Source organism: Haemaphysalis longicornis, unplaced genomic scaffold (assembly GCF_048455015.1).
Source record: "Haemaphysalis longicornis isolate Haplotype H1 unplaced genomic scaffold, Haemaphysalis longicornis Haplotype H1 scaffold_1, whole genome shotgun sequence".
NCBI lineage: Eukaryota > Metazoa > Arthropoda > Arachnida > Ixodida > Ixodidae > Haemaphysalis > Haemaphysalis longicornis.
In genome coordinates this window covers 394,360,001-394,419,786 of record NW_027526203.1, presented here as the reverse complement: position 1 = coordinate 394,419,786, position 59,786 = coordinate 394,360,001, and the positions used below count along the sequence as shown (strand labels likewise).

At 49.6% G+C, this 59,786-nt stretch overlaps 2 protein-coding genes across 2 annotated transcripts; one reads left to right on the top strand and one right to left on the bottom strand.

Annotated features, from left to right (window-relative positions):
- Positions 1 to 40,782: 40,782 nt before the first annotated feature.
- Positions 40,783 to 42,837, bottom strand: LOC144160971 (endothelin-converting enzyme 1-like). The gene has a single exon (XM_077692042.1). It carries the CDS (start codon positions 42,835 to 42,837, stop codon positions 40,783 to 40,785), a length of 2,055 nt encoding a protein of 684 aa, XP_077548168.1.
- A 6,901-nt stretch (positions 42,838 to 49,738) lies between these two features.
- Positions 49,739 to 58,442, top strand: LOC144160962 (uncharacterized). The gene is made up of 4 exons (XM_077692037.1): positions 49,739 to 49,799; positions 54,485 to 55,315; positions 55,613 to 55,961; positions 58,370 to 58,442. Exons 1-4 carry the CDS (start codon positions 49,739 to 49,741, stop codon positions 58,440 to 58,442), a joined length of 1,314 nt encoding a protein of 437 aa, XP_077548163.1.
- The last annotated feature ends 1,344 nt before the right edge of the window (positions 58,443 to 59,786 follow it).

The window sequence follows — 59,786 nt, the reverse complement described above, 5'->3', positions numbered from 1 at the left end:
AACCTGTGCGACCAGCATCTACCGGCAGCAAAACGAAAGAAAGGGTTGCGCCTCGAAAAGGAAAATTCTGCGGAACCAACTCAAGACGTGGAAAGTGAAGAAGCTTGGGTCGCCGAAAGGCAAAGGGTATCCTTCGGCAACCTAAAAATGTCCCAGTCCTGGTCCAAAATCACCCTTCCCAGCTGCCTAAATGTGTTCCAGTACGCCGAATGTGAGTCCGATGCTTCTGGAGAGGAGAGCAGAGTAGCTTTCAAGAAGATGGTAAGAGTTTAAGTGGCAGGTTCAAGACAAGATGAAAGGGCAGTTGCTACCGTATACCTGAACGGTAAAAAGTCGCAACAAAAAGAGGTCGCAACACCAGGAGAGGCTGAAGCCATCATCAACGATGTGAACAGAATGGCCTTATGCCTTGGCGCAGGGCTACACCCGGTCGCGAGCAAATGCTCATCCTTCAACGGGAAGTTTTTTTTTCCAAGTAGTGTTCTCGCACAGTCAAAGATGGTCAGGCGAGTTGCATTCACTGCAAGTATCAGCGAAAGCTAATTCTTAACCAGCTTGCGCGAATAAGATACCGAGTAAAAGCTAGGAACAACACAGTTGCTGTTCGGCGGAACGTGAAAAAAATGAGGGCGAAGCTAAAGAAAGCAAAAATTAGCATAAGCCAGATGAAGGCGATGAATGAGCAACTGCCGGAAAAGCAGTTCTCAGAGAAAATCAAAGGCCTCCCCGCTAAACAACAGGCCGCCGTTCGAGCATGCTTTGAAGCAGCCAGGAGAAAGTCTACAAAGGGTATGAAGTACCGAAATGACTGGCTGCTCGAGTGCATACTAATGCGTATGCGAAGCCCGCAGCTGTACGAGCACTTGCGGTGCCACGAGATTTTGGTTCTACCTGGCCGCAGCTGCATAAGGAAAGCAATGCAGCATTTCAAAAGCGGCTTAGGATTCAATCCAAGTACCTTTGATGCCTTGCGTGAGAAAACAAAGACAATGGACGACTTCAGCCGACATGGGCTAATAGTATTCGACGAGATGAAACTTTCCGAGAACATCGAAGTGAAATCATCAGGCAAGTTCTCTTCATATATTTTACCATACCAATTAACAGAAATAAAGCATTGGTCTTTCTGAGGTACACACAAATAATTGCAATCAGTGTTGTTCCTTACCGTGTTAAACGATTAAAACGCAGGCTCCATCGAGGGATTCGTCGACCTCGGAGGGCTGGGAGAAGAGAGTTCTGGAGGCGAGCTTGCTGACCACGGCCTGGCGGTCGTGTTCCAGCCTTTCACAGGTATGGTGTATACACTGACGATGCACCATGCGGGATCGATACTGTGCGATATATCCGTTTGCCTAATTAAACTAAGTTACAATATCAATTTCTGCGGTTAAGTTAAATTGTAATATTCTGCCTTACTGTGTTCATTTTCCAGGACAGTGGATGCAAATATTGGGAGTATTTGCGTCAAGGGGCAACGTCAAGGCGGCTGCACTGTCGAAAGTTGTGCTGGAGGCGACGTTACTCTGTGAGCAGGCGGGCCTTTTTGTCGATGGTGTGGCGTGCGATGCTGCCAGCTGGAATCGCAGCATGTGGAAGCTTTTCGGCATAAGGGGTACGTTTAAGCACAATGCACCTCGCGCTGGTAACGTTGGTAATGGGATGTCATGTGTCGAGTTCATAATTATTTACTCGGTGTATTCTAACAGGCTGTATAAAACTTTGTTGTTGTTGTTTTTTTCTGCATTCAGGTTCCTCAGCAAGCATCAAGTGCAAATGCCTCCACCCAGCTGATGAACGCCGCTTTTTACATTTTTTTTTTCAGACTTCCCGCATTTGATGAAAAACGTACGCAATGGCTTTCTAGAGACCGGCTACGATACACCGAAGGGTAACGTGCATGCTGGCTTCATAAAAGAAGCATGGGAGAATGACCGCAGCGTCACACTCAAGGTCATGCCTCACATAAGCAGGCTGCACCTCTACCCGAACGGCTTCGAGAAGATGAGGGTAGGCCCAGCTCTTCGCCTCTTCAGTGAAGAAGTATTAAAAGGCCTATATTTTTACCGCAGCCAAGTAGAAAAGGTCTATGGACCTGCGCGTGAGACGGAAGCATTTATTTTGCGGATGTCGAAGTTGATCGCCATCATGACATCACCCTGTGCAAAGACAAGTTTGAGACCGGACTCTGCCAACGCCGCATACTTGAAGGAGTTTCTGATTTTTCTGAACGAATGGGAGCTCGTTCATATCCGCGATTGAAAAAAGGTGTTCCTAAGTGCGAACACGGCGGAGGGCCTCCGCGTGGCTGTGCAGTCAACGTTAGATCTTGTTGCTTACCTCTGCGCCGACTGCAACTTTAAATACGTACTCACATCGAAGCTCAGCCAGGACAAGCTGGAGAATCTATTTTGGAATCGTCAGGCAGTTCAACGGCACTAACGATCACCCAACCCCAGCACAGTTTCTGGCGACATTGAATGTCCTAGCGTTCTACAACTTGGCACGGCCACCAAAGGGAGGAAACTGTGACCCCCAGACTATAACAGCGTTGCTCGGTGAGGCAAACGCCACGTGCCGTAAAAGCTGCCCTGATGTCGTCAGTAAGTTGGACAAGCTGGTGGACGTGGGAAATCTTGAGGATGCAGAGCACGCCATGAACTCGTTTGCACCGCAGGACCGTGAATACATCACCCAGAATAGTCCGGCTCGCCTTGTCTACTATGTAGCAGGATACGTAGCCCGAAAAATGATCCAGAAGACAGACTGCCGACCTTGCTCTGAAAGAATCACTATTCCTGGGGAATCTGCTCGGTCAGATGCACGGAACGAGTTTATTGAGGAGTTTGACCATGGTGGCCTTCTTTATCCGTCTGGCGAGCTTGCCAGGCTTGTAACAACTCTGGAGGACTCGTTTACCGTCTTTTTTAGCCACAACAAGATCACCGCATCAAGCATGACAGACCTTGCCACCTTCTTGCAGGGCGTGCAGTTGCCGAAAGTTGGCTGTTGCGACCATGAGCGGGAACTAACACTTGCAATAGTGACGTTTTACATACTTTTACGATTCCGCTTCTATGCCAAGTCTTTGAACCGGGAGAGAGCGTCTAAAAGAGAACAGCTGAAGCACCTGAAGCTGAGGAGGTGTAACTAGGTCGCATGCTTGGAAGGGCTGGTCTTTCCCGCTATTATTTGTGTAAGCATTTTATGCATGTAAATGCGTACCGTTAAGGAAGAGCGCAGTAGAGAGACTCCCATGACTTGATTTGAACTAGGTCCCGTGTGACGATGTCAATTATTTCAGGTGATTTGAGCCTATTGTTACAGTTCTCGAATGAGCCTCACACTAGTTTGTAAATACGATTTACTTTTATTATCTCATAAATTTGTCTCTTTGTCTCCACTGATAAGAACCCTTGTATGTATACAAAATATACCAAGTTCACAAATGAAAACATGTTGTCTGCTGTTTATTTCACTTTTAGGCATGCACGCATGTTGTATCGTTTAGCACATCTCTTTGGTTTCTCTCGTGAAACGTGAAAAATTCATGACACGCGCGGAAGCGTACCGCACTGATGCTGAGAAGTAAAGTTCTTTAGGTAAATGAGCGAATTCTCTCGATGTGAAGGTAATCAGTAATCCCTCGTTAACACTATGTTGTAAAATCCGCTGAAAATTTTGATATAAGCGGAGTTTCGATTTAACTGAAACGCTAAAAATTTGTAGTTGCGGTAACAGAAGCTCTACTGCATAGGGGAGCTTTCGTATACAGACAAAATAATTCTCAGGAAAAACCATTTTTGCTATTAAGGAAGAAAGAACCGCGTGGTGCTCGGTCTACTTCTCGTTCGCAACTATTCCCAGAAAAGCGTTCTCGAGCTGCTGAATGCATCGCATGTTGGTCGCCGTCGCTACATTCAACTTCGTAGCAAAGCTTGCGCAGCATGTTGGTTCTTTTTGCCGTTGCAGTAACATCCGAGGGCTCCTCGTCGTCCGCATGATCAGCTCATTTGTGCACAGCTATCTCAACGATGTCGGCGTGGGACACCATATTACAGCGTGTACCCCGCGTAAATTCACCATTCAGCGTAAATTTGAACGTTCCGCGCATACTGGGAGCTAAGGGTTCAAACGGAGACATTATCAGCTGTCTGTAACGGACTTTTCCTTGTGTACTCTACATTTCAAAATATTCGTGGCCTCCCGAAAAAACGTTTAGAGACAAAGGGGAACAAATCCATATCGCCTATAGCAGCCATATATAATTTAGCGGTGAGAAAAAGTTTTCGACTTTAGCGATTTTTCGAGCCTTGCCATGGCTGGCGCCTTGCAGGTGTCGTGAAATTACCCCTCCTCCCCCGCCCCCCTACCCAAGACTAGCGACCATCCATGCAATGCGCCACAGCTACTGCACATGTGAATATCCGACTGCCGCCGTCGTGATATCCCTGCCATACTTAGCGTCACTATTTAGTGACGCTAGCCATACTCTTGAAACGCGGCAACAAAAATAAGGCGCGCGGAAATTGCCGTACTCGCTCTCCGGCGCGCGCCCCGTCTCGCAGCCCGAACTCTCACACACCCCTCGCGGTTCTAAGTTTCATCCCGTCACCGCTTCCTGCCTTTGCATATTATTTTCTCTCCCCGTTCCACTTTCACTTCTACTCCTGCGTCCTCATCTATTGCCTACTTTTCCTCCGGCACAACCCGCGCTAATCAAACACTCCTCCCGGTCGACGCGTACGCTGTCGGCGCGCGTTGGCGATCGAGTACGGCAATTTCACGACGTCTCACTTTATTGCCGGGCTCGCGTAATCACAACGCCCGTAGTCGGGCCGCGAGGCGGTTATCCCTACATTGAAACTTAGTCAAAGCAATCTTCCACGCAAATCGCTCAAGATAAGTGCATAGTTCGTGAAATGCAAAGAAAATGGTTCAGAAAGCACGACACTGCATTTTAACTGCACCCACCAGAACGCTCGATCAGAGCTCGCACAGCGAGCAGCGAGCAACACACGGGAAGCAGCGACCGCGGCGGCCGCCGCTGCCGCCAGGGGCGCTGCTTACAACAGGAGTTCCTCAGCAGGAATTTTCATCGCAAAAGGGACCCCCCTCCCCGGCCCCTAAAACGACACACCTTGCCCTTCTAGTACACTGTAGCATGGGGGAGAAGAAGGGTGCCTGATCTGGGGGCCGGGCGCACAACGTCGCCTTGGCAACAGACGCTTGGCCACAGATATGGCGGCGCACTCGCACGGTTGCCTGCATGCATACCACGCTATTGAATACTGGCTATACGCTGGCGCCGCCATTTTGGGTTGCTCGCTCGCCGCCGAAGCAAGTCATTGTATCAAAACCGCGCTACAATTATCGCCGCAACGCGGTTAACTGGCGAAGTTTGAATAACCTTATCTGTTTCGCGTTGCTGGGTCGCGTGGGAAACGAAAAGAACGACTCATTGAGCACGGTCCCTTTGCAAAAAGGCGGACGACACTGAGAATTGAGCGGTGCTAACACTGGTGGTGAACGCGACGACGCCATTAGAAAGGAAGCAGGTCGTAGCAACGCCGTTGCGGTTGCACGTTTTCGCCCACGGCTTCACGAGTCTGTTGCCCCACGACGCGTATGCAATTACGTGGACGGTGGACGGTAGTTACTCCATATAAACTCTGTGCTCGCAGACTTTTCGCTTCCTTTCTAATGGCGGCGCAGCGGGTGCCCAGTGTTGCCAGGGTGGCTTGCTGCTTTTCCGCCAACGATTTGGCCATTTTGCAAAGCGGCACGGGACCGTTCAAAGGGTGTCTCCACCCTGTACGGCAGCGTTGCCATCGAGGTGCTCACGCGTTTGTTTACGTTAAACCTAGATGGCGTCACCATACCGTGGCATGCCGTTTTGTGTCTTTGGTTTGTTTTTGACCTTCTTTAACCTGACTTGTTCTTGTTCTGGGAGAAAATCGTTGCCTGAAACATAGTGCTCGCTCGACAAATACGGTCACGTAAGACAACGTAGCGTCAATCAATCGGCCAGTATCGTCTGAGACGACACCAAAGCTGCGCAGTTCTCTGCAGCTAAACAAGCATAGTGCCCGCAGTACCAACAGCAGTACGCATCGCTACTTCTATGTTCACATGTGCTTTCGTAACTTACACGAAATTTCAAAGCTGAGATAACTATGTAAACCGCTTCCTTTTTATCAGGAGATATCTCCCAGCAAGTTTCAACAGCAACCGTTCAGCGAAACATATTTAAAATCCATTTTAATCTTCGCCCGCACGAGAAAGGCCAGAGCGGGTCGACGTGACATCATCTGCTACGTGCCCCAAACTGTCGACGTCGGGGCTCCCGTGACGAAGCCGACGCGCTGGCTGTGGTTGGCGCGCGCTGCTCGGGCGTGTGTACACGCCATGGTTTTGGGACTGACGTCATGCTGCCAGGGCCTGTGGGGACGGCGAAGACCTCGGCCGGTCTGGGCGCGCGCGCTTCCAGAGAGGCAGCGATACGGCAAGAATGGTGACGCCATGTGATACATGCTGTCATGGCGGCCGCTCGGCGTTTTTTTGTCGAAACCGAAACTGGCACGAATAAACGACGCCGTAAATGAATGTTTACGCTGCGCTCGACCGCCTAATCTGTCATTCTATGATTAGTGGGCTGGTAGGCACGCATAGCAGCGAAAAAAACGTAACATCAAAATTTCGTGTCAGTACTCCTTTAAGAAGAATGTGCCCTAAATTTAAGCGCAAATGCTCGTTCAGCAAGCTTATAAACTCTGCCTAATTTGCGTTTACTTTTGCCGCCCTCCGCCAATCGCAGAGCTGTCTCATGTGACATCATAGGTTCTGTTGCGGGAAATGAGCTAGTGGGTCGCATGGCCATTCCCTTTTTAGATGCGAAGGCATCTCATTCACCCGCCTCGTCCCTGCATCCGGCGCCGTCGTCGTTGTCGGCGTCCACCCCTGCCCCATTCTCCTCGCCGCGCCAGCTTCGCTCTCCGCCGCTCACCCCCTCTCCTCTCCGATAGCGAACACTCTCTCGCGAGGGGCATTGGATTGGATTCGATTGGATTGGATTTGGATTTGGATTGGATTAAAGTGGATTGTGTTGGATTGTGTTGCGTCTTAGCCGCGGCAGACGCACTGGCACCGGCGCGTCCCCTCAACGTTATGCGCGCTATAAAACGCGGTGCCTGCGTCGCTCCGCTCCATCGTTCCAGCGCCGTTCCTCCGCTGTCCTACGCTGCCTTCAATGGAAACGTGCTGTGAACCCCCTATGCGTCGCATCTACACAGGGGTTCCCGCGAGGGGAGGTGGGAGTTTTTTCCTAATTATGTAGCTTATTTGAGCGAAGTTTACGATAAAAGTGGTGTCGGTATGATTCTAACGAGGCAATCTTTTTAGTGAACCAAACTCGTGTTTTCTCTAGCAGGGTGGCGTTAAATTAAATTAAATAGCGTTTGTCCGGCCGTCCAGCGGCGTGCTGAATATGAGCCGGGAAAGAAGAAAAGTGCGTGTGTAGTAAATCATGTATCACCCTTTGTACCGTGCGTGCTCTGTGGCAGTTGTTTACAAGATTCCTTTATCTTGCGGAAAAGTGTATGTTGGTCAAATAGGTCGCTGCTTAAAGGAGCCATGAAGAGAAAATACAACTTCGTTTAGTTTGAAAGAACTAGGATTGAGTATTTCACTTAGCTCCATTACAGCCACAAAAGATGGTTTTTAACAAAAAAAAAGCAAGAAGGTTTTAAAAACTTTCAAATTATGCGCCACAGTGACGTGTTATGAGCAAGAATGACGTCATACGGGCCAACAATAAAACAATTTTCAGTGCGTTAACTGCACGTTAGCATTCTAGTGATGCGGTCGAATGGAACTAGATTCCCCATTACAGACGTCCAGTCATGTGTCGTCGCGACAGGTCAGTTAGGCGGCCGCCAATCGCACAAACAAGGTTCCGTGACGTCACAGAAAAGTTGCGGGAAATTTGCTAGGGGGTCGCGACTGCTTCACACGTTTTCTTTCACATCTCCGTTATTTGTTCGAAGATTGCGATGATATTGGTATCATTGTTATTGGGACTAAGCAGTCTTTCTAATAAACCCAATTTGTATTTTGTCTTCATGGCTCCTTTAAACGTTCATTTATTGGAGCATCGCAACAAGCTTAAAAAAGATGCATGTTACGCACGTCTGGCCGAACATTGCCACACGTGTAAGCACCGATGCTATCCGCTTTTCCGCGAGACTGATATCCTGTTTAAGCATAAAGACAGGCGTACTAGAGAGTTGATGGAATCATACTACATCAGAAAGTGGGGGAGAGATTGTATCAGTGAAACATCAGTTGTCCTGCACGAAAAAGAATTTGGTTATTTGGAGCGGTCGTCGCGATAAGGTGTTCCTTGTTAAGAAAGGTGCGTTGTCAACAGTGGAGTGTTTTGGTCTTGATAGTATGTCATTGGCTGGTGTGGGCACGTGGCGTGGTGGGGGAGGAGTATTCTGTGTATGTATAAGTAGTTACGTCTTTTCCAATAAATCGAGTTGAAAGTCAGCGCTAGTCCTGTCCACTTCTTTCTTTTTGTGTCCCTGTTAGTTCGCGCTGTTCCCCAAGATGCAAGATGTGTTTTCTCGTCATGGCTCCTTTATTAAGCACTTAAGTTTGATTCAGCGTGCACCAGAAAAAGGGGACACGCGGGTCGAAAAATCGCCATTTTTTCGAAATATGTTGTTTTTTTGTTTTCACTTGCCTTATCATCTTTGACTACCTCTCTTCCATGGTAAAAAAATGAAAACGAAATACGAACGAGAACTTAGTGAAAATCGTGTCTGAATGACTCGCGGTGAGCCTAGAAATCACGCAATCAAGTCGAATTTCGGTCGTCTTGGAGAATTTTTGCTGCACGGCAGCGCTGCTGGCCGCCATTTCAGTCACTTGAGAGAGGTAGATCATAGGTAGACAAAGCCTTCTTCTCTCAATCGAACCGCTCGCCAGCTTCGTATCTCCGCGTAAAAAAAAAAATAACATTTCTTCCCGCTTGTTTTGGGAGCTTCCACTGGGTATTTAAATCACGTGACGCGAAATCGGGACCGCCATTGGCTCTCGCCGCTTGTGAGCCGCCATCGCCCGTGGCGTTCCGTTCGCTACTTCGCGCTATCTTTTCTATCGTGTGTTGTTAATCATGAACGGTGAGAAGAAGCATGACTTTCATCGCCGCAAGTCCTGGACTTCACGCCCGTACAAGGGAAAGCGGAAGCGGCGCGGCCTTGCGACGATTACGGCCAACGCCGGCACGACCGGCACGGCGAGGCCTAACGGCGACCCGCCTTCAAGCGCTGCGAGCGCGGCTCAACCAGGTGAGGCTGGTTTTATCAGTGACACTATCAGCTTTGTAAGCGCATCGGAGAAGTTTCAGCCTTCCACGGCGGGGAGACAGTCGGCAACGGGAGTGGTGCTAGCGCAGTTATCTCCGAAGTCGACGGTCTGAGTGACCTTGTGAGCGGCGCCGTGTGCGCGATGTGTGGGAAGTACGAACTCGTCGTAGTTGAGGTCGCAAACAAGCGGAAGGGCCTCGCATTGGTACTGGAACTCAATTGCAAAAACGTGGAGTGCCCTGCAGGAGTGGTTTCTTCTATCTACTCGTCGCAGCGCGCTGCCGCCATCGGCCGCGGAGGCCGCAACCCGGAACTCTGCAGGGGAAGTCCCCGTGTTAGTTTCGCCATCAATGTGAAAGCGGTACTCGCTGCACGCGCGCTTGGCATCGGACACGATCAGCTGTGCAGGTTTCGTGCTATTCTTGGTCTACCAAAACCACTGCACCAAAACACGTTCCACAACATTGCCAAGAAAGTAAAGTTCATGGCTTCAAGAAAATTAAAAAGAGCGCAAAGGACGAGGACAAAGAAACACAGTAGACGGGACGCGCGCTCACTACCAACTAGTTTATTTCGAAAACCCTTCCCACATATAAATGTCAATACATCAGGGGCGCGCCTGCGCACAGAAGACCTAAAAAAGGCAAGCCACATGCGCGCTACCGATTACGGCACAAAAGGCGGAACTCACTCTCCCGCAAATACACCGATGTCTGGCTGACACAATCTGTGCCCCTTTTTTTAATATGGTATGCCTCCAAAAGTTCACGTGCCACCGTATCCCTGCTGCGGCCCAGTATCTTCAACTGATTAAACAGAGGCACGCATTTACATTCTGCGCAGTGCGCCGGAAGATTCGCACCGGAATCCTTTGTGAGGGACAGCTCATGTTCGCGGGCCCGCTTCAACGAGATGGGACAAGGTTTGTCTTTTACACACGAACTGCCTGCCGAGGGGAACTTACAATTTTTAGATCTTAAGCTTTCTGTTAACGTTGGGGCGTACAACCCACGCTCCCGCAAACCACTGCTGCCGTTCAATTCGGCCCACTCAAAGACTGTTAAACGAGCAATTGCTAAGCTCGGTCTGGAATCCGCCCTCCAAAAGTCTTGCGAGCATGCCGCCCACACCAGTTTTCAACAACAGATTCAGAGGTTGCGGTCGTCAGGGTATCCAAATACCATCCTGGTGGCGACTGTGGAATCCCTGCTGCAGAAACTAAAAGGCACGGCGAGGGAAAAAGAAAGGCAAAAGAGCACCGAGAGGCCCGAAGTGATTCCATATATCCACAAGGTGACACATAACCTTAAGAAAGTGGCGAACAGGCACAATGTACCCGTTGTTTTTTCAGCGCCGCGAAAGCTGGCAAAGTTGTGCGCGCGCATCCCTGGGGATGCCAGAAAAGGGGCTGCCTGTGGTAAAAAGCACGCACTGCGTTATGTGGATTGCGCAGTGGCTGCAGTATATGAGTTGCCACTGGACTGCGGCAAGTCCTATATAGGACAAACCGGCCGATGTGTCAATGAGCGGGCCCGCTAACATGAGCTGTCCCTCACAAAGGATTCCGGTGCGAATCTTCCGGCGCACTGCGCAGAATGTAAATGCGTGTCTCTGTTTAATCAGTTGAAGATACTGGGCCGCAGCAGGGATACGGTGGCACGTGAACTTTTGGAGGCATACCATATTAAAAAAAGGGGCACAGATTGTGTCAGCCAGACATCGGTGTATTTGCGGGAGAGTGAGTTCCGCCTTTTGTGCCGTAATCGGTAGCGCGCATGTGGCTTGCCTTTTTTAGGTCTTCTGTGCGCAGGCGCGCCCCTGATGTATTGGCATTTATATGTGGGAAGGGTTTTCGAAATAAACTAGTTGGTAGTGAGCGCGCGTCCCGCGTGTGTTTCTTTGTCCTCGTCCTTTGCGCTCTTTTTAATTTTCTTGAAGCCATGAACCAACTCGCCCAACAATCCATTTTATTAAGTAAAGTTCATGCCGCGGCCACAGAAGTCGTCTCTGACAACCATGCTGAAGCAAGGCAAGTAACTGTGTTGCAAACTGGTCAGACTGACGTCAGTGTGATGTTTGATTGTACTTGGCAGAAACGAGGACACAAAAGCCAGACCCGCCGCGGTGGCTCAGTGGCTAAGGCGTTGCGCTGCTGAGCACGAGGTCGCGGGTTCGATTCCCGGCCGCGGCAGCCGCTTTTCAGATGGAGGCGAAAAGCAAAAACGCCCGTGTGTACGAGATTTCGGCGCACGTTAAAGATCCCCAGGTGGTCCAAATTAATCCGGAGCCCTCCACTACGGCGCGCCTCATCGCCTGCGTTGCGTCGGCGCGTTAAACCCCCACAATCAATCGACACAAAAGCCAGAACTGTGTTGGCACTGCCATTTCTCTCGACACTGGTCTCTGCCTGGATTTTGAGGTGCTGTCAAACTACTGTCAAGATTGCAGCCACCCCCAAAAGCTTGATTAGCAAGAGGAGGAAGTGTGGCAAGCCTTTCATGCCCCTGTGCGTGAAAAAAATGTCGACTACTCACCCATGGAGACAGAAGCAGCACTGCGCATCTGGCACAGGACGGTATCGTACAACCTGCAGTTCACTGTAGTGGAGACGGCCACTGCTCTCACGGTGTTGTGGTTCAACAGGGGCCACACTAGCTTTGAGCAAGTTCTCCAAGAACTGGGAATCTTCCCTTCAGAAGAACTGGTTAGACTAAGCAGTGCAAGTGACCAGCGGAGGATCAGGCAGATGTTTGCCAGGCTGACTGCTGCGGCTAGGTCCCATCGCCACAGCCTGGTGAAACGGGCCTGTACCGAGGACTCCACCCGCAAGAACCGTGAGGGTGCAACTTATGCAGCAGGAGCGTTCTAGTTTTAGTACCTCAATGTGGACATTTCAGACTATATCCCCACCAAGTTTCATGTTGTTTGAGCAAGAATTTCTGAATCTGCCAAAGAAATAAACTTTCAATTGCGTTTTTCTCAGTTTGATGTTTTTGTCCGTTTTCTGAGTTTGTGCACACTTATTTTCCCACTTAAAGTTGTTGTATCACGATGACATTTTGCACAGATGTTCATTATAACACGTAGAGTGCACAAATCTTGTTCATTATGCAATTTGTGTCCTTAGATATTTCTGACGGTCATAAAACAAAAAGATACAGAACAAGAAAAGGCACACTACCAGTCATTTTTTTTCGTGGTGAGGAAAATGAATATGAGGCTTTTTCAGGTAGTTTTGTGCACTCTGCAGATCCTAAGGAACCACCTAGGCTATTTTAAAAGTTTCAGGAAAAATTTTTACTATAAAAGAAAGTGTGCACAAAAAAGCCATTTTTCTGCAAGTCATGCTGCATAACATTTTATCCGGAGCAGCTATTCTAAATCTGATTGCATATATGACCAGAGGAGCTCAATCTCTACAAGATGTGAGAATTTCAGCCTCCTAACTTCATTATTAAAAAAAAGTTGTTTCGAGGAGCATGTCCCCTTTCATAACGCCGTGTTCGCTTTTCTTAGTTGGTGGCGACGTAACTGCCTCCTTTCCATTAGTATTCTGATTGTGCGCCTTTAGGCTAAATAAAGCGAAGCTAAGCCGTATCTTTGCAAGGTATGACCTTCGCGTTGCGCACATGCCGTCATACAAGCTGAGGAATCAGCTTGTGAACGTGACAGATTGCTTGGACAGCAAGAGATACCCCGGTGTTGTCTACAAGATACCATGTGCAGACTGCAGCTGCAGTTACATCGACGAAACTGGCAACTTCATCAGGAGATAAAGGAACATCAAAGGGACGCAGGCAAGAACAGGAAAGTGCCGAACACGCTGGCCGAGCACGCCAATAATCATGGTCATTCCATCGATTGGGATAACGCCACCAGTGGCGTAGCGAGGGAGGGGCTGACCGGGCTTCAGCCCCCCCCCCCCCCCCCCCCCGAAATTTTTCCGGCCGTCGCCGTGCTGCCAGTATGCCTGGTACGTCGCCTGTGAACAAAGCTGCATATGCTTCGAAAGTGCCACCAATGGCACTTTCCACGAAAGTTCACATCCGATATATCGAACTCCGCGCGCCTAGAATGGCCGCCGAAATGCATGGTCTCGGAGCGGCGATTGAGATGTGGATTGGCCGCGACCACGGAGCAAGAGCCGCGACTGGGACATTGCGCCTTGCACGGAGCGCCGTGACGGCCGACACTTTCCGTAACTCTTTCCGACGCGTGGGACTTACGATGGAACCCGCCCTGTCAGCGAATCCGGACCAAGACAGCAGCATCGGTGAACTGTGGGAAGAGCTCGCCGACGTTGACGATGGTGTCGCGAGTGAAGGACGTCCGATGCTTATAGTGAAGCGCTTTCGGCAGTTGATGTGCTCCGCCAATGCTTCTTCGATTTTGGAGAACGCAGACTCGTACTGCTGCAAATATGTTTCGTGTAGAGAATGCTATGCTAATTGTAGCCGCCCGAACGAAAGTGAAAACAAAAATCACCGCTTTTTTTTTTCAAAATAGGCAGTTAAGGCGGAAAGAAGCTGTATTAATTGCAATAAATGGATTATTTTGGGTATGGTTAATAGCTACCTTACTGTGTTTGTTTCTGCATGCGGGAATGGTGGAGTTCAGGAGGGGAGAGGGGAGGGGGCTACCGCGCAATGCGAACTCGTAACAATAAGCTAGTATAAGCGGGTTCGGCTATATCGAGCTATTGGATATATCGAACAAATCATGGTGCATATCGCAGTTCGCTATAAACGGGTTTGACTGTAACTCTTTCCTCAGATCTCACGACAAAATTCAAAACGCAGCAATATTTTGCTCAGCTTGCACAGAACATGCCTAACCGCAACAGTATGGTCAGACATCGCCGTATATGCGTTATTATTTTTTCTTGCTAAATATAAAGTTCGATACAGCATTGAATTGCGAACTTTGCAGTGACTTGCTCTATGTCATCTGGGAGTGGTAACTAAAGGGGGTGGCTGCTCCAGAAAAGGTATAACTTGACAGTACACGCATTCAGGCAGATAATAGGGCATTTATGCACGAAGCATTGGAAACTTGACCGGTAGTAATGCAACTATTTGAGAACACCAAGCTGATTACAGCAGACTCTACATTTGAGCTGTGCGGAAATGTCAACCATTCATTATGTTACAAAGCACAAGCTTCTCATGTGCGTCCTGAGTCCTGGTAGAAGCTATAGTATACGAAATGGACCACGTTGAGACTCAAAACAGAAGCGCAAATTTAAACTGGCATGACTTAACAAATGCCGATGGCTGAATTATTCCGCTTTGCGTGTGGACTAATACTGCCAGGTTCGTGTAATTTTCGCCCTTAACAGCGCTGTACTTGCGCGTAGTGTCTGTCTGTTTAGGGTTGATATTTGTTGAAATATTGCTGGTGATGTAACGCTTCTTGCATGCATAATTCATAGCCACTCGTTTTTTTGGAGATAAGACCTGCGCTACACATAACTCAAGTGCTAAGATTCGATGTATACTGCACAGAATGAGCTCCATTGGCTTTACACTGGCAGCTAATGTACGGACGTTGAATGCAAAAACATTTTACTTTGCATTGTGGGCAAGAATAACTAAATAAAAAATCTAATTCTTACGGCCTACGTCATTTTATTACTGATGTCACACTCATCATACTACACACGTTGAAATAAAACAAGTAATTGCATGAAACTATGACCGTTTAATGCAATGCCTGCGCAAGGTTCCCGTGCGTGCAATGTACGTCCCGTATCACGGGCATAGATTTGTACCACCCGGTCTGCGTATTTTGCCCAGTTTACAACTTAACCTGGCACAAATACAATCATAATCAACACCAATATTATGAGAGAACCTTAAAGGGCCTTTTAAAGACAAAATACAACCTTGTTCAATTGAATAGCAACTAGCCTTTGGTATAACTCGCACAGCTCCATTCCAATCACAGGCGTTTTTTCAACCGAAGCAATGCAACAAATGTCAGAAATCTTCAAATTTAGCGCTGCAGTGAAGTGATATCGGCAGGAGTGGTATATATATAGGCTGGCACTAAAACGTAGTTATGAGTGTGTTAACTGCACGTTAGAATTCAAATGATAAGATCAATGGAGGATACAATCGCGCAATCATGTTACTTGGCGGTGACTTAAGTCGTTGGGCGTCAATCGTACAAACAAGATCCTGAACTGTCATAGTGAAATCGCCGCCGGAAAGGGGGCGGGGATTCGCCATTGCTTCAAACGTTTAACTTATATATCGAATATTCCTTTGAAGTTTGCGATAAAACTGGTATCATTGTTGTCGGGACAAGGCAGACTTTTTAATGAACCAAACATGAATTTTATCTTCATAGCCTTTAAGGGAGCTTGCAAACTACCGCGCTTTTTTTTTCTTTAGGGGGGGGGGTGGGAGGAGGAGGCGGAAAACAACCTTAGCCCCCCCCCCCTCCCCCCCAAACAAAAATCCTGGCTACGCGCCTGCCTTTCAGTGACAGCAACCCAAACAACAAGTGAAACGCTGTTTTCGACAGCGGGTGCATGCCATTGTAACCTGCAGAAGGGAGCACCTCCTTCCCCAGCATGTGGAAGAACTAGTTTTTCTCCATGAGAATTTCTGAATGTTGTTTTATTAACTGTACCTTTTACTTGCATGTTGATCTGTGATATATTTTTATTGAAACGTCATCAAACAAGTTCCTGTTTTTTTTTTCTGTGTGTGGTGTAAACTTTTAACTAGTAGATATGAGTGCCTTCTTCACTGCATGTGGAGCTGATTGATGGTAGGGCTTAACTCGCCGACGCAACGCAGGCGATGAGGTGCTCCATAGTGGAGGGCTCTGGATTAATTTTGACCACCTAGGGGTCTTTGGCGTACACCGAAATCTCGGGCACGGGCGTTTTTAGCTGTTCGCCTCCATCAGAAAAGCGGCTGTCGCGGCCGGGAATGAAACCCGCGAGCTTAGCAGCACAACGCCTTAGCCACTGTGCAACCGCGTCGGGTGCATGTGGAGCTGCTAGTCTATATGCCAATGTTTTTTTTTTTGCTTAAAATATGTAGCCAAATTTTCACATTTTTTTTGTTCTGTGTTGTAACCTTGAAACTAGTCACAGGGAACGTCTTCTTCACTGCGTGTGGAGCTGCTAGTCTTTAAAGGAGCCATGAACAGAAAATACAACTTCGTTTAATTTGAAAGAACTAGGATTCAGTATCTCACTCAGCTCCATTACAGCCACAAAAGATGTTTTTTTTAACGAAAAAAGCAAGTAGTATTTAAATACTTTCAAATTTTGCGCCACGGTGACGTGTTATGAGCAAGAATGACGTCATACGGGCCAACTATAAAACATAATTTTCAGTGCGTTAACTGCACGTTAGCATTCAAGTGATGCGGTCAAATGGAACTAGAGGCCCCATTACAAACGTCCAGTCATGTGTCGTCGCGACAGGTCAGTTAAGCGGCCGCCAATCGCACAAACAAGGTTCCGTGACGTCATAGAAAAGTTGCGGGAAATTGGATAGGGGGTCGCGACTGCTTCACACTTTTTTAATATCTCCGTTATTTGTTCGAAGATTGCGATGATATTGGTATCGTTGTTATTGGGACTAAGCAGTATTTCTAATAAACCCAACTTGTATTTTGTCTTCATGACTCCTTTAAGCCATTATTATTTTACTTGAAATACGTTATCAAATGATTTTCTGTGATGTTTTATGCATGTATGTGTTGTAGGTTGTTTACCTGTGTAGAAGGAAGCATGCTCCTTCTACGACTTGTCTGTATATAGAAATCTTTTTTATCATGTTATCACAGGATTCTCTGTGATGCCTTTGTATGTTCTAACCTCACAAATAAAAACTTTTGCATAGAACAACTTCAACTGTTGTTTTGTTCTTCGGACACCTGACAACTATTCGAATTCATCTTCGCAGCGCACAAATGACAGGACAAAGAGGAGGAAAACACTGGACAAGCGCTGAAGATGAATCCTGCCTTTCCTCCCCTTTGTCCTGTCATTTGTGCGCTGCGAAGATGAATCTGTATCAACTAGCCCGGTTTTCTACGCGACCATTCGAATTCGCTTCGAAAATATTCGACCCCAGGACTATTTGCTTCGAATTCGCTTCGAACTAAAATAACACTATTCGCACAAGCCTAATATTTTGTCATTGCAAGGTGCACAATTTTGCCAAATGGTCAGGTGTCCACCACAAAAAAAAAAATGTTCCATTGTGGGTAGTAGCCTGGAAGAGAATGCAGCCAATATTCCACACCCCCTGTGTTTGTGTTGCCCCTCTTCTAAATTTGCTTTAATATTGTGGAAATTGATGAAATGATTTCATGCTGCTTTATATTGCCTAAAATAGTTGTCAAGCAACGTTTTACTATTTCCTGCAACTAATTTGGATTATTAACCTGACGTTGTCATATTGGGCATATTATTGGCATCTTGCATAAGTGGCACTCTGAAGCCTCTTAAATGTATACCCACTAGCCCCCTTCCCCTATCATCAGTCGCTGTTGACTTCCCCTACCCATGGCCTTCCATGTATCAAAAGGAAAGAATGGTTCATTAAAAATTTTTTCAGCAAGAGTTCACTGGTTACCTGTAAAATAGTAGCTACCTTAAGCATTTACCTTTGCCCTGCCTTGTGGTCTAAAAAAGTCTCCTTACACAAAAATGTGTCCATCGGGTGTTTCATTTGGGTGCGTGTCTGTGTATACTCAGATTAGTGTGTTTACCTCATCGCAGGAAGGTTAACCCTCCATCATTGGATCAGCCTACCTGGATTTCCAGCACTTCAAACGTCATCAAGACTCGGCCACTTTGAATAGATTTTCACTGTAATGCACATGTTTTGATATATTTTCGGTGATCCCTAACTTATTTTTTATGATCATTCTTTTTAGTTCTTGCAGTTGACTTTTTTTGCTATAACATTGAAAGGCTGAAAGGCATTCAGTATCTAGTCATTTTTTATAAGCATGTTTTAATTGCTATGGCAGCCAATTGATAGAACGGGTTGTTTCTAATTTTTGCCTTTTATGCATATCAAGCTTTTTTTTACTCCCACATCTTTTGGCCACCTTTTATTCTATTTTGACTTGTCATGTGTATTTTGAATAATAAAATTGCTAGTCTTGCAAAAGTTGCTCAGTGTGCTTATTGCTGCATTTAAGGTGTGTCTAGACGCTTTAGCTCAGTCAGATTTGTCAGGCCACACGAAATGCGGTAAAATGTGGTTATGCTGCCCCATCTATACAATATCAAAGTTGTTTTAGATGAAATAAGTTATATATGTGCACTCTTATTCTGATAACCACATTTCTATATACCCCTGGGCGTAAAACAGGAAGAGAGCTATAAGAGTCGTCTTGATGACATCTTAATAAGATGATAGCAAGATGGCTACAATGCTACTGGCGTAAACTGCTGTGAGAGGTTTTCCTTTATGTCTCCACAATTACTAGAAAACATCTTCACAAGACATTATGTCTCTATCTGGCATGCTTAGAAGTCTTCTCGTAGGTTGCTATTCAAAATTTTTAAGAATGTCGTCAAAACGGAGAATAAACGTTTTGTTGCTTTCAATCCAGATAGCTATGAGGTGTTTAGTATTCGTCCTGTAAACGTCTTGTTGGAATTTTTAGCAGTCTGTGGGATATCATCAAGAATATCTTGCAAGACTTGTAGCTCAGGCATAGCGTCGCGTTAGCCGAGCTACAGGATGGCTATCTCCAGTCTTGGCAATGTCTATAAAAATCTTCAGGTGTTGCGTAGACATCTTGGAGGTCTTGCCCAGATATCGTATAGAAGTGTGGTAGCTGTCCTAATGTGCAGATCAAGATGTCTTGGACAGCTACACAAGATAAGTTTGAGAATTCTACAAGACGTGCTTGCGTTCACTGGGAAGTGAACTGCGAGCTCAGAAACTTATCTGAGCTATTCGAAGCGGGCGTTTTGGGAGCGGGTTGAAACGGGAAGGGTGTTTTGGGAACGGGTTGAAACAGAAAGCGGCCAAACGGGAAGGGCGTTTTGGGAACGGGCGTACACGGGACGGGCCAAACGGGAAGGGCGTTTCGGGAATGGGTTCAAGCGGGGCGGGTTCAAACGGGAATGGGTTGTTTCGGGCTACACCCCTGCTATCCCGTACGTTAGCCCACATTGGCGCCCAACCAAGGTTTTTTGCGATGACAGAGCGGCACCCCCGCTTCTCGTTGCTTGATTCCGAAGTTGAAGGCTGGTTGTCGGACGAGATTGCTCGTGGTAACGGCTTGCGGGACGCCTCTGTCGACCCGCTGCTGCCCGCCACCGCGCTTACGCCAAAGCTTTGTCGAGGCGGCGCCGATCTCCCCGATAACCGACGCGCCGCGCAGGAGAGTTACGGGAGCCATCCCGCTTCTGCCGGCGTGAGGCATTCCGACAGCCCGATCGAGGGATGATTACCTAGTCCCGCGCCTGTCGGCCGCCACCACTACGCCCAGGCCCCTCTGGGGCCCAGGCAGCGCTATCCTAGCAGGCAACCAAAGCGCCGCGCGGGAGAGTCACGGGAGCTATCATCCCACTCCTGCCGGCGTGCCGCACGGTGTCGGCGGGCGGAACGCTTCTTGCGACCACCTGCCGTCACCACGGGCTGCAACGAGATCATGCCCTCCGGGCCTTGGTCGTAGCAACCCAGCGGATATGTTTGCAAAGGAGGAGCTGCGCCGCAGCTCTAGCGCACCCAAAATCCTCCCTGTTCTGTGACCCGACCCCGCCGTGTACGAGCCTCACGGCTCTAGCGGTGCGGCGGTCGCCTCGTTCGCCGGCGCGTTTGCGCCACGAACGTACCCCACCACGCAGACCTCGCAAGCGGTTACGGCTAGGGCGCACGTCGCCTGCCTTACGCCAGCGTTGTCTCGCGAGGAACCACCCCTGCCTTCGGCAGCAGTCGATCTCGCACAAGCCCTGATCAACGCGGTGCGCGCACAACCGAGCGTCAGGCCTAACAGCTCGCTCGGTAGCCTCAGAATACCCGAGTACGGGGGTTACTCTGATCGCATGAGTGCTACGGAGTACCTCGAGGCGCTGCACCGCTATCAGGAGGCGTCGGGTATGGACGACAGCGTGATTATAGGACGTGTTCTGCCTATATAGCTGACCGCCCAGGCTGCACGGTGGTACCGGCTGGTGGGACGCGACGCTCGTACGATGGGCGAATTTGAAGCGCTCTTTCGCAGCGAATTCGTGCCCCCAGATTACGAGCGCCGCATGTTGAACGAGCTAGAGATGCGAACTCAACACCGAGATGAGTCTCTGCTCGAATACGTCAGGGCAATGCAGGAGTTGTTTTTGCTTGCAAAGCCCATGGCGTCTGAGGCGGAAAAGGTTGAGAGGATGACGAGACAAGCCCACCCAACTTTTGCAGCGTACCTTCGAGGCAGTCAGTTTGCCAACCTCAATGAACTGGCCAGCGAAGCAAAACGCATCCAAGCCGATATTCTAGCTGCTCGCAGCTATCGGCCGCCTCCCCCAGCCCACGCCACGCTGGAGCCAAGGTGCGCATGGCAGGGTGCGTCCCCACCGCCCATGCCGCGCGCCGCGGCAACAGCAGCGTACGCGGAGAGCACGGAAATAGAGCCGCGCGAGGTGTCGGAGCGCGCGCTCGACCCGTACTCGTACGCCATGCGGGCGCGTTCTGACGCCCAGCAAGGCATGCCGCGGCACGGCTACGGCCGGGGACAAAACGCGCATGCGGAACCCAACAGCTACGCCCGTGTGGAAAGCTCGAGGGGACCGAACGCGCAGCGCGACAGTCAGGGAGCAGTAGCGCACTCGGAACCCGACCGCTACGCCCGTGTGGCAAGCCAAGGGAACCCGCCAGCGTTGCGCGGACAGCGGCCTCCGGCTGCGCAGTCGCATCGCGGCATCGTCTGCTACAAGTGCCGCGCAACGGGCCACTATGCCCGCGCGTGCACCGCTCCCTTCCCGGCGCCGGAAAGGCAGCGCAATTCGGGAAACGCCAGCCGCCGTCGGAGAGCACTTCGTCGCCGACGGCTATGGCTACATTAGGTGGTGAGCCTGAGCCCCTAATCCCGATGGCGTGCAGGGTGAAACGCCCCAACGCACTAGCGCCTTTCATCGCCCTTACGATCGCTGGTCGAAAGTTTGCGGCGTTGCTGGACAGCGGAGCGTCTGCTACGCTGTTCGGCGATGATGTCCTCGCTCATTTGCATCGGAAAGCTATTCGATTGCGAGCTTGCGACATCACTTTCCACCTAGCGAGCGGGAAAGCCAACTCAGGCGGCTCGGCGAGGTTGGTGGTCCGATGGGAGAAACGAGTGCGACGCCACAGATTCGTACATCTCCCGGGCCTCACAGTGCCTGTAATTCTCGGCCGTGATTTTCTGGCTCGTACAGGCATTGTGATTGACATTGTCAACGGTGGGTATAGGGAAGGCGTTCATGCAGCCCTGCTCCCGTTTGCAAAACTTGCCGATGTATCGGAAGCGCCCCCCGCTCCGAATACCTCGCGCGCGCGCGGCCGCTTTCGGAGACGCTTTGCGCTCAAGCCGCGCGAGCGGGCAGGGAAGCCATGTCTCCCAACCGCGCAGCCGCCGCCGCGACGGCAGCCCCCCGAGCGCCTCGAGCTTCCGGGAACGCGCGCGGGCGCTCACCGCTTCTTGCGGCGCCCCGCGCGCCTCCCGAGCGGCGCGCGCGCGGCCTTCACCCGAAAGGGACGTGCCGCCCGCGTCCCGAGCCGTCCGGCAGCCCCGCGCTGCCCGGCGAAGCTAGGGTGCCTCGATGCGCGCCCGCTCCGCATCGAGGCACCCTAGGCGAAGCAGAGGCGAAGCGCTCGAACACTAGAGCGGAGAAAGCGATTATGAACCCGATGATCGCTACTGCTTCTGGCGACACGAACCAGTTTGCCGCCCCCTGTCGGCCGATCTGTCGGAACGTGAGCAGGCGTGCATATTGGCGTTGTTGAATCGGTTCAGCGCCATGTTCACCGAGAAACCGGGTTGTACGAACTTAGTACAGCATCGGATTGATACTGGTGATGCACTGCCCTGGAAATGCAATCCTCCGCCGGTCAGTGAGGCCCAAGAGGAGAGCAATCGACCTCGCAGTGGATGAGTTGCTCGAGACTGGTGCAATCCAGCGCTCCGACAGTCCATGGGGGTTCCCAGTCGTGCTAGTCGAAAAGAAAGATGGCACCTTCCGTCTTTGTGTTGACTATCGCCGGCTGAATGAGCTTACTCGGAAGGACGCCTATCCCATGCCGAGTATTGACTCTATCGTGGCTAGCCTATAGGTAGTTCTCGATACTTTACCATCCTAGACGCTAGTCGCGGGTACCTGCAGGTCCAGATGAGTGCGGGTGACGTAGCCAAAACTGCGTTCACCTGCCACCGCGGGCTGTTTGAGTTCACTCGAACGCCTTTCGGTTGTTCTGGAGCTGCAGCTACCTTTCAGAGGTTGATCGATCGTGTTCTCGGGGAGGCAAAGTGGCGACATGCCATGACGTACCTCGACGACATTGTCGTGTATTCTCGCACCTTTGAGGAACACATTCGACATCTGGAGGATGTTCTCACTAGGTTGCAGGATGCGGGTATTACCCTCAACCCAAAGAAAGCTCAGATTGCGGAGACTCGCGTCTCTTTGCTGGGCTTCACCATCGACAGTGGTCGCGTCTTGCCGTGCGAGGAAAAGGTCCGAGCTTTGCTCGAGTATCCCTCGCCGACAGACATTAAGGCGTTGAGACGCTTTTTGGGAATGGTAAACTACTACCGGCAGTTTATCCCCAATTGCGCGGCTCTGCAAGCGCCTCTGACCGCACTGTTGAGGAAAAATGCTCGCTGGAGCTGGGGTCAGGAGCAGGAGGAGGCCGTTCGCACCCTCATTAAAGCTCTCGTTGACACAGCCGAGCTGCGGCTGCCCGACCTGAACAAAGAGTTCGTGATTCAGTCTGATGCGAGCGATCTCGGTTTGGGCGCGGTGCTGCTGCAGGAGCATGAAGGTGTTCTTCGGCCGGTCGCCTTTGTCAGCCGGTCATTGACACCCGCAGAGCGAAACTACTCCGTGACGGAAAGGGAGTGTCTCGCGATAGTTTTCGCTCTGCGCAAGTTCGACTTGTACGTCGACGGCGTTGCGTTCGTGGTGGAGACGGACCATATGGCGCTAACCTGGCTGAAGCGCCTCGGCGAGCCGTCTGGCCGCCTGGTGCGCTGGGCTCTGACGCTGCAGCGCTGCAACTTCACTGTGCGCTACCGGAAGGGAAGCACGAACGTGGTGGTGGACGCTCTGTCACGAGCCCCCGTTTCTGCTCCACATACTTCCGAAGCAACGCACGCGTGCGAGCACGGAGCTTTTTGCGCCGACCGCTCAAACGAAACCAGCCCCGAAGGGACGGCTGCCGTTTTGCAGCAAAACCCGGGCGATTCCGCATACCTGGTAGCCCCCGTCTACTCATCCGGTATTGCGTTCAGCAGAGAAGAGCTCCTCGAAGCTCAGCAGAACGATCCATTTTGTCAGTCAATCATTGACGGGCTCAGGGAAGAGCCGTGCTCTGAGATGGAGCAAGGTGGCGTGGCCACCGGGCGTCCGGTAACAGCTGGTATTGCTGTCGGCGCCGAGCACAATGCAGCTGGTACTGCTGCTGGTGCGTTGGATACGTATCTGCTTGATGCGGACGGACTCCTGCTGCGATACATTCCATCGGAGGAGGCCTCTGACCCCTTCAAGGTGGTTATCCCGCGCAGTCTGCGAAGAGCGACTCTGAGCTATTTCCATGACTCGCGGGTGGCCGGTCACGCGTGCGGCCCTAAGACTTATTTTAAGTTGTGCAACTCCGTGACCTGGCCAGGCATGAAACGGGACGCTCTCCACTTTGCCCGTTCATGCCGCGTGTGCCAAAGCGTGAAGCCCAGGGGTGGCAAAGCCCCGGGCCTCATGCAGTCGATCAACAGCCAGCAACCCTGGCAGATCGCGGCCTGTGACGTGATGGGCCCCTTTCCGAGGTCCAGCAGAGGTCATACGTATCTCTTAGCCGTCACAGACCACTTTACGAAATGTGGCGAGTTTCCCCTACATAAACTCACGGCACGCGCAATATGGGACAAGTTGTCGGAAGTATTCACTCGGTTTGGCTCCCCGCCGAGTTGATAACTGACAACGCGTCCTATTTCACGGCTAAGGTGTTCGTCGAAGCCTGTGCAGCCCTGGGCATTAAGCACCGAAAGACGACGACGTATCACCCACAAGCCAACCCCACCGAGCGGTTGAATCGGAACGTGAAGCACATGCTAGCGGCGTTTGCCGAACAGCACCGGGACTGGGATGCATATCTGCCCGAGCTGAGCTTCGCTTTGCGTACAACCGTTAACCGCTCGACTGGGTTCACGCCCGCATTTCTCACTTTCGGGAGAGAGCTGCCCAACCCACTGGAAACCGTTCTGCGGGCTGGTGGGGGGGGGGGGGGGGGGGCGGCCGCCGCTTCCTCGGCCCAGAGTGAGTACGCGGCGCAACTGCGCTCTAGGATGGAGCAGGCGATTTCGTTAGCCCGCAGAAACCTAGGCAAAGCACGCGCTGGACAGAAGGCCCAGTACGACAAGGCACACAGGGAGGTCCGCTACAAAGCGGGTGACCTAGTCCTCAGACGCAACCACGTCTTGAGCGACGCAACCAAGGGCATCTCTGCTTCCCTGTCGGCCAAGTGGTCGGGCCCGTACCGAGTCGGGGATGCGCTCACCCCGCTCGTGTATCAGCTGGTAGATCCGAAAGGGAAACCAGTTGGCGGTCCAGTCAACGTCGCAGATCTGAAACCTTTCGTTGCGCGCAGTGACGATTGGAATGATGAGGAGGCAGCTCCCAGTCTGCGAAAGCAGCCGAAGCGCGGGGTGGCGGCCCAACATCCGAACACCCATCGCTACCGGTTGCGCAAGCGCGCGTAATCACCCCAGCAGCACTCGGATGGTAAGCAGAGCGCTCTGCCTCTGACGCCTTCCCCGTGAGAGGGAGCGGGGATGGTTAGTTTTCCCTTGCGTCTCGTGCGGTGCGGCGGAGGACCCCTTTTCCTCCATATGCCTTCCGAAGCGAGGACGCGGCGTTGGGGGAGAGGGCACGGAGGAGGGTGTGGCCTATCTAGCACCCTCACCCGGTTACGTTGCCCTCCTCTCATCGCAACCACGAAGCGAAACATCTGGTTTCTCTCCTCGCGACGATGACCTCGGATGCAGTGTAATACCGGTGGCCTCCTTGTGCTCCGGGCACACGAAACTCCGGGTTATTGAACCGCTGCACCAGCGTTAGGGTTCCCTTCTCGGCCCTAGCCTGGCCCGAGCACCCTGTTTCGCTTTCCCATTCGGAGAGCAGCAGCAGGGAAGTTGGGCGTTGTTTTGCTGTTACTCCCGACTTCTTTCCGCAGCGCATCCCCCCCTGGCGTTTGCCCCCGGTCTGGTCCCGTCACCCGCAGCCACACCACGCGCGGCCGGTTACTGCAGTCCCTAGTTCTGGCATCGCTGGCAGCCCAGGCCCCGTCCTCAGGCCGCAACCCGCTTGACGCGGTTTTGCGACGATCGAGACGCAGCCTCCTGAGCCGGCGCTCCTGGCGCCTCCCCGAGGCACTTGCCTCGGGCGCTTCCCAACTGGCAGCACCAGAGTGCTCGGAAAGCTGCTCTTCTGGGCTCGTCACAGGCAGGCCCGGCCTGCACACTCCATCGGGGCCACGCCCCCTGGCCGACCTGCTCCTCTGGGGCCCTCACCACCAAGGCGGCCGGTTCGGCGGCCGTCACTGTGGGCCTAACGGACGAACCACTGGCTCATTGAGGCCCCTCCTGTCTGTGGAGATGTCAGCCTGCCGGCTGCTTACGCCTGTAGCCTCAGCCTGCGGCTTACATCTGCTGCCCCAACCTGCTATTCCTGGACTGCCCTACCTCCGGTGACTACAAGGACGCGCTGGACTGAAGGTGTGTCGTGGACTGTGCGTGTGATGTGGCGCTGCTTCGAACTGTTGCGGACTTTGCGGACCCTTGTTGACCGGGGGCGAGTGTTATTAATTTTGGGGATGTGTTGTGCTTTTGCTCGGCAGCGGTTGTCCAAGCGGTGCTGGCTCGGTCTTGAGGAGGGGGGGGGGGGGGTTTGTGGGGACCCTTGTTTCCTTACGCCTCGCCTGCACATGTTTCCGCGAGCTGGGTGCCGCCATTCTGGGTAGCCGGCGCGTCACGTAGGCCGTGTCCTCTTCATGACCCCGCGCGATGCGCCCAACCGGCTCGTCGCGAACGTGCGCGAGGGCGAGTGGGAAGGAGGACCGTTCGTCGCCTTCTCCCTCGCCACCCTCTCCTCGAGCGCCGGGGGAGACCTCCTCTCCCCCCGAGCCGACCTGCGGGACGCGCGAATGTTCCGCGGGGACTCTGCCGAGAGATTCTGCCCTGATCGGTCGCCTCGCGATGCCTCCCCTGCTCCCGCGGCCGTGGTGACGGATATCGAGGTCTGAGCCCAGCGGCTTGAGCGAGCGACAGGAGCCACTGTCTCCCCGCGAGCGATAGTCGTGTTGTCTGGTGTATGCCCTGTATCTGCCAGGCAATAAAGCCTCACTTTGGATTGCCGGAGCCTGTCTACCGCATGTGAGTACTCGAACCCGTGCGTGAGTCTTCGGATTCCGCAGGGCTAGTGTACGGCGCGTAGCGTTCTCTAGCAAAGCTAGCCGGGGTCCTCTGCTATCCCGTACGTTAGCCCACACGCGTTGTGAAGCCAGTGTGACGGTCGTGTGTGTGCCCGGACTACTCCGAACCAGATGGAAGAACTTTGGCCGCAGGAAGTTTTCCCGTGGGAACGCGCGGCCGCTTCGCTAAGGAACCATTGGTCCTCTTTGCCTCGGGGCGAGCCAGGCTTCCCTCCGCTCGACGCGTCCTTGGCGGGTGGTCAGACAGCCACGTCGTCCACCGCCGCTTGAAGCCGGCCCTTCTCCCCCTTTTCCCCGCCGCTGCTCGGACGTAGGAGGAGGAGGAGATAAAGAGGGGCGAACGGAGGGGATCGAGGTTAGACTTGGGGCGACCGTCTTGCCATTCGGACGCAGCCGTAGGAGCAATCCGAAAGCGCGTCCCTCCCAGGAGCCCGCTCGCTGCCAGCGTTTCCTGCCCCGGTCTACACCTCGAGCCCGCCGAGCTACCGGTCCTGCCCAGCCTCCCCTTTCTGACCGCGGCCTACAGCTCGAGCTCGCCGAGCCACCGGCCCCGCACTGTCTCCATCTCCTGGCCCCGAGACCCACTTGGCCCGTCGGCGTCCCGTCGACGATTGACCCCCTGCAACCCGAACGATTCCGCCCAACCTGGTGAGGGAGCCGGAACCACTGAGGCACTCCATTAAACTAATTGTTAATGTTTTTCACCCGCCTCAGTGTGTCTCATTTCCTCCAAGCTCTGCGTGGACCCACCTTAATATGACTTTGTGACTAACCCATTAAACGAGCGTCACACCAGCGTCTATCCGATGGCTCCATTTCGACAATCGCACCATACACTCCGAACCCAAACGCTATGGGGAACGCAGTGTCTAGAGTGCCGTCCGACGTCACTCTAGCTGATCGTTGCAGGCATGGCTAGAGTGCCGTCCGAAGACATTCGAATATTTAACACTAGGCTAGCACTGGCCGAAGAGTCTGTTGTTGTAGTGTACAAACGTGCACTACAACAACAGACTCTTCGGCCAAATGTCTTCCTTGTTGCAAAGCTTGTTTATGTGCTGCAAGTACTCCACTGTGCGCGTTCTAAAGTACAAGCTCTACATAGAGTTTTTGTAACATTTGTGTGGGGGTCCCAATGGGAACCTATGCGTAGGGACAATTTGTTTCTTCCATTAGTGTCTGGGGGTGCTGGGCTGATACATTTGTTTGTATACCAGCTTGTATCTCGGTTTTTCTTCTGTAAGGTGACGCATCATCCACTTCTGCTCAACGTTATTCAAAGCGCATAAGTTTTCATTTACCATTTTGGCTTGTCTCCACTGGTGAAGTCAGTACGAAGCCGCCATGGGGGTTTTTAAAGGAGGTGGTCGACACCTTCAATTTCCTTACTGCGAGGTTTTCCCTGCAATATCTGTTTACCCTTTCCAGGAAGGCTTTGACGAACACTTTATTAGAGAGTCTGTTCCCAGTGCCGGTTTATCGCCAGCCTTACATTGGCCACCATAAGGACAGTGTTTTGAAGCGGGTCACACATATGTGTCTTTCTCCAAATGCAAAAACGTTTTTCTTAAAGCTGCATACATCAACACTCCCAGTGAAAACATGGTTGCGCGAGAAAGGAATGTCTATTCCTTGGTCTGGCAATTGCCGTTTATGCAATCAACCTGAAACCATTGATCATTGTTTTGTTTTGTGCCGGGATGCGGTGTTTTTCTGGGATGTGTTGCAACAAACTCTTAAAAAGGACATGGACATTACCCCTTATACAATTCGGTTCTTGCCTTTTAGAGATGTTACTGGAGTGCCCTATGATATATTTGTTGTGATCGGATTGTATAGCTTGTGGAAGTGCCGCATGACGGACAGGCACGCGGAACCCCCTCGCCCAACGAAGTCCATTTTTCGGGAGCAAGCTGCGTTGGTGCGGAGCATTTATGCGGCGCAAAGTGACCCACCAGAATGGCTGCATCTGTTGGACGCGTGCGTCTGCTTGCCAGAGTTTTAACGGACGGCTTATTTTAGATGCAGTGATGTGCATCTACTTGGATGACTCATAACTTTTGTAGGCTGTATTAAGGGCAGTTTTCCATGCAGTAAAGAAAAAAAAACTGTTGCTGTAGTTTAGAGGATCCGTCTTAGCTTCTTGATCCCAAAGCAGGTGGTTCGAAACCGGCTGTTGCCTCGATTGTTTTTTTTTTCACTATTTAATTAAAGTGTAATTTTTATGCCTTAGGTTAGTTTTGGTGTTTTAAATGATTTCTTTGTGTGCGTTAGGTTATCTTATGTTATGTTTAGGTTAGGTTACCTAGCTTTACGTTATCTAGAGCGATGTACTACCAGAAGCGGCAATTTGTTATAAACAGGCCGGTGGACGTCGACATAGTGGAGTGCTTATAATACCGTCGGACGGCACTCTAGACACGGCCTATAGGGAAGGCACACCCGAGAGTTTCTGTGGGTATTTTAGAAAAGTGGTGCGTACCTCCACAGTAGCACATACTCGCAGTGTGGGATTGGCCAACCAAAGAATCCATCACGAGAAAGCTTCGATTTCAACCATTGTAGTCGTTAAACGGATCCGGCCCTTTACACTGAAGTAATTTTATGCACTATTTGCACTCATTTCATCAACACATTTTTACCTGATCATAGCAATGGCGCCCTTGGCCTTAGATGCCCTTGCGCCAAAAAAACCCCACCAAAGAAGAAAACGGAGGGGTGCTGCAGGATTTATTTTCTTTTTCTCGTTTTTTTTTTTTTTTTTTTTTTTTTTTTTGCTGACGCCACCAGACCAAGCTAACTTAAACAGCTCCGCTGTTAAAAATTCCTGAAAATAGACCCGATAGAGTAGTCCTGGATGTCAAACTGCAGGGTATTCTTTGATTCAAGACTACAGCAGTGCCTCCCACTCTCAACAGCTTGCTGTGGCTGCAGTGCTTTTGTACAAGAGCGCACGGCGAAGTGGAAGGCACCGTAGCTGCATAGGGAACTCGATCGATGCTGATTTTGGCATATTGTAAAGGTCGCCGGGCCTCGGTGAACCGTTGAGACGCAAGTGGATTGCAGCAGAACAGCGGGCCCGAACGTGGGACAGGTGGCGCTGCTGGCGCCGCTCAACAGCGCCACCAGCGGAAGAAAATCGCAAAACTGAACTGGGTATTTCCTGGCGTGTGAATGTGGAGCACCGTGTTTACGTGCAGGTTAAAAGTGCAACCGCTCATTACCGTGATGATGTTGGTCACGTGACACGCACATTTTTTGCCAGAAACTAGGTCCGGGCGACGCGCGTTCATTTTATTTACGTAAAATTTGGTTAATTAATTAATTAGTGGTCATTGACTGGGTAAAGTCAAATTGATGTCACTAGGGCATGTGAGGTATCAAATTGAAGGTCTTAATGAGTGGAATCACGTGGGACAAGTTAAAAATTGCTTCCTGGTCATAGTCATGAGATAGTCATGTGAGTCATAGATTGGGTTAAAAGTCAAAGTGGTGCCACTAGGGCTTGTGGGGTATCGAATTAAAGGTCTCGATTAGGGGAATCATGGGGCACAAAGTAAAATTCGCTTCCTGGTCATAGTCATGAGACAGTCATGTGAGTCATGGATTAGGTTAAAAGGCATGTGAGGTCACTATGGCTTGTGAGGTATCAAATTAAAGCTCTTAATGAGTGGAATCACGTGGGACAAGTTAAAAATTGTTTCCTGGTTATAGTCATGAGACTGTCATATGAGTCATAGATTGGGTTAAAAGTCAAAGTGGTGCCACTAGGGCTTGGGAGGTATCAAATTAAAGGTCTCGATGGGTGGAGTCGCGTGGGACAAGTTAAAAATTGCTTCCTGGTCATAGTCATGAGACAGTCATGTGAGTCATGGATTAGGTTAAAAGTCAATGTGAGGCCACTACGGGTTGTGAGGTATCAAATTAAAGGTCTTAATGAGTGGAATCGCGTGGGACAATTTAAAAATTGCTTCCTGGTCGTAGTCATGAGACAGTCATGTGAGTCATAGATTGGGTTAAAAGTCAAAATGGTGCCACTAGGGCTTGTGAGGTATCAAATTAAAGGTCTCGATGAGTGTAATCATGGGGCACAAAGTAAAATTCGCTTCGTGGTCATGGTCATGAGACAGTCATGTGAGTCATTGATTGGGTTAACAGTCAATGTGAGGCCACTAGGGCTTGTGAGGTATCAAATTAAAGGTCTTAATGAGTGGAATCACGTGGGACAAGTTAAAAATTGCTTCCTGGTCATAGTCATGAGACAGTCATGTGAGTCATAGATTGGGTTAAAAGTCAAAGTGGTGCCACTAGGGCTTGTGGGGTACCAAATTAAAGGTCTCGATGAGTGGAATCGCGTGGGACAAGTTAAAAATTGCTTCCTGGTCATAGTCATGAGACAGTCATGTGAGTCATGGATTAGGTTAAAAGTCAATGTGAGGCAAGTAGGGGTTGTGAGGTATCAAATTAAAGGTCTTAATGAGTGGAATCACGTGGGACAAGTTAAAAATTGCTTCCTGGTCATAGTCATGAGACAGTCATATGAGTCATAGATTGGGTTAAAAGTCAAAATGGTGCCACTAGGGCTTGTGAGGTATCAAATTAAAGGTCTCGATGAGTGGAATCATGGGGCACAAACTAAAATTCGCTTCCTGGTCATAGTCATGAGACAGTCGTGTGAGTCAGGAATTAGGTTAAAAGGCATGTGAGGTCACTAGGGCTTGTGAGGTATCAAATTAAAGCTCTTAATGAGTGGAATCACGTGGGACAAGTTAAAAATTGTTTCCTGGTTATAGTCATGAGACTGTCATATGAGTCATAGATTGGGTTAAAAGTCAAAGTGGTGCCACTAGGGCTTGGGAGGTATCAAATTAAAGGTCTCGATGAGTGGAGTCGCGTGGCACAAGTTAAAAACTGCTTCCTGGTCATAGTCATGAGACAGTCATGTGAGTCATGGATTAGGTTAAAAGTCAATGTGAGGCCACTAGGGGTTGTTAGGTATCAAATTAAAGGTCTTAATGAGTGGAATCACGTGGGACAAGTTAAAAATTGCTTCCTGGTCATAGTCATGAGACAGTCATATGAGTCATAGATTGGGTTAAAAGTCGAAATGGTGCCACTATGGCTTGTGAGGTATCAAATTAAAGGTCTCGATGAGTGGAATCATGGGGCACAAAGTAAAATTCGCTTCCTGGTCATAGTCATGAGACAGTCGTGTGAGTCAGGAATTAGGTTAAAGGCAATGTGAGGTCACTAGGGCTTGTGAGGTATCAAATTAAAGGTCTTAATGAGTGGAATCACGTGGGACAAGTTAAAAATTGCTTCCTGGTCATAGTCATGAGACAGTCATATGAGTCATAGATTGGGTTAAAAGTCAAAGTGGTGCCACTAGGGCTTGTGAGGTATCAAATTAAAGGTCTCGATGAGGGGAATCACGTGGGACAAATTAAAAATTGCTTTCTTGTTATAGTCATGAGATAGTCACGTGAGTCACAAATTGGGTAAAAGTCAAAGTGGTTCCACTAGGGCTCGTGAGGTATCAAAATAAAGGCCTCGATGAGATGAATCATGGACAAATTAAAAGTCGCTTACTGGTTATAGTCATGAGATGGTAACGTGAGTCACAAATTGGTTTAAAAGTCAAAGTGGTGCCAGTGGGGCTTGTGAGGTATCAAATTAAAGGTCTCGATGAGGGGAATCACATGTGACAAATTAAAAATTGCTTCCTAGTTATACTCATGAGATAGTCACGTGAGTCATAGGTTGGGTTAAACATGAGTGTGACGCTACTGGGGCTTGGGGGAGATCAAATGAAAGGTCTCCATCTAGAATGTTTTCATACAATCTATTTTTTGAAAAGATAACGAAGGAATATCTTTAAATAAAGTTAGAAAGATCACCAGTTTAGGTGACATCAGTTGATATTACAAGCCGACATAAGTCCGCGAAGAATCCGTATTAGGGTACAGCGCACATTATGGGCGCGATTTTATCTTTACATAGTACTTGTTTGCCTTTCTTTATTTTAAACACAATATGAAGGGGAAATATGTTTGCTGACACTTTTTGGAAACCGTATTTTTTGGTGTATTAGTGAACTTTCTTCACTGTTGAGGCGGCACTGCTGCCGAGGCCACTCTATTCGCCGCGGAATGAGCTCCCGTACCACGGTTCGCCGCTAAATATCATTCATCTCAAACGTCCTTCGGTGTTGTCGTGTAGCGCTGAAACATTGACATAAAGCAAATGTCATTCGCTCGAAAGATAATTTGATCTGCCGTCTGGGAGTTGTATAACATATGCTACACAGTTTCGATCGTAATCCATATTATTGCTCATAAAATAAAATAATATTGATAAGGTGCAGCATTTCTATGGCAGCCGCTTGTGTAACCAAGGTAATGCGGCCTTCGCAGAACACCTCGTGCCAATACACGGCTTGCACACCGTCCGCGCTGGCCGGTTGCATAATGTAGTTGGCCCAAGCGGGGCGCGATGGTGAAGTAACACAAGGGTGAGGAGGGAACGCAGTGGGAACTTCACATGTGTTGCTGTCAGCCCACCCCGGAAAATATTTGTACGGGGATCTTTCTAAATGCGGGCTGATTTTTCTGAGCCACTGCAAAAACCGTTACTCGGATTTGGGCATATATACTGTAACAGTCGAATGAAGTGAGCCTCAAAGCTAAGCTATGTGATGAGTTACAAGATGTCTAGCAGAGCTGCAGAAGGACGATCGTTACAATGATAATCATAGCCACTTCTTTGTCTGCGCCTCAAATTGATACGGTATTGGAATGAAAGTGGGCGGATGAGTATTCATGTTCTGGAACCACACTTGTGGCAAAAATGGATCTATTGCCCTAAGCGTAAATGCAAGTAGGGTGCCATAAGCCCGCTCTATATGGTGCGAATTGACAAACGAATTCGCAGCTGCGGCGTCGCTAGTGCGGCAATATGTCGTTTTGCGGGACAAGCTGAAACAATCCAAGTGATCAATTTTCGTTGCTGCCGAAGCTACAAAATTGCTTCCACAGGTTCAGAGGCACAGTTGGAGAAGACGAAGCGAGAAGCGACTTAAGGAGAACCAAAGGGAGAATGGGCTCGAAATACAAGAACAAGTGAACACTCCTAAGATGGCGTTACTGGTTGCACGAAAGAGGTGGTCACAGCCTCTCCTAAACTTTCCTTATTTTTATGGTGGAATAGTTTACAAATCGTGGTGCCAGTGTTCAGATATTTGTGAATAGTTGTACCGAGACGACACAAACAGGTATCTGTATATTGGAATACATGCATGTCGATTTATTCATTACACTTTTAAGGAACAGAAAAGACAGTATAGTGCTGTCACGTTAAAAGAGTAACCCTTCGAAACGTCTTGCAGGGCGCATCATGGCGCTGTTGCGCCGCGCATTCCCTAAGAAGTGGGTGACGTCGCCACGAGTATTCTTGGGGACAGTCATTCTGGACGGCGCATCACGTGACTGGCGTTACTCGTTCTGTCGGTGGCTTGCAACATACTCTCTAGAGCATGAAGTCGTTTATAACAAATTTCACTACAGGAAAGTCTGGCGCTGCAATCAGGTGCCGTCATGGGACTGCTGAAAAATATTATATTTTTACTTCACCGCTTTTCAAATTCCTCAGCTTCATGATTGACAACTCTTCTCCCAACGGTGGCTCGAGTTTCTTTTCCCCCTAGCAGCACGACGCTTCCTATCCACTACTTTGGAGCAAGCACTGCTTGCTTTCTTGAGGCGCTGTGTGTTGCTTTTTTTGGGGGGCTGTTAATTCGCGCCAAAGAGCCATAGAAAAAAGAGCTCTGAACAGATGCAGCGAACGCAGGAGAGTAGGATCAAATTGAGCAAACTTCGACTGCATCTATGGTGGTGGAGGGGGAGCGGAAGAGACCAGGGTGGGGGGGACACAAGGGGGTTTTACAGGCTCGGATGGCAGACGACTACTGTCTTTCGATGGCATTTGCAGCAAATGACGGAGATATAGGGCCTTTTTAAATTCAAGTTATGAGAGTTTACACGCCGCGGCTGTGAACCTGGACCACGAGGGCTCTGGATTACTTTTGAGCACCTGCGCACCTTTAACGCGCGACGAAATCTCGACATACGATCGCCTTTTTTTCTCCTCCATAAGAAAAGCAGAGATCGCGAACGGGATCATACCTGCGTCTTTGGGCTCAGCAGCATAACTGAGCCACTGCAGTGGGTGCTATTTTCAGTTACTGCTGTAAGACTGCCAGGGGATGTAAAAGGCTTCCGAAGCGCGCTGGTTCGTCATGTGTATATTTGTTTACTACCATAAAAAAGTAAAGCACTATAGATATGTTTACCATCCTGGTACATTATTGTGTTGGTGCTACGTACGTTGCTTCACATGGCATATCAGCCACAAGTAACAAAGTAGCAATAAACAAACAAAACAAATGAATATATTTATTTTTTATATATAAGACAAAAGCTTTATTTCGAATTGCAAGGAGAGGCCACCACAGTAGAGTTGTAATTTCCATCAAATAGTGAAGGCGTGAAAAAATTTTCTTTTCATGTTTTTTTAGAAAAATATCGGAAATAGAAAAAACACGATTCCAAACATATTAAAAGCTCGACATGCTTTTAAAGGGCTGCTGAAGAGCTTTTCAAAACATTTGTTGGTAGCATTCCTTTATAGTTTTCTTGGCGCTAAATCAGGAAAAGGTGTTTATTGCTTGTGAAAATACACCCAAACAGCCTTTTTTTTCGCGAAAGCAAACGACACCTGCCCAATGTGCGGTAAGAGATGTGGCTTCCTTTCGCGATCGGGCCCCGGTAGATAACGTCCTATTCGGAAGCACCGGAGCTGCGTCGACCACTCAGCATGCAGAGCTCATTCTGTTCTCATTCCGAAACGGGTCAGAAAGTCCCCAGTAATATTGAAGACGCACAAAATCTTCCCTTAGAATAGGGGAGCTTGAAGGAAGCACAAACTGAACAAGTCTGCTCGCGGCGAGCTTAAAAAACGAATTTTCCCCGAACGACTCATGGCCGACTTTAGACATTGGGATGCCGGGATCTTGTTCAGATATGCTATTGTCGCTTTCACTACCAGCGCGAACACACATTCCTAGCACACTTTTCAACACCCCATCAGCCCCCATCTCGAATGTGCAACTTGCTTTTTACATTCGGGAGGGCGATAACAAGCTCTAGGGCATCACTTTGACTTTTACCCCAATCTATGACTCACGTCACTATCCCATGAATATAAGCAGAAAGCAATATTTAATTTGTCCCACGTAATTCTCCTAATCGACACCTTTAATTTGATACCTCAGAAGCCCTAGTGGCACCACTTTCACTTTTAACCCAATCTATAACTCACGTGACTAGCTCGTGACTATAACCAGGAAGCAATTTCTAATTTGTCCATGATTCCCCTCATCGAGACCTTTATTTTGATACCTCACGAGCCCTAGTGGCACCACTTTGACTTTTACCCAATTTTTGACTCACGTGACTATCTCATGACTATAACAAGAAAGCAATTTTTAATTTCTCCCACGTGATTCCCCTAATCGAGGCCTTTAATTTGATACCTCACAAGCCCTGGTGGCATCACTTTGACTTTTAACCTAATGCATGACTCACATGACTGTCTCATGACTATCACCAGGAAGCAATTTTTAACTTGTCCCACGCGATTCCTCTCATCGAGACCTTTAATTTGATACCTCACAAGCCCTATTGGCCTCACATTGACTTTTAACCTAATCCATGACTCACATGACTGTCTCATGACTATGACCAGGAAGCAATTTTTAACTTGTCCCCATTATTCTACTCAGCGAGACCTTTAATTTGATACCTCACAAGCCCTAGTGGCACCACTTTGACTTTTAACCCAATGTATGACTCACATGACTATCTCATGACTATGATCAGGAAGCAATTTTTAACTTGTCCCACGTGATTCCACTCATTAAGACCTTTAATTTGATACCTCACAAGCCCTAGTGACCTCACATTGCCTTTTAACCCAATCCATGACTAACATGACTGTCTCATGACTATGACCAGGAAGCGAATTTTACTTTGTGCCCCATGATTCCACTCATCGAGACCTTTAATTTGATACCTCACAAGCCCTAGTGGCACCATTTTGACTTTTAACCTAATCCATGACTCACATGACTGTCTCATGACTATGACCAGGAAGCAATTTTTAACTTGTCCCCCATTATTCTACTCAGCGAGACCTTTAATTTGATACCTCACAAGCCCTAGTGGCACCACTTTGAATTTTAACCCAATCTATGACTCATATGACAGTCTCATGACTATGACCAGGAAGCAATTTTTAACTTGTCCCACGCGATTCCACTCATCGAGACCTTTAATTTGATACCTCACAAGCCCTATTGGCCTCACATTGACTTTTAACCTAATCCATGACTCACACGAGTGTCTCATGACTATGACCAGGAAGCAATTTTTAACTTGTCCCCCATTATTCTACTCAGCGAGACCTTTAATTTGATACCTCACAAGCCCTAGTGGCTCCACTTTGACTTTTAACCCAATGTATGACTCACATGACTATCTCATGACTATGACCAGGAAGCAATTTTTAACTTGTCCCACGTGATTCCACTCATTAAGAGCTTTAATTTGATACCTCACAAGCCCTAGTGACATCACATTGCCTTTTAACCTAATCCATGACTCACATGACTGTCTCATGACTATGACCAGGAAGCGAATTTTACTTTGTGCCCCATGATTCCACTCATCGGGACCTTTAATTTGATACCTCACAAGCCCTAGTGGCACCATTTTGACTTTTAACCTAATCCATGACTCACATGACTGCCTCATGACTATGACCAGGAAGCAATTTTTAACTTGTCCCCCATTATTCTACTCAGCGAGACCTTTAATTTGATACCTCAGAAGCCCTAGTGGCACCACTTTGACTTTTAACCCAATGTATGACTCACATGACTATCTCATGACTATGACCAGGACGCAATTTGTAATTTGTCCCCCGTGATTCCCCTCATCGAGACCTTTAATTTGATACCCCACACGCTCTAGTGACACCACTTTGACTTTTAACCCAATTCGTGACTCACGTGACTATCTCGTGACCATAACCAGTAAGCAGTTTTTAATTTCTCCCTCGTGATTCCCCTAATCGAGACCTTTATTTTGATACCTCACAAGCCCTTATCGCATCACTTTTACTTTTAACCCGATCTATGACTTACGTGATTACCTCATGACTATTACCACGTGATTCCACTAATCGAGACCTTTAATTTGATACCTCACAACCCCTATTGACATCACTTTGACTTTTAACCCAATCTGACTAATCAATAATTAACTAATTAACATAAATGAGGTAATTAACGTTCGAGCCCTACTGCCTTGGGAAACACTCGCGGCAAGCAAAAAAAGCGCTCACGCGTAAAAAAAAAAAATCACGTGCCGCAGCTGTGGGCATCGCGCTCACAGCTGCGGCACGTTCTTTTTTTTTTTTTAGTCCATAACTTCTGTTTTCCGCCACTACGGGAAAAAAATGGCGCTAGTGTCGCGCGGCAAACTCCAGGTTCCGGTCCCTATTACAGAAAAGGAAAGCACACAACACGAGCGCTCGTGTTGCGTGGTTACGTTTCACTAGTCCTGTTTTTCCGCAGTTCTGGTTTTCTTGGGCAACATGTACCAACCGGTACAGCTGCACACCCTGTTGGGATTACATTATTAGACGGGCGTGGCTATCAACAATTCAAATAACCTCCATAAACTATCGCTGAAGCGCGGACAAAACAGTAAACATACAATTGCCGCATCGACTGCCCCCGATTCGTCAGTCGGCATTCTTTTTTTTTTTTTTTTTTTTGCATGGACCTTCTGTTGTGGACCTTTTTTAGCGCTTTACGATGGCCTAAGCCCCAAACGGTGGGAAGGTTGCACCGTGTCATCAATTATTTCATCGTACATTTAAACGTAGCCTATAGCCTTGCGAATATGCGTGTCGCTTTCCACAAGACAGATTTGTGAAAGTCAAGTATAGGTAAAATGCTTGAGTGTATCGCGTCTGCAGCAGTTTGCATATAACTACTAGGTGCTCGACACGCACAACCTTACCAGCGACCAAGGGCGGCGAGTGAACATTTAACCGCTTGACGAGGGTCATAAATGTTGGAATTGAATTAAAGTTTCTTGAATTGACCACCTTCGTATTTTATAAATGCGAATGAAGAGCAAGCGCGTGGACAGATTTGCGTAGTATTTAACAGAAGAAAGACGAACACCCGGTATAAAATTCTTCTTTTTACGCATTTAAGATGACGGTAAAGGGGTCATGAAGACAAAATACCACTCTAATTTGAGGGAACTGGCCTTTGGTAAGTCCCTGCAACTCAATTCCAGCCCCTCAATGCGTTTTTTAACCGAGGAAATGTAATAAATATTAAAAACAAACTTTCAAATTTAGCGCTACAGGACGTCACAACGTGATAGGGGAACGGTAGGAATAGAGTTTTAACTGCACTCAGTCGGTTAACTGCGCGTTGGCATTTAAGTGATACGATCAAACGGAACTAGAGGTACATTTGCAACTGCACGTTCATTTTTCTTGGCGGCGGCTTTGGTCAGCGGCCGCCAATCGCACAAACAAGTCCCTGTGACTTCGTGAGGACCTGGCAAGGAAATGGCTGGTGAGTCGCCACTGCTTCATCTGTATTCTAAAGGGACCCTGCAACACTTTCGATAAGCGCTCTCACTCTTTCCTTGGCGTCTGAAACCACTGCGAAAGCTATAGTTATCGCCAGCACGGAGCGGCACTGCGTGAATTGCTCGTCGCACCAGATACGCCTTCCATTTCTGCTTTATTTTTTGTGGCTTTCTTTTTTGAAGTTGCTATTGAAAAGCGTTCATTGCTGCAACTGAAGGAAAACCGACCAACAGCCGCTACATGGCCTTAGTGACGTAATTCGAGCCGTCGAAGGACGTCAAGACGGGGAAAGAAAGAAAAATCTTTTGAGTGAGTTTACAAGTTATCTGATGGGCATAGAGCAGTAATTTTTGGCTGAGGTACTTTGCGACCCCCCAATCTAAGTACTGGGTGTGTTGGGTGACTACGTTCTGCAAGCATTTAAGATTTGAAAAGAAGTTGAAAGAAGTGTTGCAGGGTTCCTTTAATATCTAGCTTATTTGCTGAAATTTCGCAGTAAAATTGGCATTATTATTATTAGGTCAATGCCTTCTTTTGGATGAACGAACCCGATATTTTGTTTTCATGGTCCATTTAAGCGTCACTGTATCGAGAAAGCATATCAGATCGGCTGGGAATGTATTACTCTGGTATATGTCTGGGTAATGTTTCTCAATGAAAGGGCGAGCGCACTTAATCGTGAGTTACAGCGCCTTATCAATGTGTTTCGGGAGCGCTATAAATTTGCATAGATATCCCACCGTATTAAAGTCTCCTGGCAAAGGAGTGCAACAAGTAATCCGGCAGGTATTTGTATCTGGGCACATTTGAAGGACTTGGCCACGCATCGTTCACCGCTCTTCCTGATGTATTGGTTTCGTACATTTAAATGGCTAGTTTGTTTCAAGCAAGAGCACATGTAAACCGTGACGCAGTGCAAGGCAGGGCTTGCTGTCGCCAGGACGCTACGGGCCGCTGCTGGACAGTTTTCACCTCTGCACGCGGTTGTGCAGAGCCAGTGGAAGCGGACATTGGGGCTACGCGCATCGATGTCGGAAGTACATTCGATCCTCCTTTTGGCAGCCGTAGGCGTCGGTAAACTGCTTGCTGTTAGCCAGAGGGAAGTTGCACATGTGCGCGTTCATTGCATTACGCGGCTCGTCTTTGGCACACCACCGGTGGCAGTAGCTGAGGAAGAAGATCTGCAGAGGCGCCAGGAAGTCTACGGTGCGCAAGCGCTTATTGTTCCCGTCTTTTTTGACGGCGTACGCTCGGAATGCCGTTTGCACGCCTTCGATGGAGGCGATCAGTGCTCGGAACTCGTCCACTGAAGACATAACAGCGACCCCTTCTGTCCAGCGCACGAAGTCTCTGAGGTAGCAGAGCGTTCGCTTGTTACTTTCGAACCGCGTGTTGTTTGACCACCAGTCCATGGGACCACCAAAGCCGTCGAAATCCTTGCCAGTCACATCGAATGCATGCGCCATTTGCTCTGCAATGGCGGTTCCTAGACCCCCGTATTTCCAGGAAGTTGGGAAATATTTGAGGTAAAGTGGTTCTGCTGCGGCTGCTACGGGTACTACCATCTTGTTCAAGTCGTTGTGAAATTTCAGAGAGTCCAGGCTTAGCAAAGGATAATTCCACTTTTGCAGGTTAGTATTGTATGCTGGCATGTGCAAATAGTTTTTCAAGTAATTCATCTTAGCCTGTCTCAGTATCAATGCCGTGCTCATGAAATCACCAGTGAGGTCGGGAATATAAGAATAAAATTTGTCCAGACTTTCCGCGCTGTCGACAAACCGCGGATAGCCGTCTAGCAAAGTCATCTGTGTAGCTTTGTCGATAGCACGTGCTTTCGTGTCCATGTCCATCCAGTTGTTCGTGCGTATGTAGTGCATATAGCTTCGCAAGACCGCGCTGACTGTATTCGATATGGCAGCTCGCGTGGAAGGCTCGCTTACCGACAGCATAGAATTGGTTGTGAGGGCAAAGTGAAGGTTGTCTCGGACAGCGTAGAAGCAGTGCTTCTCGTCGAAGAAGTCGTTTGTGCCCGCCAGGATGACGCCAAGCTGATAGGAAGCCTCTAATGCGAACTCTTGGAGCACATTCCACCCCACGAACCAAGACAGCAGTACTTGATCTTCCAGCTCAAGAACGAGCTCAGAAATAGCTTCAAGGTGGGCCACATCGTCAACACGAACTGCGGTGTTCTCTGTTATTGCCTTCCCTGGCGGCAGTTCGTTGTTAATTGCCTGCACCCACTGAGAAGCTGGCTGATTCGGCATATACGTACCGATGCTGGCGAATGTGATGGTATCGGTGAAACGCCGTACTGCGGGAACGGAACGCATGGACTGCTTTATCTTCTCTTCGAATTTCGTGAGCGTCGCAAGCATGGCGTCAAAGTTTTCTCCACTTCCGAAGAGATGATTGAGAACTTGCTTCTTCCTCTCATTGCTGGTGTAATTGTGAGAGCGCGCATGTAGCATATGGCCGGGCACAGAGACGCGCAGGCTGTACGTCTCGCTGTAGTCTTCGTACATGTCTACGGCGAAGAGCAGGTGAATGTCCAAGGTGTAGGACAAGCGTACGAGCACTTCCAGGGCCCTAAGCTGGCTAGGGGTGCCGCCGGCTGGCCACGTGATCTTCAGGCTCTCGATGAAGCCCACAAGGGCATCTCTGTTCAGGTCTTCGCGGTTGATCATGCCCATGCACGACTGGAACACAGCGGCCGCCTTCTGCAGCGCCGTCTGGTTCGCAACTGGAATTTTTATCTGTTTCAAGTTTCTTATTATCTCGTTCATCACCTTGCTATACGCGTAGTCTTTCTGGTCGGCGTATCCAGTATGAGTACGCTGCCAGTTTCCGCACGTGAACTGGTAAAAGTCTTGACACGGAGGCCGTTTCCTGTCCATAGATGTTCGGATGTCCCTCGTGAAGTGCTCGCAAGCATACGTGAAGCAGTGCTTGCTGTGGATGCCGAATAACCACCGGAAAACAGGGTAATTTATGGCGATGCACATGGCAATGACCACCACAGCGAAGGCGAGGTAGTTGAGTGCTCTAGTGGTGAAGGCATGCTCTTTGGCCATGTCGCCGCGCGATCTGTACGGGCAAAGGGTGGTTACAATCAGGTAAGTGAATGGTTTACGAAACAACCGCTCATGCACACTTTTGACAAAACTAGGTAGTCGCTGCTGACTGCCATTTAGGAGACACTTGTAACTTTTTCAGCGCTTCAGCGATGAACGAAAGATTGGACTTCAAATGTGAGCAGGCATTCCCCTGTCACGACCTCCCAGGACTATTTCGCGCTTTTATAAACACACGGTAGGAGAAATGCTTTGTATGAAAATAGAAATGGAGCTGCTGAAATCATGGGATCAGCAAGCCAAATTCATCAAACTGATCAAAGCAGCTGGCACGAATTAGCCCGATGCTGGGTATTTGGGTAACAACGAGATCTTTAAAAAAGAGTTGCACTGTGAAGCTGCGCGGTTAATGCAGGGCCTGTATCGTATAAGTGCGCCAGGTACTAGTCTGTAGTGCAGTGAAATGTCGATCCACGAAATAGTTTAAAGTACGGGAACGTCACACCTGAGAAAGGTTGACTCACCAGGTAAGCTCAAAAGCGACGTCTAGGAAGGCGGACCGGGCAGACTGTGGCGTCTCAGTGTACAACATAACGTTATTACCATGTTTTCAGTGTTCACGGAACCAAAGGAGCCAACATACGCGACTTTTCAAAGGACATGTTTTCTTCTTCTTTGCAATGTTGCTAGAGGCGCAGATATACAGGGACCAATGAAGACATCAGCTGATCGCTTCTGCGTCAGCGTCAATAAAGAGACGGAAATTGGCAGGTGCAAATGGCCGCCAGCAGAAAATTAAATTGTAGCGGCTTTCAGATCTAAATAGAGGCATGTAGAACATAAACGCTATTAATACCGGTAGCTGCCTTACCAAGTGCGTAGTTTTTTCGTGTCTAAATTTTAAAGAAAAGAGTAAAGAAACCTCTTTGAGTTCTAAAACGCCTGCATACCGGAGGAGACACAACCAAGGGGTGGCTGAAGCGAAAAAATACTCTTAAAACAGCTCTTCGCATCATCATCATTACAATCGTCGTCGTCGTCAATAGCGCTGTCTTCTTCCCGTATTGGCGAAGGCTAAGTTCGTCTGTTTAAAGGGACCATGATGATGATGATGATGAATAAATCTTTATTTGTCAAGCTGGTGCAGATGTTAGGGCACCCGCCGGTGGGGGCTTCCCTATTCCGGGATACCCTGAGCTCGGCTGGCGGTCCAGGCCCTCTTCACCAGTTCACTCTGGATCCCAAGGTCCGGGCTCGTTAGCCGGTTCACCCACTGCTTGTAGGAGGGGGAGGTGATTGGGGCAAGGCCTGGGGTCTTCTGGCACTCCCAAATCTGGTGGTACAGTGTACCGGGAGTTGGACAGAAATTGCAGGTAGACGGGTATTGGGTAGGATTAATCGCATGGAGTAGGGTTCTGTGGGGGTGCGTATTTGTCTGTATAAGGGTGGTGGCTTCTGCTCTTGTTAATTGGGAGTGCGGAGTCGGGAAGGTTCTTCGGCCTTGACGGTAATAAATGATAATGTCAGCATACCTGACAAGCGGTTCTGTTTTGGGGGGCGCAAGCGGTGTTTGTCCCTCTATGGTAATGGCCCGGTGTATAAGCGCGCGGGCAGCGGCGTGAGCTGCCTCATTACCTTCGAGAGATTCGTGTACAGGTATCCAGATGAGCCGCGTTTCAGGTATGTGGGCAGTATTCTTAAGAATTTGAAGTGCCGTTTTGCTGATGCGGCCTCGTTGGTAACTGCGGCACGCCGCCTGCGAATCCGTCAAAATTGTAATTGCATCTTTGCCCGTCGTGATGGCAAGGGCAATAGAGGCTTCTTCAGCAGCTTCCGTTGATGTTGTGCGGACGGTGAGGGCGGTTGTTACTTGCCCTGCTGCATTGGCGACACACACGACGTGGGCTGGCTTGTTTATGTATGGAGACGCGTCCGTATACCTTGTTGGATTGTCGCCGTATTTATTATTCATGCCTCGTACTCTTGCTATGCGTCGAGCTTTGTTGTGGAGTGGGCGCATGTTTCTTGGGATGGGGGCTACCCTGATGGCTTGTCTGAGTTGGAGTGGAACCCGCTCCTTATGGTCTTGCAGTGGCGGTATGGCATATCCCAGCCGTCGCAATGTAGCTCGTCCCGTTGGTGTTAGGTGTAAGCGTTCCAGTTGAGAGCTATGATGCGCCTCCTGTATTTCCTCCCATGTGTTATGTAGTCCAAGAAGCAATAATCTCTTCGTCGATGTTTTTTGGTGCAGTCCTAAGGCTGTCTTATATGCTTGACGAATCATGACATTGAGCCTGGATTTTTCGGATGTTTTCAGGGCCAAATAAGGGGTTCCGTAAGCGACCCGGCTTATGAGTATGGCTTGGACAATGCGCACTGTGCCTGACTCTTGCAAGCCAAATCGGCGGTTTGACACGCGTCTTATGAGGCGGATTAGCTGATTGAGTGTCTCTTGAAGCGGTGCAACTGTATGAAGGTCTGATCCATTTTTTGGTAGTGTAAGACCTAGGATGCGTAGTTTAGATAAATTTGGCACTGTCTGGTCGTTGATGGTAAGCTCCGGGTCGGGAATGCTGCGCTTTCGTTGGTGCGCCGCCCCGATGCAGAGAGTGAGGAGAGCCGACTTCTCCGGAGCACATTCGAGCCCTTTATCGTGAAGGTAACGTTGGGCTTCATCTATGGCTGCTTGCAGAGCATCTTGTTGTTCCCCTATTGATCCTGTTTGTGTCCACAGGGTGAGATCGTCCGCATAGAGAGCATGTCTAAGATGCGGGATATCTTTCAGTAGGGGAGGAAGGTCCTTCATAGTAATATTGAATAAGAGCGGGGAAATAACTGAGCCTTGGGGAGTGCCTTGGGAAATTGTATTGAATTTTGTTGAGCGGAGGTGTCCGATGCCAATTGTTGCCGTACGGTCGGTTAGAGAGGCTACGACGTAGTCGTACATGCGCTGTCCACAATCAATGGAGGCTAGACCTTGGAGGATGGCCTTCTGACTGATGTTATCAAACGCGCCCTTGATGTCCAGGGTTAAAATGCATCTCTTGTGGGTATTGGTGAGGCGATCAATGATCTCTTCTTTCAGTTGCAGCAGGACATCTTGCGTGGATAAGTGTGGCCGAAATCCGTACATAGTGTTTGGGAAGTGTCCACCATATTCGATATAGGAGAAAGGCGATTGTGCAACATATGTTCCAGTAGCTTTCCTACACATGATGTGAGGGAGATGGGCCGTAGGTTGCCGGGAGCGAGCGGTTTTCCAGGTTTGGGTATTAGTGTGATGTCTGCGTGCTTCCATGAAGAAGGGAGCTTGCCGATCGTCCATTGTTCGTTGATGTAATTTAGAAGAACCTCTAATGCTTCTGTATCCAGATTCCGGAGTAATTTGTTGGAAATTTTGTCATTTCCTGGCGTTGTATTTCGGGTTAGATGGTGCGCTGCTGACTCTATTTCGACGAGGCTGAAACAGGCGTCCATTTCTGGGTTAGGAGCGCCCGCGTACGGTGCCGTAGGGAGCGGTGCCGTTTTGCTTGTATCCTCCCACGGTTTCTTCAATTGCTCGATGAGGTCTTCGTCTGTGCCTTGGTAGTTATGTATCAATCTTTTGAGTTGATGTGTTGTTGCCATTTTACTCTCTCTGTTTCCCATTAAAGACCGAAGTAGGTGCCACGTACGACGAGTGCCGAGTGTACCTTGTAGTGTTGTGCAGAATTGGGACCAATCTTGCTGGCTGAGCTGCTCAAATCCTTGTTTTATTGAAAAGAACTACCCTTTATCACGTGCGGTCCTGAAGGTCGCTGTTTTCACCAATAAAAAAGATCGCAAATACAGTGAAACCTCGATATATCGAACAGCGCGGTGCCCGCGAAATAGTTCGATATAACCAGAATTCGATATATAAAATCATCTAAAAAACGCGTCATAAAGTGGTACAAATCAATAAATGAACGAATTGTGCAGTAAATACTCACTTGGTGCTTCAAAGTATTTATTCTTTTGGATTAAAGCACTGCAGCAGGGTAGCCTGGCGTGTTATACACGACTTCCTCAACGTAGTACAAACGTTCCACAAGCGACAGGCAGGTGCCTTCTATAGCGCTGCAGTAGCGGTGCGGCAGGGCCAAAACCGCTGAAGCCTCGGTCGAAGTCGGGAGCGGGGCACTATCAGCGCTTGCGGGTAGAACCTCGGCAGCGTCTTCGTTTGTGCGCTCAGTAGTAACCTCCGCTCGGATCTCCAAATCCGTCAACTCCGCCGTCGTTCCGGTGCTGTCGTCACCGCCGACAAAGTCATCAATGCACATGCTTCGTGGCTCAGCACCAACAAAGCGCTCCAGCTGGCCTCAGGTTTCTTCAAGCTCGCATTCTTCTTTTGCACCGTCCAATTCTGCTTCGGTGCAACCGATGCGCAGCAGTTGGGAACGCCCATCGCGCCACCGCTATCCTCGAGGGTACTGCGGGATAGCTCGCCGCCTGTCACAAGAGCGCGAGCGGTCTGGGCAGTCTGGGGTGGCGGAGTTCGATATACCCATTTCATGTCCGTCCCAGGTCCAATGAAAAAAATTATGAATGCATGTGATTTTCCGCGTGATATAGAAAGTGTTCGATATAGGCAATAATTTGATATACCCGTGTTCGATATATCGAGGTTTGACTGTAGTGACAAACTCTCGAATTTCCTGCTACATAACATCAGCAGTAACGTAATTGGTGTGTTATCAAAAACTCTGCAAGTGGCGTCTACGTTTAGGTCTTAAGACGTAGGACGCGATAGCTTTTCCGGCGTGGAGGGCGTGGTGTAGGTGGCGTCACTAACCCTATTAACTCGCTAACCTATTAACCTAGGAGTCTGTGTCTGTTATCTATGACTGTTGTAGTTCTGTCGAGAGAGAGAGAGTAAATGTTTATTGAAAAGGAGAAGAGGTCGGCCTGAGAAATTGATCTTGGGCCTGCTACTTCCCTCTGGGGGGAGGGTACTGGGGACAAAAAGAGAAAGGAATGAATATGCGAGGTATGGGAAATGACAATGAAAGCGACAAATGAACTGTGTACAAGCAGTAAAACCAATAAACGTCTCGCATACAACGGGGCGCTGAAACAGATGACTACAGTTCGCTTTTCAGCGCATGACTATCGTCCACGAAATAGAAAAAAAAAAAAAAAACTACTCAGACATTATTTCGCAGTCTGTTCAATTTTGCCGCAACCTAGAGCCGAGAATCTAGAGAGGAGTCACCAAGAAATGTAAGCAGGGCTTTAACGGCTAGGCTCTGTTTCCTGTTGTCAGCCCATGTAACCAAAATCTTTTGCTCGGACAGAGGGCGAGTGTTCAAGCGTAGTAAAGCTGTCTCAAGGTTCTTTCGCTCACTAGAGTGCTTTGGACAAGCGCTAAGCAAATGTTCGATAGTCTCAGGACAACCGCACAGAAGGCAGTCCGGGCTGTCCTCTCGTCCGATTGTGTGAAGATACTTCCGAGTTAATAGTACTCCAAGATGCAGCCTGTGTAGTAGTTCTGTCGAAGCGACGATAAAAGCAGTGGGCATTGGCCCACGGTGGTTATTGTGCGGTGATCACTATGGCGTGACTCACTGCATGGTGTCAGAGGCGGGGGGCGGCGACAGTTGTCATCTGTTGAGTATGGCTTGAATGAGGGAGGCGTATGCCGCGCTCGCGGCTGCGGGCTGGGATAGCTTTTCGCGGCAATGGCATAAAGTGATCTAAGCCGCCTGCTTCAACGAGCGTGCTTCTCAGCTCAACGAGTTGAGCCGAGAAGGGCAGTTGAAGAAAACCACTTGAGAAGACGTGACCACGGTGGTCACGTGGTACACCCCTTCTGCGGGAGCGCTGCCGAACGAGAGCTCTCCGTTTTTCTGAGTAGCTCTCAGGCGAAATGCGTTCTTGTCGAGACGGCGCGCGCCGGAAGCAGCGGCGCGGAAGCGGGAACAGGTTGGCGCGCACGTGACCAGCGCGTCATCCCGCCCTCTATCGCTCATTGGCCTTTGCGCTCTGCGGCACAGTAGAAACAGTAGAAATGAGTCTCGGATCCATTTGCTCTGCGGCAAGGAAAACGCGCCATTCTCGGCGAAAACAGGTTTCCAGCGGCTGCCGACGTCGGCAAGCGGCGCGCGGCACGGCACGGTGACGCTAGTGTGCATGTATCTTAGATGTCTACTGAAGTGCTTTTAGAATTGGGTAAAAATATATTTTTTGCAATTAATACATTGGTTAGTTTATGCCTGTACAGTTTTTTTCGTCATTTTTAGCTTGGGGACAGAGATATTCGCCGGTGAAGTTGACCCTACGCCCCGCCCACTGCTCTCTCCCGTATCGCCGTAAGAGCGAGAAACCGAGAGGCAGCGACCGGAAGTAGCGTCATATTCGGAAGATGGCCAGCACGCCGCTTCGCTGTGTCCTCGTTTTGTGGGCGAAGTTCTGAATTAAGCAGGCGTGTAATCTGCCCTTTATGTCCAGAGTTGTTTCGGCGTTGATTTTTAACCGTTATGCCACTGTGTTTTTAGAGATTCCCTAAAGCGACTCCTAGATACCAGAGATTTCCTTCTCGAGCGCCCGTGGCTACGACTAGTCGGGGCCGGCCGTGTCGTCGGGTTCTCTGCACTTCATACGCGAAGCGACGGGCTCAACCATATACGGAGGTGCCCCAAGTTCCTGATCCATTATTATTAGGGGATTAGAAAATTTGTGGGACCGAAGCGCGCTGGGTTTCCCGAACTTGTTCGTTTTCCCGATCAACACTGTTAGCTATGACAGCTTAGCTAAGTAGGTAGATTTTAAGAAGAAATCAATCAAGCTGGAAAGCATGAACCGTTTCCTTCGTGTGGGATCGCTCAGCACACTCGCCGGTCGTGCATTCCCGTACCGCACACGATGCGGTTCGAACCACGCCATGCCACGGCAGCAACCGCTCTTCGCTGCTGTCCAGCAACGAGGCAGTCGCGAAAAGCAAGGTAAACGTGCAAGAGAGTGGATGATAGTGTTGTGAAAAACTGTGCTAGGGATTGTCATCCAAGGTGATTTTGAAAGAGGTGATGTAATTTGTATCGCGATGCGGAGCGCCGACCGGTCGCGGAGGCTGATCGACGGCAGCAAATGAACCTGCCCGCGAGATGCGGCGAGAGGCCGATGGATGACGCTACCTGCGCGCAAGAATGAACACAGCAGCGATCGCTAGAATGACTATCGACGTGAAAATATGTTTTCACGTGCGAGAAAGGGAATGGCAGTGCGGTGAAAAACTTTAAGGATAGTCATTCGCAATTGTAAAGATAGCAACGACCAAATATCTGCCTCGGTGCTAAGTCTAAAGTTCCCTACATTCGAGGCGATTCGTGCAACTCAAGCTGGCTAGAGCTGTTGGGGGAGGCGTTCTGCTAAAGTTCGTCGCGGGCCAGCGTGCTGCGTTTGGGTTCCTCTACATTTTGGGAGGCCACCAACGTTAGGTTCCCCTATTCTAAAACTGCGTATGTGCAGCAATGCCACGTTCCGCTGGCCGGCCGCTCAGCGACCCGGCACCAGCACCTCCGCGCGACGCGGCGACCGGCCGCTCGCTAGCTGGTGCTTGCGCGCATCACGGGCCGCTGCACATAGCTTGTTACCGCCTGTCCGAATGTAAAAACTAAGTCACACATGCGAGAAAGGGGATGATGGTGTGTTGAAAAATTGTGCTAGTGATTGCGACTAGCGCTTGTAGTGAAAGCGGCGAACCAATATCTGCACAACTTCCCTGCATCCGAGAATTAGAAGTCGGCCATGAGCCGTTAGGGGAGAACCCCTTTCTAAAGCTCGCCGCGAGCCAACTTCCCTCCGGCTCTCCTATTCTAAGGAAAGATTGTGTGAGTCTTCCATTCACCAGAGGACTTCCTGGCCCATGCCTGAACGGGAACAGAACGAGCTCTTCAGGCCGAGCGGTCACCGCAGCTCCGGCACTTCCGAATATGACGTCATCTGCCGCCAGCCAATCGCGGAAGGCAGCCAGGGCTCTCGTCGTGGCCCCGGGCTGGGGTCGTTTTGTTTTGACAACGATACTTATATATAAATACTTATAATACTTATACTTTATAAATACTTATAATAAGTATTTATAAAAAGTTATAATAAATATAATAAGTATATTTATAATAAGTATAAAAAATCATAAATACTTATACTTTATAAATACTTATAAAGCCGGTCGTGGTTTTGACGAAAAAGATGGTTTGGGGGTATTTACACATAAAATAAACATGTTTTTCGATTTCAGCGTAAAAAAAAATCATAAAGTAATGCCCCCAACAAATTTTTTTTTGAAAAGCTCTTCACCAGCCCTTTAATACAACTCCAAAGTTGAGGGCTGCTGTGCAGCTAAAGCAAGCATGGTGCGCTCAGTACCAACAACACTGCGCATCGGCACTTCAATGCTTACGTGTAAGCAAAGTGCAGTATTGGGCGAGTTGGTTATCCATCATTACTAAACAGCGCAACAAAAACACGGACTATAGCTGAGGTACACAGGACGAGCGCTGACTTCCAACTTACGTGTATTTACGTAAGTTGGAAAAATACAGTTACGTGTATTTTGCGGCGCGGTAACACCACATTGAACACTGCCTCGAGCTCAAGATGTTCGAAGCTCGCACGGCGGGGCGCACGTGTTGACATTTGAAAGGCCACCAGGATACTGCTTCCCCTGCCGGTATATCGTAGCAGAAAATTCTGTGATTTCGTCGCAAGTACTGCACGCAACAGCACGACAACTTCGACAGAGCCCGTCTCCTTCTGCCCGTGGATCAACGTGCCAAGCTATACACATGCATTAAAGGGCTACTGAGTGCTTTTAAAACCGGGCAAAAGTATACTTTTTACAATTATTACATTGGTCAGTTTATGCCTGTAACGTTTTTTTCGTCATTTTTAGCTTGGGGACAGCGGTATTCGTCGTTAAAGTTGACCCTACGCCCCGCCCACTGCTCCCTGCCGCATCGCCGGAAGAGCGAGAAACTGAGCGGCAGCGACCGGAAGTAGCGTCATATTCGGAAGACGACCGGCGACGTGCGCCGCCGCTTCGCTGTGTCCCAGTTTTCTGGGCGAAGTTCCGAATTAAGTAGGCGTGTAATCTGCACTTTATTAATCATCAGTGTCTAGAGTTGCTCCCGCGTCGATTTTAAACCGTAATGCTACTGCGTGATTCCCTAAAGCGACTCCTACATACCAGAGATTTCCTACCCGAGCACCCGTGGCAACTACATTGCCTTCACGAGTAGTCGTGGGGCCAGCCGTGTCGTCAGGTGCTCTGTGCTTCAAACGCGAAGCGACGGGCTCAAACAAATACGGAAGTACCCCAAGTTCCTGATCCATTATTATAAGAGAGAGAGAGAGAGAGAGAGAGAGAGAGAGAGAGAACATCTTTATTGGCCGGCTAGAAGTTAATCAGGGGTACCAGCCTCCTAAAGGGGAGGCAGCGCCCTCGATTGCTGGCGTTGGAGGGCCTCCAGAGCAAACTGGACGGCCCTTCGTTGGGAGTCAAAGTCTTCCTTGCACACCGCACGAGCAAGGTGAGGAGGAAGCACATCCGTGGGTTCCGGGGTCACTGAGCATGTCCATAGCATGTGCGCCATAGTAGCGCGATTAACACCACATAGTACACACACGTCACTGGGTTGTAGTTCAGGATGGACGTGTTTGGCCCACACCGGGGTCCATGTCGCGCGCACTGGGAGTTGTCTGAGGACCACTGCCTCTTGCCTAGAGAGGTTGGAGTGGGGACCTGGGTACTGTCTTCTGGTTTCTCTGAACCATCTCAGCACCTCTCCGTATGTGTTAATCGGGGTGAAGTCTTCATCGTCGCTGTCGTAGTTTTCCGCAAGAGGGGGAGCCGGACAGGCGTTGCGTCTAGTGAGCGCACTCGCCATCCGGTCCGCGTCCTCATTGCGGTTCGCTTCGGGTCCTACCATACCCATGTGGGCTGGGAACCATTTGATGCACACGCCCGTCGATGATGGTCTTAGGGCCCCGCACACCCTCACTACACTCGGATGTACTTTGTTCTCGGCGAAGCGCAGGACTGCAGTCCGCGAGTCACTGAGGATGGTAGTGCAGTTGGGGTTGGAGAGGGCCAGCGCTATGGCTAACAAGGTGCGGTGGCGTAACACCCAGGAAACACTTGGCAGCGACCACTCAGGGGTGAGACAGCTGCACATATTGCGCACTTTTGATACAAATCTACTTTCCTGCGCCAGGCTGCTCCAAAAGCTTGAAAATTGCAAAAATTGCGCCAAACTGCTCCAAAGCAGTCTGAGAGCCAAGGATTTTAACGCTCCCGCCAGTTTCAGTGGGGAAAAATCTTTACTGACGGCATAATTTTCCAGCACCCCCAAAGTGATCCTGTTTGTAAAGGTTTAATTGATTGATCATACAATAAATAACCTGCATAAAATTCTCCCCAAGGTAGTTTTTTCGAAGGTCACCATGTCGGGTTGCACATGTTATATTCTGTGAGTTTTTTTTTGTTTTTTAAGTTTTCCCATGAAAAACAATTGCAAAGTCCCGTAGAAAAAATGTGTATGTGTACTGAGGCGACAAACTACTGGTGAAAATTGATTAAAAGACGGCAATTTTCGGGGCGCCGTATCTCCAGAACGACATTACTGGGCGCCGCCATCTTGGTGTGGTGAATATTGGAAAACATGGCCGTCGGGCGAAGCAGTTGCTCGTGGTTCAGGCAGAGTGCTCTTCGCCAATTTCAACTGTGGTTTTGGTTATGGGGGTGGCTGGGTTTTCATTTAGTCGTTTGATCTGTTGAGGGCAGTTGCGTGACTCGAAGAACGGAGTTCATCAAAAACGGCCGTGTTTTGGCCTCGAGTGAGAGGCGCGGTGCATGTTTGAAGTGAAATTTCGGACTCATTGCGGTGTTATAATAAAACGCTGAGTTATTGCTGCCTTTGACAGCGAGCTTGCGAGTGGCGGAAATGAGACGATCGACACTGCAGAAGTGGCGGTGCAGGCTACATCGCCGCAAAATGTTCAAGCAGTGGCCGATAGCGGGACGGGCTATTATAGCATGCTAGTAATAATGGTTTATCTATCTGAAGTGATATTTAATGCCACGAAGGAGGTGGCTAAACATAACAACGTTATTCAAATTGCGATCGTAGTGAATGCGCACCTTAGGGGTTGAAATGGGAGGGCTGGTGGGGTGCGAAGATTGTCACCTCACTTTGCGCAACTTTTGCCATGCCGCTACAATTGTGTGTAAAGCCGAGTCTGGGATTACAAAAATAATAATTTCAGCATTCACATGATAATGAAAATTCCTCACGATTGCTTAGTTTTTCGATTCAATGTTTTCAACGGCACTCCATGCTATCTATGCATAGAGCCTAAGAATTTATAGATGGCTTGTAAAAAGGTAGTGCAGTTCGTGTCTTGTGATACTCTAGTAGAAAAACCTTCATTGAAAGGCTGTTTCAGTGTTATGTACGTTCAAAATCCATTAGAAAGTGCACTCCCCCCTCCCCCTCCTTCGAGTTGCCAAAAATTTGATTTTTAGGCTCCTAAGGTGACGTAATAAATGTCATCATTCTGCTCCAAATCAAGGTTCTTCTGCTCCAAAATCGAGATTTCGCTGCTCCAAAAACTGCTCCCAAATCTGGTTCAGCTGTCTCACCCCTGGACCACTGCATCATAGAGATCATCATCCCTCTCAACGGTCATGCTGCTCCTCCACGCAAACAAAAGCTCACGGACTGGAACAAGTTCCGTGCCAGCCTTGAGAACATGCCCAGCCACATCGACGACATCGAAGAGTGGACAGAGGCACTTCTCACCGAAGCACAGCAGGCTACTACAGAGATAGAGACCGACGAGGACATGCCAAACACGGACAGCCGGTTAGCACACCTACTCAAAGCCAGAGACTCACTGAAGAAGAGATGGAAGAAGCAGCGTCATAACCGTAAACTCCGCAAGCGCATCGCCCTGCTCAACCGCGAAATCGAGAAGCACTGTGCTGTGCTGTGTCGCCAACAATGGCATGCAATCTGCCAAGAGGATGATGGTCAGATCCACAAGAGCCGTACGTGGTGGTTACTCCGCCACTCGCTGGATGATAGCCAGACCAAAGGCACACAACAGTACACCTTGGCACGCACCCTGCTCAAGGCACGGAAGGAGTTGGGGGACGAAGAGGTCTGTAAGCGCCTCAACGACAATTACTTGCCAGCAACGCCACCCTCTCCTCTTCCGAGCTACACGGGGGATGCCAACCCCAAGCTCGACGCAGACATTGAGGAATGGGAGGTACGGGCAGTACTCCAAAAGATCAACAGCAAGGCTGCGGCAGGACCCGACGGAGTCTCAAACAAAGCGCTCCGCAACCTCAGCGACGGGGCAATTACGGCGTTGACCAAGTTCTTCAACGAACGCTGGCGCAGTGGCACGCTGCCCCCCAAGTGGAAGGAGGCACGAACGGTCCTCATCCCTAAGCCAGGCAACCCACCGAGTATCGAGAACCTTCGTCCGATATCCCTAACATCCTGTGTCGGGAAAGTCCTCGAACACGTGCTGCTCAACCGATGGCAAGATTATCTCGAAGAGAACGGCCTCTACCCGGACACCATGCTAGGCTTCCGGGCGGGACTGAGCACTCAAGACGCCATGCTCCTCATCAAACATGAAGTCATTGACAGACCATCCACGACCACAAGCCCAATGGATAACCGTGCGATACTTGGCCTCGACCTGAAGAGTGTGTTTGACAACATCCACCACTCGGCAATCTTACAAGTATCGCGCCTCGACATGGGAGAACGCACGTTCCATTATGTCAAAGACTCCCTAACCGACCGCACGACCACCATCGTGGCAGGGGATCTGGAACTACCAACCAAGAAACTGGGGAGTACGGGCACACCGCAGGGGGCCGTGATCTCGCCGACACTGTTCAACCTGGTCATGATTGGAATGGCTGAACGCCTACGTGCCCTCCCGAAGGTCAAACACACCATATACGCAGACGATATCACTCTCTGGATGGCCGGTGGTAGTGACGGCGAGATTGAGGCGTCCCTGCAACAAGCCATCGACGTGGTTGAAGAGCACCTACAAGACACGGGTCTCCAGTGCTCTCCGGCCAAGTCGGAGCTACTTCTGCTACTGCCGCGTCGCAAGTTCAGAGCCGCTCACATGCCTGACATACAGCTCCGCACAAAGGACGGCACTACCATACCACGCGTCCACACGCTACGTGTTCTGGGTCTCCACATACAGGGTGTTGCAACGATAATTGGAACACTTTAAAAATTTTTCCTGAGCGATCCGCCGCTCTGTTCGCGCTCAAACTTCACACAAAGGTCGCATTTTGTGGTCTATTTTGTTTGACACCGGGAACAACAACGGTACTTACCTGTTTATTCTGAAAATAAATAAAAACGATTTTCGCCTATGGGAAAATGGCCGCTGATTTGGACCAAGGTGTCATCCAAGGTGATTTCGAAAGAGGTGATCGAATTTGTATCGCGATGCGGAGCGCCGACCGGTCGCGGAGGCTCGTCGACGGCAGGCAAACGAACCTGCCCGAGCGTGAGATGCGGCGAGAGGCCGATGGATGGCGTTACCTGCGCGCAAGAATGAGCACAGCACCGATCGCTAGAATGACTGTCAACGTAGGAATAAGGTTCCACATGCGAGAAAGGGGATGATAGTGTGGTGAAAAACTGTGTTAAGGATAGTCATTCGTAATTGTAGAGATAGCAGCGACCAACTATCTCCCTTGGTGCTAAGCCTAAAGTTCCCAACATAGCGGTGATCCGTGCAACCTGAGCCGGCAGGAGCTGTTGGGGAAGGCGTTCTAAAGCTCGTCGGGGACCAGCGTGCTGCGCTTGGGTTCCTGTACCTTTTGGTGGGCGACCAAAGTTCGGCTCCCCTATTCTAAAACATGCGTATGTGCAGCAATGCCACGTTCCGCTGACCAGCCGAGCAGCGACCCGGCACCACCACCTCTGCGCGACGCGGCGACGGGCGGCGGCCGCGCTGCCTGTGCGCATCGCAGGCCGCTGCACAGAGCTTGTTGCCGTCTGTCCAAATGTGAAAACAAAGTTCCACATCCGAGGATGGGGATGATGGTGGGTCGAAAAATTGTGCTAGGAATTGTGACTAGCGCTGGTAGTGAAAGCGGCGCGAACCAATATCTGCGCAACTTCCCTGCACCCGAGAAACAAGTCGGCCATGAGTCGTCTGGGGAGAACTCCTTTCTAAAGCTCGCCGCGAGCGAACCTGTTGCGTTTATACTTCCCTCAGGCTCTCCTATTCTAAGGGAAGATTGTGTGAGCCCTCCATTCACGAGAGGACCTTCTAGCCCGTATCTGAACGGGAACAGAATGAGATCTTGTGGCCGAGCGGTCCCCGCAGCGCCGGCACTTCCGAATATGACGTCATCTGCCGCCAGCCAATCGCGAAAGGCAGCCAGGGCTCTCACCGTGCCCGCGGTCGGCGGTCGTTTGTTTTGACGAAAAAAGATGGTTTGGGTGTATTTACACATAAAATAAACATGTTTTTCGCATTCAGCGTCAGGAAAACCATAATGTAATGCCCCCAACAATTTTTTTTTGAAAAGCTCTTCACCAGCCCTTTAACAAATGCCGTAGAGTGTGCGGAATAAACTTCCCGATCTTCAAAAGTGTCAGCGTTTTGACGGCCGCGTCATTCTACTCGCAGAGACATGGCTTGACGACAGCGTCAGCGACAGTAAACCGTTCAATACCGCCATGCACACATTTGAGATGATCACAGAATAACTCGCTGCTGGAGTCAGGCAGCGAACAGCGCATGCAAATCCAAGGGGCAGAACTTACACTGAGCTTGCAGTAGTGGACAGGCTCGGTGAGACCTAATATCGCAAGTGTCGCATAAAGCAACTCGGGAGTGAAGTTTGAGCAGCACGGATGAGGCCCAGGGTTCAAGGCGAGCCCCTAGAGTCTACAACTCATTCAAGTCTACAACGCATTCAACACAGGCGCAATTGAAGCAAGCAAACAACCAAATGCTGCCACCTCACGCGACGGTCAGTCCGTTAGGCTTGGGAAACCTAACAGTCCGGCCCGGTGTCAAATGAAACGCGCAGGCAGCCGAAACTGCGCTTGGGTTGTGAACACCCAAGTGTAGAGACAGGCAATGTTTCGTAGGAAGCTGGACGTACGTAAACATACGCAAAACGATGAAAATAAGGGCACAATAGATGGAAATGTTATAAGGGCACGCTCGCGGTCGCTTCGCAGCGGCCATATTGTAGAAGTCGCAGGGATCTACGCTGCTTGTTCTGTGCACGGACACGTGCTATCGTTTACGTGCATGTGTGGAAACAGCGCGACCAACGTAAATTCATCATTGCACACGCCGGGAATGGGTTGCGCAGTCAACCGTGCATGCAACGGTGCGCGCAGACAGCCGCCGATGACTGCACCGGGCACCACTTCCGCGGAGAACAAGCTACGGACAGGACTCAGTCACTCTTGGGTCTTCTGCAATGACCTTTGTATTTTACAAGGTCGTCTGTGGCACCGGTCTACTGCCGCACGGCCTCAACCGTGGAAGCCGCTGTGAACGGGGGCCGCCTTTAGGGCACGTTTCCTGATGAGATCACCGACGACCTCTGCGGAGAGCATTTAGCGCCGGCCGTGAACGCGCTGTCGCCGATACTTCTGGAAGGACCGTCCGGTATTAGGAAATCGTTCCCGGTGCCGGTCTACAACCGTCCACCCGGAATCGTTGGGGAGAGAGAGAAGGCTCTTTATTGAAAAAAAAGCAGAGAGTTTTGTCGGCGTTTGCGATCGCCTACATGCTTCTCTGCTAGGGGTCGGGGATGAAGGGAAAACAGGCCCTAGAGAGTAGCGGGCAAAAAAAAAAAAAAAAAAAAAACACTGGCGTGGCTTGACGGGCGTACGGACTATTTTTTAGATTGTGCCACAGAATTCACAATTTTGAAATGTGGCCAATGCCCTCCAAATATGAAAACAAACTTTTTAGAGCCTGACGCTGCTTCGAGGGGCAAGTCCATCGTCCTAGGATGGTCTTCAAAGTTACCGGCCCTTGATCTAGGCGTTCAATATCTTCAAAAAAACTGGATCTTGGTGCCAAGTAGGCCACACATTCTAATAAAATATGTTCAATGGTTTCTATGGAAGAACAGTTATCGCAGTACGGGTTGGTCGTCAGTCCGAGGCGAAAAAGGTAACTGTTGGTGTAGGCCGAGTTCAGTCGTAGGCGATAATATAATGTCTCCAGCCTACGAGGGAGCTGTCTTGGAAGTCTTGACGTCAATTCAGGGTCAATCGCATGCAAAAATACTTCGTTATTCGGTTCGTTGCGCCATAGCCGGTTTCTTTCAGTTACTGCAAAGCGATGGGCCATGGTAGAAGCGTCTGTTTTCGTAAAGTAAACTTTGCGGTATTTCCGGTGGTTAAGGCCGATACGGGCCGCTTCATCGGCGTTTTGGTTTCCAATAATACCACAGTGGCCAGGTATCTATTGCCATTTTATAGAGTGTCCAGCAGTGCAAGCGAGGTGGTGAAGGTAGGAGATATGAGAGGCTGCGGTATGGTGAGGGGAACCCTGCTCCTCCTTGACAAAATTTGCAGAGCTGCCTTGGAGTCTGTAAAGATGCTCCACTGATGCGACTGGTGGCGTAGGACGTAAACAATTGCTTTTTAAGGGCATATAGCTCAGCCGCTGTAGATGATGTTGGTCGCTCCAGACGAAATGAAAACATTTCACCCGTAAGTTGCACGTACATTCCAGATGAAGAGCTTTGCGGGGAGGACGATCCATCTGTAAATATGTGAGTTCTGGTCGAATGCCTTTTATACATGTATTCTAGCATGATAGGTAGTATTTCAGTATGGGGCATTGTCTTCTTGGGGCCAATTCCAGGGATGCGACATTGAATTTGTAAGGGAGTAACGTTC

What these genes read in the sequence shown, in the direction of transcription:
- LOC144160971 (XM_077692042.1), bottom strand. Translation starts at nt 42,837, where the DNA reads ATGGCCAAAGAGCATGCCTTCACCACTAGAGCACTCAACTACCTCGCC.
- LOC144160962 (XM_077692037.1), top strand. Translation starts at nt 49,739, where the DNA reads ATGCCACGGCAGCAACCGCTCTTCGCTGCTGTCCAGCAACGAGGCAGT. An exon ending in GGTCCTCATCCCTAAGCCAG is followed by an intron (nt 55,316 to 55,612) that starts GCAACCCACCGA and finishes CAATCTTACAAG; the next exon opens with TATCGCGCCTCGACATGGGA. An exon ending in CTCCAGTGCTCTCCGGCCAA is followed by an intron (nt 55,962 to 58,369) that starts GTCGGAGCTACT and finishes GTATTTTACAAG; the next exon opens with GTCGTCTGTGGCACCGGTCT.